Source organism: Gymnoscopelus braueri (genome assembly GCF_963280865.1).
Source record: "Gymnoscopelus braueri genome assembly, chromosome: 13".
NCBI classification, from domain to species: domain Eukaryota; kingdom Metazoa; phylum Chordata; class Actinopteri; order Myctophiformes; family Myctophidae; genus Gymnoscopelus; species Gymnoscopelus braueri.
This window is the reverse complement of record NC_137615.1, coordinates 41,561,120-41,633,208: the sequence shown is the minus strand read 5'-3', so window position 1 is coordinate 41,633,208 and position 72,089 is coordinate 41,561,120. Positions and strand designations below refer to the sequence as shown.

Sequence of the window (72,089 nt, the reverse complement as noted above, 5' to 3'; positions counted from 1 at the left end):
CCTCTGAAGAACTGGAACAGAATTAACATGATATTACACTTTAACATCTGCAGGGCTCTTTTTAAGAACACGACTAACAAAAATGTTATTTCTCAATCTACTCATTCTACTGTACACTCAGGAGAGCACCACCAGTTTCCACACCACCAAAGACACAGACTTCACCTTGATAGAACCCACCGGTGACCTGCGACCTGTCACACTGGACCACAACGACCACGGCCGCTGTGGGGGGAAACTTACCGAACCCTCTGAGGACTATCAAACAATGTTGCTGTCTGCCACCCTCTTCCAGCCTTCCTTCATTGGTGAGTTGTGTTTATATGTGTACCATGTGCAATTTCGAAATAGGTGATAACCTATTCCTTCCGCCATGGTTTCTTCTTTTTTTTCTTTTTTCTTTTTGTTAAACAATTTTGAATAAATGATTTCTTTACTCTTCCTAATTTTGCCTGCTATTCTGCATTGCTACAGTTTTCAAATGATGTAGTCTTTATTGCATAACCCCTTAAGCAAAAAGGTAATTGTTTTCATTGCCTTTCTTCCCAGTGTTCAACGTATTTTGCTCAGGAGATGACGGTTGGATAAAATATGGACCCTTGTTATGAGCATCCCAGACAGCACAAGTAAGTAGTTTTTTGTTTGACATTGATTTTTTTTGCTTCCCAGAACCGATGCTAATAGTAAGTTAATAATCGCTAACCGTTAACTCATTCCCTGCCTAAACAATGCTTGCAAATGTGCCCATGCTCTGGGCGGGTGTGTAAGCGAGCCTTCTAAACAAATTATTCATTGTAGCCGATAAATAGATCACATAGTTGTTCAGTATTGATTAATATTGCATATACAGCCTCTTTGTTTTCATGGTGTCCTTAGTAATACATTTACTCTGTGTGCTGCTGCAGCTTTGTTCTGCATATCAAATCATTGTGTTTTGTTGCTCAGTTTTGTTGCTGCTGTTTTAATGTGACTATAAAGACTACATTAGGTCATTCTGGTTGTAATTTACCCATTCCATTATGTCATTCTCACCTACGGCATTTAATTGAGGAAGAGACAATGCAACACAATATTCTGCACATAATGTCCCCTTAGGTAAGTGTTGCTCAGATTGGACATGTGATAAGGACTGCAACTACCGCTGCATGTGGGAAACAGTAGAGTCTTTCCAGAAGGAGGGGAAAGTGGTCCCAAAGTTCCACGGCACGGTATGTATGTAGTTCTCACTCATTCTGTGGTCATACAGGTCATACAGTAGTCTGCGAGTGTTTACACTAATACGAAGGTCCTTACACACGGGGAACCTGATGGATAAACAATCCGAAAATGTTTCGCATCAAACCATTATACTTATAGTTAATGCATCATTCATTCAGGTTGATGATTTTATTCGCAATGACAAATCAACTGTAAATTTGAAAAGCAATTATGTCACTTTATCAGTGTGTAATATTCACGTTCTTTGTGAATGTACTCAACACAAACACAACACAAAATATTTAGTCTTGGGTGAATCACTAATATATATATATGTATATAAATACATATGTATGTATGTATATAAATGACATAGTTCAACGTTGAAAATGGGTGGAATTCCCCTTTAACGTTGTCAATAATTAATTTAACATTCATACCAACAGTAGCTTTCATTTAAGTTGAACACCTGCTCTTCAATTGTGTGATCTAGCCATTTTTAAGTTTGATATAATTACGTCTTGTACTGTGGTTACTGCTTACGCCTCATTCATTTATGTCTAATAATGATATATTTCATGTTGTCCACAGTGGCCGTTGATACGTGTGTGGTGTCTTCAGCAGCCAGTAGCTGCCATGGCCTGTGTGTTCAATTCTTTGGTTTGCCTTTATGCGCTATGGATGTGCCACCGTCAAGTACAAATGCCCAGCCCTTTGAAGATTGCCGTGACAGTGCAGCAATGTGTGAGAAGGAAATTTGAAATTACTCAAAACATAGTGATATCGAAATGTTATTCCTAATCTGTACTTGGCACGTTTAATGAAAAAAGGCATTTAAACAGTCTGTGCTGCTCCAGTGCTGTCCTTCTCACCACTAATGCTTGTATGTTGTATAATGCATTTGACATCATTGTGTGATTATTTATGTTTGTGATTACCTAGGCGTGCCTTTTTGCCTGGTTGATGGCCTCTCTGTTTCATGCCATGGGGAACAACGTTACTGAGGTAAAATCCAAAACGCTGAGACACTGAACATCACTCTTCTGAGATGATGATGATGATGATGAAGAAGAAGCATTCATGTATTCATTACTGTCTTCTCTGCATGAAGAGTTTCTGTTGTAGCTTGCCAAACCATCTCGCAGGATATTAGAAAGCCTTTTTTGTTTGTTCGGTGAAGGGGATTAGCCAAATTGTAAATCTAATGCCATTACTCAATAGTATCTCAATAAGTTGCTGTACTGTACATTGTCCTTGAATTAAAAACAGCAGATTTTGACGAGATTATGTTCTTTTAACTCTCTCAGTGCCAGACCCCGAGTTATCCCGAGTTTTAGGGTTATACCCTCAGTGCCAGAACGAGAAATCCCGAGTTAATTTTTTTTTTTTTTTTTTTAATATGTTCAGAACCCAAGATATCATTATCTGAAGATTTGCAGCTCCATCCACTCTTTGTTTAACCTATAACTGAAAAAGGCTGTATCTCGCTTCCTAAGCACTTTTTTTTTACTTTGAAAAAAAAAGAGAAAAAAGTTGGCATGGTTCGCAATATTTTTTTTTTTTCATTGGCACTGAGAGAGTTAATGCTGATTTACCCGTATAACCAAGATACTTTAGGTCTTGATGTTTTGTATACCTTCTACAGTATGTGTTTCTCCCTTTTTTTTAGGCACTGGACTATTTCTCCGTAACAGCATTTCTCCTCTGCTCAGTATCCTTATGTGCTCAGAGGTGAGGTTCCTGTGTGTGCTGCGTGTCAGCGATATTTCCTGCGCTCCAAATATGAGCCAGACTGAGCCCTGACACATTCAGGGCGGAGCAACTCCTAAATTAGTGTCATGGTTAGATTGTTAAATCCCACCACAAACTTTAGTGTTTTGTAAACTCTGTTTTCTGTTCACTTTACCCCTCCTCTTTGCTAGAACGATGAACTTGCTGACTATAGTCTTGATGTTGCTATACATCGTCTTCGCCTGGATGTATGCTGCGTACCTCCTCGTCATGTTGATGAACTGGACCTATACCGGCCACAAAGTTTTCAACGGCATACTTGGTAAAGCCAATTTCGCATTTAAGGATTAGATAGATTTTAATTGTGACACTGTAAGGCTTTTTGAATTGTCATCAGATAGTGTGATGCCATCACTGTCAGTGACTTTGATTTTCCTTTCCATAAAACTATACTTGTTATATAGCAGCCTTAATAGCAGTAAATCGCTAATCAATCTGATGTGCTGACTTTGTAATTGCCTTTTACCTTAAACGTCCCTTTCCTTATCTTCGTTTTATTTAACTTGTTTCACCTCTATTTACTTCACTATGTTATTGTCGTTTTATTTAATTCCTGTCATCTCTCTGCCCTCCCCATTTCTCCCTCCCTTTTCCACTGCATTTTGCTTATTTACCTTCTAACTCTCATTTCACTCTCTCTGTCTCTCTCTTTGTCTCTCTCTCTCTCCAACACCTATTTTTCCTCATTCTCTGTGTGTGTCATACTGTATCTCCCCTCACCCTGTGCTCCTTTCCTCCCTCAGGTTTTGTTAACGTTTTGTGGTGGATCGTCTGGTGCTGGATGAGAGGTAGTTTGGCCAACGGATGGCCCAGACACATTATCCATTGTTTTTTTCAGATGTGGTTCCTGGCTTCCCTGTCTCTTTTCGAGTTACTTGACATGTCGTCATCCCACATCTGGTGGCTCGTTGATGGCCATACCTTCTGGCACGTTCTTATCTCTCCCTATCAGTACTGGTAAGACGCTGCTGTTTATGTCAAGAAATGCTGTTGAGAGCTTGGGACGCTTTGGAAAATCATACAGAGACAGCCCTAGAGCAGAGAGAGGAGACAGCAGAGATGCCCGTAGGACAGAGAGAGGAGAGACCAGTAGGGCAGAGAAAGAAAAGACTTGCTAGAGTTGCCAGGTGGATTCAAACTCATATCCTTGTGATTCGCAAGTCGTGGACCTGCTGTCTGAACCACCAGGTACCACTTGGTGACATTTTCTTTTGCATCATACTGCTGTGTTGTGTAAAATTGTTCTTGAGCAACAAACCCAATAATCTTGTTTCTTCTGAGTGAACCTGATCATCCTCTGAAGAACTGGAACAGAATTAACATGATATTACACTTTAACATCTGCAGGGCTCTTTTTAAGAACACGACTAACAAAAATGTTATTTCTCAATCTACTCATTCTACTGTACACTCAGGAGAGCACCACCAGTTTCCACACCACCAAAGACACAGACTTCACCTTGATAGAACCCACCGGTGACCTGCGACCTGTCACACTGGACCACAACGACCACGGCCGCTGTGGGGGGAAACTTACCGAACCCTCTGAGGACTATCAAACAATGTTGCTGTCTGCCACCCTCTTCCAGCCTTCCTTCATTGGTGAGTTGTGTTTATATGTGTACCATGTGCAATTTCGAAATAGGTGATAACCTATTCCTTCCGCCATGGTTTCTTCTTTTTTTTCTTTTTTCTTTTTGTTAAACAATTTTGAATAAATGATTTCTTTACTCTTCCTAATTTTGCCTGCTATTCTGCATTGCTACAGTTTTCAAATGATGTAGTCTTTATTGCATAACCCCTTAAGCAAAAAGGTAATTGTTTTCATTGCCTTTCTTCCCAGTGTTCAACGTATTTTGCTCAGGAGATGACGGTTGGATAAAATATGGACCCTTGTTATGAGCATCCCAGACAGCACAAGTAAGTAGTTTTTTGTTTGACATTGATTTTTTTTGCTTCCCAGAACCGATGCTAATAGTAAGTTAATAATCGCTAACCGTTAACTCATTCCCTGCCTAAACAATGCTTGCAAATGTGCCCATGCTCTGGGCGGGTGTGTAAGCGAGCCTTCTAAACAAATTATTCATTGTAGCCGATAAATAGATCACATAGTTGTTCAGTATTGATTAATATTGCATATACAGCCTCTTTGTTTTCATGGTGTCCTTAGTAATACATTTACTCTGTGTGCTGCTGCAGCTTTGTTCTGCATATCAAATCATTGTGTTTTGTTGCTCAGTTTTGTTGCTGCTGTTTTAATGTGACTATAAAGACTACATTAGGTCATTCTGGTTGTAATTTACCCATTCCATTATGTCATTCTCACCTACGGCATTTAATTGAGGAAGAGACAATGCAACACAATATTCTGCACATAATGTCCCCTTAGGTAAGTGTTGCTCAGATTGGACATGTGATAAGGACTGCAACTACCGCTGCATGTGGGAAACAGTAGAGTCTTTCCAGAAGGAGGGGAAAGTGGTCCCAAAGTTCCACGGCACGGTATGTATGTAGTTCTCACTCATTCTGTGGTCATACAGGTCATACAGTAGTCTGCGAGTGTTTACACTAATACGAAGGTCCTTACACACGGGGAACCTGATGGATAAACAATCCGAAAATGTTTCGCATCAAACCATTATACTTATAGTTAATGCATCATTCATTCAGGTTGATGATTTTATTCGCAATGACAAATCAACTGTAAATTTGAAAAGCAATTATGTCACTTTATCAGTGTGTAATATTCACGTTCTTTGTGAATGTACTCAACACAAACACAACACAAAATATTTAGTCTTGGGTGAATCACTAATATATATATATGTATATAAATACATATGTATGTATGTATATAAATGACATAGTTCAACGTTGAAAATGGGTGGAATTCCCCTTTAACGTTGTCAATAATTAATTTAACATTCATACCAACAGTAGCTTTCATTTAAGTTGAACACCTGCTCTTCAATTGTGTGATCTAGCCATTTTTAAGTTTGATATAATTACGTCTTGTACTGTGGTTACTGCTTACGCCTCATTCATTTATGTCTAATAATGATATATTTCATGTTGTCCACAGTGGCCGTTGATACGTGTGTGGTGTCTTCAGCAGCCAGTAGCTGCCATGGCCTGTGTGTTCAATTCTTTGGTTTGCCTTTATGCGCTATGGATGTGCCACCGTCAAGTACAAATGCCCAGCCCTTTGAAGATTGCCGTGACAGTGCAGCAATGTGTGAGAAGGAAATTTGAAATTACTCAAAACATAGTGATATCGAAATGTTATTCCTAATCTGTACTTGGCACGTTTAATGAAAAAAGGCATTTAAACAGTCTGTGCTGCTCCAGTGCTGTCCTTCTCACCACTAATGCTTGTATGTTGTATAATGCATTTGACATCATTGTGTGATTATTTATGTTTGTGATTACCTAGGCGTGCCTTTTTGCCTGGTTGATGGCCTCTCTGTTTCATGCCATGGGGAACAACGTTACTGAGGTAAAATCCAAAACGCTGAGACACTGAACATCACTCTTCTGAGATGATGATGATGATGATGAAGAAGAAGCATTCATGTATTCATTACTGTCTTCTCTGCATGAAGAGTTTCTGTTGTAGCTTGCCAAACCATCTCGCAGGATATTAGAAAGCCTTTTTTGTTTGTTCGGTGAAGGGGATTAGCCAAATTGTAAATCTAATGCCATTACTCAATAGTATCTCAATAAGTTGCTGTACTGTACATTGTCCTTGAATTAAAAACAGCAGATTTTGACGAGATTATGTTCTTTTAACTCTCTCAGTGCCAGACCCCGAGTTATCCCGAGTTTTAGGGTTATACCCTCAGTGCCAGAACGAGAAATCCCGAGTTAATTTTTTTTTTTTTTTTTTTAATATGTTCAGAACCCAAGATATCATTATCTGAAGATTTGCAGCTCCATCCACTCTTTGTTTAACCTATAACTGAAAAAGGCTGTATCTCGCTTCCTAAGCACTTTTTTTTTACTTTGAAAAAAAAAGAGAAAAAAGTTGGCATGGTTCGCAATATTTTTTTTTTTTCATTGGCACTGAGAGAGTTAATGCTGATTTACCCGTATAACCAAGATACTTTAGGTCTTGATGTTTTGTATACCTTCTACAGTATGTGTTTCTCCCTTTTTTTTAGGCACTGGACTATTTCTCCGTAACAGCATTTCTCCTCTGCTCAGTATCCTTATGTGCTCAGAGGTGAGGTTCCTGTGTGTGCTGCGTGTCAGCGATATTTCCTGCGCTCCAAATATGAGCCAGACTGAGCCCTGACACATTCAGGGCGGAGCAACTCCTAAATTAGTGTCATGGTTAGATTGTTAAATCCCACCACAAACTTTAGTGTTTTGTAAACTCTGTTTTCTGTTCACTTTACCCCTCCTCTTTGCTAGAACGATGAACTTGCTGACTATAGTCTTGATGTTGCTATACATCGTCTTCGCCTGGATGTATGCTGCGTACCTCCTCGTCATGTTGATGAACTGGACCTATACCGGCCACAAAGTTTTCAACGGCATACTTGGTAAAGCCAATTTCGCATTTAAGGATTAGATAGATTTTAATTGTGACACTGTAAGGCTTTTTGAATTGTCATCAGATAGTGTGATGCCATCACTGTCAGTGACTTTGATTTTCCTTTCCATAAAACTATACTTGTTATATAGCAGCCTTAATAGCAGTAAATCGCTAATCAATCTGATGTGCTGACTTTGTAATTGCCTTTTACCTTAAACGTCCCTTTCCTTATCTTCGTTTTATTTAACTTGTTTCACCTCTATTTACTTCACTATGTTGTTGTCGTTTTATTTAATTCCTGTCAACTCTCTGCCCTCCCCATTTCTCCCTCCCTTTTCCACTGCACTTTCCACTTACCTTCTAACTCTCATTTCACTCTCTCTGTCTCTCTCTTTGTCTCTCTCTCTCTCCAACACCTATTTTTCCTCATTCTCTGTGTGTGTCATACTGTATCTCCCCTCACCCTGTGCTCCTTTCCTCCCTCAGGTTTTGTTAACGTTTTGTGGTGGATCGTCTGGTGCTAGTTTGGCCAACGGATGGCCCAGACGCATTATCCATTGTTTTTTTCAGATGTGGTTCCTGGCTTCCCTGTCTCTTTTCGAGTTACTTGACATGTCGTCATCCCGCATCTGGTGGCTCGTTGATGGCCATACCTTCTGGCACGTTCTTATCTCTCCCTATCAGTACTGGCTCTACTGGTAAGATGCTGCTGTTTATGTCAAGAAATGCTGTTGAGAGATTGGGACGCTTTGGAAAATCATACAGAGACAGCCCTAGAGCAGAGAGAGGAGACAGCAGAGATGCCCGTAGGACAGAGAGAGGAGAGACCAGTAGGGCAGAGAAAGAAAAGACTTGCTAGAGTTGCCAGGTGGATTCAAACTCATATCCTTGTGATTCGCAAGGCGTGGACCTGCTGTCTGAACCACCAGGTACCACTTGGTGACATTTTCTTTTGCATCATACTGCTGTGTTGTGTAAAATTGTTCTTGAGCAACAAACCCAATAATCTTGTTTCTTCTGAGTGAACCTGATCATCCTCTGAAGAACTGGAACAGAATTAACATGATATTACACTTCTTTAACATCTGCAGGGCTCTTTTTAAGAACACGACTAACAAAAATGTTATTTTTCAATCTACTCATTCTACTGTACACTCAGGAGAGCACCACCAGTTTCCACACCACCAAAGACACAGACTTCACCTTGATAGAACCCACCGGTGACCTGCGACCTGTCACACTGGACCACAACGACCACGGCCGCTGTGGGGGGAAACTTACCGAACCCTCTGAGGACTATCAAACAATGTTGCTGTCTGCCACCCTCTTCCAGCCTTCCTTCATTGGTGAGTTGTGTTTATATGTGTACCATGTGCAATTTCGAAATAGGTGATAACCTATTCCTTCCGCCATGGTTTCTTCTTTTTTCTTTTTGTTAAACAATTTTGAATAAATGATTTCTTTACTCTTCCTAATTTTGCCTGCTATTCTGCATTGCTACAGTTTTCAAATGATGTAGTCTTTATTACATAACCCCTTAAGCAAAAAGGTAATTGTTTTCATTGCCTTTCTTCCCAGTGTTCAACGTATTTTGCTCAGGAGATGACGGTTGGATAAAATATGGACCCTTGTTATGAGCATCCCAGACAGCACAAGTAAGTACCGTAGTCTGTTCTCTTCCCCATTATATGTGAAAATAGTGCTTGTGTTCACTGCTAATCCTTCTGTGGTGTGTTTGATTTGATTCCAGGTGCAGCAAACGGGGAAAGGACTGACATGCATTTCAGGATGAGGGGTACCAAAGGAAGATGGAGAGCTGGTTCCTGACACCATGCAGCCAACAAGTCTACTTTTGAAAAGGCTGAGTGAAAGACTAGATTCCACTCTGGATTACACCTCAGCCAAGAGATGGCGAATCGGCTGCTGTTATGAACCAAATAACACATTTGAACAGGATCATTTCAGATCTTGGACTGAAAGCATCTTCCTTTTTTCTGTAATTTGAGATGTCTTATCTTTATATTGCATTACAGTAGGTAGATTTCTGTAAGATATGAAGTATCCCTTTCAACAAGTTCATACAGATTAAATACTTAATTGAGCACACAACATCCATGGTCTTCATTTGTCTTAATTTGTGAAGTATGCCACTCTGCTGCCAGTGGGGTTGCCCATATCTGTTTAATCTGATTTCAGATCAAAGCGGACTGCATCTCAATCCACACCCGTCCATCTTACAGTACATATGTCATGCGTCACACATGTTATAGATATGCGTTTCCTTGCCTGCAACCACTTTCCACCTGGCATCCCTATTTTGTCGCAGTGCGACCCACTGTGAGCATAGAGATCCACTATGTTCACTCTTTTGGAAATGGGGCTTAAGTGTTGGGCAGGAGTAGGACGGAGGCTCCCCCTGGTGGGTCTCATTGCCGCGAAATGAGCCAGACACATACAGCACCAGTGACAAGACACAGAATAAGGGATGTAATGAAATCAAGTCCTACCCACATACATAATATGCCAACACAATGAGGGAAAAAAACAATAAACGGCAATAGAAAACACATCCGTGTTTTCCAAAAGGATGGTAAGCGTCCTAATGTCAGCAACGATTCATCTTCAACTTCATCATCATAATATAAAATATATATATATTCTCCATATCTTTTATAGAGCAATAAAAGAGACTCACTGACAGCTTCATTCATTTTGTGACAGACATCCGTTACAAACTTGAAGCAGCATTTACGTCTGTCAGATGATGGAGTCTCCTCTGAAGTGAAGGTCTCTGCATATTCGGCCAGTGGCCCATCCTGGGCTTGAGGTGATGGAGGTGGAGTGATGATGATGTTTTCATCTCTTGTCCTCGTCTCCTCCAAGGTAGGGGGCGGTTGACCCTGTTGATGTTCGGTAGCCATTGAAATCCGAGATGATAGTTGTAATGACAAGCTCAGTTGTGATACACAACGTATTGAGCACCTTTCACCGAATGAATGAGAACCGTGTTATTCTTATATAAATAAAGGCAAGGTATCGTCAGCTATGATGTCATTACTGTGACATCAGGCATGGCCATATTTGGACATAATCCAGGCGCGCGCACACACACACACACACACACTATGGCAGAAAATGTAATGCGGCACAAACAGGGCCTATAAGTTGTGTCATCATGATCCAAGGAATCAAGGGAAAAGAGATGACGATTGTACGACCAACGGTTCAATAGTTTTAGGCCAAAACGTGAAGTGGGCTGTTAGCTCAACAATGAGGAGATTTGAACAATTTTGGATAAAGGTTCATCCTTGGCTTAGTGGGAATGTGCGTGGTAAGTTTCACAGCAATTGGGCGCATCATTCATGATGTGGGGCCACCCACATCTTAAAGGCCAGCCCCACAAGCTTTGGAAGCCAATCATAGCCAATTGGAATGAACTATAAGATATGTGACAGATACTGTACGTCTTGATCACATGACTACAGAGATCATTTATGTGAGGTTTGGACAACATCTGTAGTAGTAACAAAAAGAAAATCACAAAAATCTGTCTCATGGTGGCGCTATAACTAACCGATTTGAAAATAAATTAAGTGGAGATTCTTCCTTGGCCTACTGGGAGTGTGCATTTAAAGATTCTCGCGTCCTGTCAAGCGGTGCTTGTAGCATGTCGTGCAAAACAGGCCCCTCCAGCAAACTTTGAAAGCTAATCTTAGTAAATCGGATTAGAATCCGAAAACTCTGACAGATACATCTTGATCTCATGACCACAGAGATAATGTGTACCAATTTGGGTGTGTTTTGGACAAAATTGGAGGAGTACTAGCAAAAACTGTGTTTTGCCGTGGCTTATTTGGGGAGTTCCGTAATGATCCAAGTGGGAAGCTTCTAAGAAGCCAATCTTAGCCAATCAGGATGGAATATGAAAAATCGGACAGATCCGTCTTGATCACATGACTAGAGGTAATGTGTACCGTTTTGCGTGGTGTTTGGACAAAATCTGTAGGAGTAATGCAAAGAAATAGGTTTTGCAGAAATCGGCCTCCTGGTGGCGCTATAACAGGCCGATGTGAGAAATTTGGGGCAGAGGTTTTTACTTGGCCACATGCATGCACAGTTTCCAATCGGTTCAATGGTGCCGGAGATTAGCTGCTTACACACTGATACATGGATGGATTGGACAGGGGCGAAAACACAGTCTTGTCTTGGCCTCGCCTTCGGCGAAATACACTGCACTAGAATATACAAGAAACTATACCTTAGAGAAAAAGCTAAAAGGGCTTTCTAAGCCATCAAAAGGAAAATCAATCCCAAATTAAAATCTGGCTAAAGATATTAGACTCCGTTATAGAACCCATTTCCCGCTATATGGTTGTGAGGTTTGGGGTGCCCTTGCCAACATGGGACACCAAACTGAACTAAGACTCTTCAAATCCATTCTCCGCGCCTGGCTTCCAAGAGAAGCACCCAAAGTACACAAAATGTGGTGGAAACAGAGCTACACCTTCTAACCACCATTAATAAAAGCGGCTTTAATCGTCCGAGCTGCTCCAGTGTGTTCTCTTCTACACCTGCCAAAGACATCAGAGACACAAACTTGCAACAGATTACAAACACCCAAAGAGAGTTGTAAAACATGAAACTCCCACACTTGCTGGGAGAAACCATGTGCAAACACAGCAGCAAGATGCTGTGACAAGAGAAGGATATACAATGGAATAAAACTACCTTGAGGACTGCTAATCATTATGTTGTCCTGCACTATCTGCACCGAGTTGATCTCGGACATAGAATTGCCATACATTACATTACGCTTTTTGTATGCTATTTTAAATACTTTTGAAAAATTCCTATTTGTCCCAAAACATTGGATACCAAGTGATCCTGAAGAATTGCTGCTATTTGTTTCTAAAATCTTTACACCAAGCTACCCATGTCTAAATGTATATTTAACTATTTCTGACAGCAAATAAACATTAGTGGTCTGGTAACAGTTTCTTCCAAGTTGCAATGTGACATATAGCTCTGTTTCCATAATGCTGCAATACCTTCAATTGTATACATTTCTTAGTAGTTTTTTTTATTGTTTTTATTTATGTGTCTGACACTTGCTTTGGCAATGTAAACATGTTTTCTCATGCCAAAAAAAGCTCTTTTGATTTGACATTGTGTGAGATGGCTGACCAGCAGGAGGGTGTGGTGGTGATTTTGCCTACACAGTAAAAGTGTTTATTTAACTCTTAGACCCTTTGGGTGAGTTTTGAGATATTTTCAAATGAAAACTACAGATTTGGCTGTGTACTAGTAAAAACGTGTTTGTTGTGGGAGGAAAAGATTTTTTTAAATGTGATTGCCTTGTGGTTCGATAAGATATTGCATACAACACAGGCCTGGATCCAGTTCAGGATCCTTGCCATATGTTGACCCCCATCTTGCTACACTATTCTGTCTAGTAAGTGGTCTTACAGTCCTTTAAATATTTACCTTTACTTTAATACCTTAGTAGTGTGTATGGTGTGTATGATATACACATGTAGGGTTTTGCAAGTGGGCCCCCCAAAACTAGGCTAAACAATAAGATTTTTTAAAATAATATAAGGTTAATATAAAAAATATCAATAATGGGGGCGCCCGCTGGCCTACCGCTCCAGGCGCATACCACGTACGCTGGTAATCCAGCTTGACAGCATGTCGCGGGTACCTTTACTGTGTGACACCCCCCCATCTCTCTCCCCATTTCCTGTCCTGTCAAATAAAGGCATAAAAAGCCCAAAAAAATATTTAATCTCCGTCGCGTGGCTCGTGCCTCTATGTGCACAAAAGAACAGATCTATAAGCTAAGCTGATGACACGCCATGACGCAGTGCGTTGATAGCTTGTATGTCTGTTTTTTTGGTTAGGCGTCGCCACCACTAGGGGGGCCACAGAGATTCCTTGTCCCAGGGCCCAGAATTTGGTGCACTGCTACGCCACCCACCCATCGATCCATCCTACTAGTTAATATGGGATTTTAAACAGGGCCTCAAGGCACTGTGCATTGATTAACCATGGCAAATGACAGTAACAGGTTTCATGTAAATGTGTTGTCTCTCCCACATAATTTTTCGAAGAAACTGGTGAAGATACAGATACAGGAAGAGTTGGCACCTAAACATTAGTCACCTCAATGTTAAATTGTCTCTTTCATTCCAAAATGTAAAAAAACTAAAACACAAACAAAACAAAAACTAGAAAAGTATGCTCCCCTGAGCGCAGATCGCCACCAGGCCTGGTTGCCTATACCCAGGGCCTGCAAAATGTGGAGGTGGTCATAGCCAATTGAATCAATGGAATCTGCTAAATATGACTGATAGATATTGATCACATGACTCTAGAGATAATATGTACTGACTTGTGTGAGTTTTGGACAAGATTTGTTGGAGTAGTAGCAAAAAGTGTGTTTTTACGAAAACGCGATATGGCGGAAAATGTAGTCTGGCACAAATGGCCGGGGCCTATACTCGGGGCGAGGAAGGTTGTATAACCTGCTGCTGGGTGGTAATTAGTGGGGCTCCTTTCCGGAGGTTGATAGCGCAGTTGTATGGCCAGTGCGGCGGCATATGTTCCCCTAGCCATGGTTCACATGACGCTTGTATGACAGTCATGTTTCAGGGTTAATGTTCCCCGGGTCCTATGTTCCCCGCTTTCCTCGGGAGAGCGGGGAACATAGGACCTAACCTAAACCTAACCCTAACCTTAGTGGGGGAATATAGAACCCGGGGAACATATGACCCCAGCAGCGACAGTGTTTGCTGAACGCAGGGGCTGGGTCATGATAAACGGCAGGTGGGCTACTGATGACAGATCTGGTGGTAAGGGTTCTGGGGTGGAGCGAGGAACACACAGTGTGGAAAAAAGTGGAATGTAAACAGTTAGCATGACAGAAAGTAGGCTACTCCATGATGTCACCTTTCCAGTGGACCTGTCAATGTGCGGTTTGTGCAGCGTCCGTCAACCAAGGATGGCCAAGAACCAGGGGGGAGAGCCAGGACAGTCCATTAGGCTGATCTGATGGTAACCAGAGATACGCAGGTTGACCGGCGCAGTTCTATCATAGACCTTGGCGAGGAGTTGACCATTGAGGGTGTTGGCTTCCACAAGCGAGTCGAGTGCCACCGTGTCCATGCCCAGCTGGGTATTTACAAATGATAAATATTTAACTAATCTGAGTCACTGGATTCATGTGAAGATGGGGATGGGGAGGGGGAAGAAAATAATTCAGCTTCTCAACAAAAGACTCTATTATCTATTTACATTTTTATGGCACAAGAAGCTTTTCCACTAGACCAGTGATTCTCAACCTTTTAAATTTCAAGGACCCCCAGTTTGATATGCATTAGATCATAACGTTTTATCTCTGGGACCCCAATCTACTCTATACAATCTTTTTACAAGTCTTCATTTAACTCTGAGAGTGTACAAATGAACAAATTGGACCCGTAAGCCCATGTTATTGTATTGTTATTGTACACATTAATTGTGTTACTTCACAGTAAAATGCAGTGATATGCAATTCACATGCTGTGATAGTGAGTCTAGGCCTACTAGTAGTAGTAATAGTTGTTGTTGTTGTTTTTGTTTAATTTCTTTCTTTCTTTCTTTTTTTTTCTTTTTTTTTTACAGTGGTGGGATTAGGGATTTTACTAAGAGGTATGGTATTTGAAGAGGCCTGCTTTGGAACTTCAGCTAGAACATCTCATACTGTCACATCTTCACCAGCCAGTAGAGGGAGTCCTTTTCCATGGACCAGGTGACAGGTACTCCCACCATCAACTACAGTAGCATACAGTACATAAAATAGTAGTATTTGATGCATAGTCAATAATGTATTCTTATGCATCAGCCTGTTTGTTATACTTCATAAAAGGTAGGTTTATAGCTCTATATTCTACTACTACTCATTGCTGTACTGTGTTTGTTCAATAACAGGAGTCTCCCTGTCTCTCCGGCTCTTTACAGAAAATGCATTTTCAGGTCAGGATACCAATTTTATCCAATCAGTAGAGAGAATTTGGGTCATATCAAAGACTCAGCACTCAGCATCAAGTCCCTGCGACATACTAGCGTCATCATTTCCAGGGGGTGTACTTGTACATCAAGCTGCCTCACGCTACAGAAACAGGAGATAGGCTCCTGACCTATGGGCCTCATGGCTCGGCAAGCCTTACTTACTCAGTAGAGAGAACTCAGGATACAGATTAAAAAAGTGAAATAGGAAGTGATGGCACAAAGAAATGAGCCGACAAAATTGGAACAGTAACACTATACAGTTGAAGCTGATAAATGGGTACTCTCTCATGGACCTGCTGTCTGAACCACCAGGTACCACTTGGTGCCATTTTTTTTTGCATCATACTGCTGTGTTGTGTAAAATTGTTCTTGAGCAACAAACCCAATAATGTTGTTTCTTCTGAGTGAACTTGATCATCCTCTGAAGAACTGGAACAGAATTAACATGATATTACACTTCTTTAACATCTGCAGGGCTCTTTTTAAGAACACGACTAACAAAAATGTTATTTCTCAATCTACTCATTCTACTGTACACTCAGGAGAGCACCACCAGTTTCCACACCGCCAAAGACACAGACTGTCACACTGGACCACAACGACCACGGCCGCTGTGGGGGGAAACTTACCGAACCCTCTGAGGACTATCAAACGATGTTGCTGTCTGCCACCCTCTTCCAGCCTTCCTTCATTGGTGAGTTGTGTTTATATGTGTACAATGTGCAATTTCGAAATAGGTGATAACCTATTCCTTCCGCCATGGCTTCTTCTTTTTTTTCTTTTTTCTTTTTGTTAAACAATTTTGAATAAATGATTTCTTTACTCTTCCTAATTTTGCCTGCTATTCTGCATTGCTACAGTTTTCAAATGATGTAGTCTTTATTACATAACCCCTTAAGCAAAAAGGTAATTGTTTTCATTGCCTTTCTTCCCAGTGTTCAACATATTTTGCTCAGGAGATGGTTGGATAAAATATGGACCCTTGTTATGAGCATCCCAGACAGCACAAGTAAGTAGTCTGTTCTCTTCCCCATTATATGTGAAAATAGTGCTTGTGTTCACTGCTAATCCTTCTGTGGTGTGTTTGATTTGATTCCAGGTGCAGCAAACGGGGAAAGGACTGACATGCATTTCAGGATGAGGGGTACCAAAGGAAGATGGAGAGCTGGTTCCTGACACCATGCAGCCAACACGTCTACTGCAGCCTGATCTTTTGAAAAGGCTGAGTGAAAGACTAGATTCCATTCTGGATTACACCTCAGCCAAGAGATGGCGAATCGGCTGCTGTTATGAACCAAATAACACATTTGAACAGGATCATTTCAGATCTTGGACTGAAAGCATCTTCCTTTTTTTTTGTTTGACATTGAATTTTTTTGCTTCCCAGAACCGATGCTAATAGTAAGTTAATAATCGCTAACCGTTAACTCATTCCCTGCCTAAACAATGCTTGCAAATGTGCCCATGCTCTGGGCGGGTGTGTAAGCGAGCCTTCTAAACAAATTATTCATTGTAGCCGATAAATAGATCACATAGTTGTTCAGTATTGATTAATATTGCATATACAGCCTCTTTGTTTTCATGGTGTCCACTGCCCTGGGTTCTCAAACTGTCGGGACAACCACCCACGCAAAAAATACAAAAGTGATGTGATGTAACTGTTTTTATTTGTAACATATGCTGAAATTGACTGTGCATGTACATTTGCTGACTGTCTCCTTTACTCACCAACTCACCAGCCATGAAGTGTGTGGCATTGAGTCTGTCCAATCACATTTATCTGAAAATAATTCATGTCTAACTCTGCTACTGTACATTTAACCTTACAATGGCCTTGATTTTAATATAAATACTTAATTGAGCACACAATATCCAATGATCTGAGTCAGCTGTAAAGTAATTTGACTGTAATTTGAGATGTTTTATCTTTATATTGCATTACAGTAGGTAGATTTCTGTAAGATATGAAGTATCCCTTTCAACAAGTTCATACAGATTTCATTTTTATACTTTATTCTTAAAATAGGTTCCATGCAGCTCACAGCTTAAAGCTATTTCTCTTCTCACCCTGGTGAATATCTTAACACACAGTTAGCAACATGGTATAAAAACATAGTATATTATACACTGGAAGATACCCTGACCAGGTGAAGTCAATGACCAGGCTAGGGCGGTATCAAGGTATTAAAGTGGTATTTAGAAAGCCTGAAGGTATGATTGTTAATACAATATTTCCACATAACTATCTTGAGATGTCCAACTACCAGAGCAGTTTATTAGCTACATGATTTAATCTACCACCACCATCTCTGTTGAGATCACTGATGTGTCTGTATCCACCATCACAACAAGTGTTATCAAGTCCTCCACTCAGGCCCGGATTGGACGGTCTGGCACTTCTGGCAGATGCCAGAAGGGCCGGGCAGTCTGGGGCCGCGGCCAACCCTAAAACCGAAATAAAGTCACCAAAAACCCAAAAGAAACTAACATAATCCGTCAATTAACCGCAATTATTCGGCGCCCGCGCGCGAATGGGCCGGTGAAGATCACAAATGCCAGGGCCAATTTTCTGTGCCAGTCCGTGCCTGCCTCCACTCCAGCAAGGTATCCTGAGCCTATGGAAGAAGGACACTTTTTCCTATCTATTCATTATTCTATGGGCCATAAGTATTTAAAAAAGGGATAGTGTACGCACATCCATGTTCCCAGGAGTTGGTCCTGGCCAACAGTCCTGTTCTTATCTACCAGATATCTTGACACCAGAATATTAGTTGAAGTCAGGGGGGAGATGCCACAAAACTTCACTGAATACATGCTGAGGTGGTGTACCCTCAGCTGCCAGGTAAAAGAGATGCAACTTTCAGCAGCTCATGGAAATCCATGTGAATGCAAACTAACCGACTATCCCAATACTAACCCTGATGCTGGGGCTACACCAGATGCATCAATGTGTGTGTATATGCATCGATATTGTATATTTTTTAGTTGTTTGATCAATGTTCATGTGTGTATGAATGGGGGGAAAAAACTGAACTTTCTTATTGACCAAGACCCTGGGAAAGCTAATTCTACAAATACATATTCCAACATATACTCACTCCATCACTCATTGGGTGTCATTTGTCTATATGAACACAAATACAAAAGATTCCATAACACTTTGCCAAAAACATCTAGGCATTAGTTAATTGCATAGTTTCTTATATTAGCAAAAATAGTTGAACCAGTTATAATCTGTCAAGCATGTTTTCTATACATTTCTATTTCGATTAATCTGGACTTTCACTAATGATCCGGGAGCAGTATGGGTTAGCACCCCAGCCTATGTCTTCCGTGACAAAGATGCCCAACAAGTCCACAGTGAGGCCTTTAAGGAGGGCCATTCAAGCAAGCCGCAAGTGGAGCCTGCAGTACCATCGCGGCCAAAGAAACCATCACGCCAGAATGAAATGTTTGGAACGGGGGAGTCTGGTGCAACAATCAGGTCATGGACCTGGTGAGACGAAGGAGGAGCCTAAGCCACAGCATAACACTGTGGCTTCACATTAGTCACTTGGCCCTGTTTACTTAAGTTTGGAATCCTTGACCTTTAAATTAGTTTTAAGCAGTGTTTCCTTTTCAAATTAAACTGTATACGTGCAAATAAATAAAATGAACCGTGCCAACTTGTGGCTTCATTTATTGCGTCTCAATACTTTAACCTCTTTACTTGTTGAGCACAACATTTAAAACAATACTTTCAGGCGGTCTGCCAAGTTTTCCTTCTCCCACCCTGATATATCCTATGTGGAATTCTTTTTTGAATATGACCTTTTTCCTCTTTGCATCCTCACCTCCTACCAGCCTCTTTTCCTCCTTGAACCTTTGCCATTGTAGGCTGCCTTTAGGCACTTTCTCTACCTGCTGCCTTCTTGTGGTTCTTAACAGCAGCAGGTTTCTTAACATGAGGGTGAAGGCTAGATTTAGTTGTCCTCCCAACCTGAACTTCAACAAATTGATTCCGCTTCTTTGTTTTAGCTTTAGGCTTGACGTCTTTACGACGCTTTACACTGTTGATTTCTCTGAATGCTTCACTCTGCTCCCTTTCTCTGCTCAACACTTGTGGCTTCACCTTTAAGTGTAAGACCTTTAATTTGTTGAGCATGGCACCTTAGACTTGCAAGGGCAGCTCTTTCCCAACCAGAGAACCTTTTTAGGTCTAGTAATGTCCCTTCTTCCTTTGCATTGTACACCTGGGCCATTTCTTCTTTTGCCTCTGTGTTGTACACCTTGGCCTTGTGAAGTTCTAGATCATTATCAGTGACCTCTTCCACTTTAACTTCTCCTATGGGTAGCTGCTCTCCTTTCCATGAAAGGTCTGGGCCAGTCAAATTTGAAGCTTTGAGCACATCTGCCGTTAAGCATTTCAAAGCATGATCTGCAGGATTATTTTCAGATTGTATGAAGTGACATTGCTTTTGATCTGTAAGAGACTTTTGGAGTCTGTCTGGACTGTTGGAGGCTTGCAGAGAAACAGTAGCAGTTGGATTTAAAACAGAGCTGACCTCTGGTCGAATTAGTTTCTCTGATCTTTGAATTTGAACCTTTACATTATACACAACCTGTCTTGTCACTAGTATGGATTTGTCCAATTTGTGACACATGTCAGGATCTGGACCATCAATTCTCCTGTAGGCATCATTAACACTGTTCAGTACAGCTACCTTCTGTTCTATTGAAATAATGTGTCCTTGTAGGATGTCAATAGAAGTAGCCTGGTTCCAGACCATAGACCCCGCCCACTCTGAGACTGAAGCTCCACACAGCTTCAGTCTGATAATCAGGCTACAATAGAAGCCTTTTTTTTTGCTTCCCAGAACCGATGCTAATAGTAAGTTAATAATCGCTAACCGTTAACTCATTCCCTGCCTAAACAATGCTTGCAAATGTGCCCATGCTCTGGGCGGGTGTGTAAGCGAGCCTTCTAAACAAATTATTCATTGTAGCCGATAAATAGATCACATAGTTGTTCAGTATTGATTAATATTGCATATACAGCCTCTTTGTTTTCATGGTGTCCACTGCCCTGGGTTCTCAAACTGTCGGGACAACCACCCACGCAAAAAATACAAAAGTGATGTGATGTAACTGTTTTTATTTGTAACATATGCTGAAATTGACTGTGCATGTACATTTGCTGACTGTCTCCTTTACTCACCAACTCACCAGCCATGAAGTGTGTGGCATTGAGTCTGTCCAATCACATTTATCTGAAAATAATTCATGTCTAACTCTGCTACTGTACATTTAACCTTACAATGGCCTTGATTTTAATATAAATACTTAATTGAGCACACAATATCCAATGATCTGAGTCAGCTGTAAAGTAATTTGACTGTAATTTGAGATGTTTTATCTTTATATTGCATTACAGTAGGTAGATTTCTGTAAGATATGAAGTATCCCTTTCAACAAGTTCATACAGATTTCATTTTTATACTTTATTCTTAAAATAGGTTCCATGCAGCTCACAGCTTAAAGCTATTTCTCTTCTCACCCTGGTGAATATCTTAACACACAGTTAGCAACATGGTATAAAAACATAGTATATTATACACTGGAAGATACCCTGACCAGGTGAAGTCAATGACCAGGCTAGGGCGGTATCAAGGTATTAAAGTGGTATTTAGAAAGCCTGAAGGTATGATTGTTAATACAATATTTCCACATAACTATCTTGAGATGTCCAACTACCAGAGCAGTTTATTAGCTACATGATTTAATCTACCACCACCATCTCTGTTGAGATCACTGATGTGTCTGTATCCACCATCACAACAAGTGTTATCAAGTCCTCCACTCAGGCCCGGATTGGACGGTCTGGCACTTCTGGCAGATGCCAGAAGGGCCGGGCAGTCTGGGGCCGCGGCCAACCCTAAAACCGAAATAAAGTCACCAAAAACCCAAAAGAAACTAACATAATCCGTCAATTAACCGCAATTATTCGGCGCCCGCGCGCGAATGGGCCGGTGAAGATCACAAATGCCAGGGCCAATTTTCTGTGCCAGTCCGTGCCTGCCTCCACTCCAGCAAGGTATCCTGAGCCTATGGAAGAAGGACACTTTTTCCTATCTATTCATTATTCTATGGGCCATAAGTATTTAAAAAAGGGATAGTGTACGCACATCCATGTTCCCAGGAGTTGGTCCTGGCCAACAGTCCTGTTCTTATCTACCAGATATCTTGACACCAGAATATTAGTTGAAGTCAGGGGGGAGATGCCACAAAACTTCACTGAATACATGCTGAGGTGGTGTACCCTCAGCTGCCAGGTAAAAGAGATGCAACTTTCAGCAGCTCATGGAAATCCATGTGAATGCAAACTAACCGACTATCCCAATACTAACCCTGATGCTGGGGCTACACCAGATGCATCAATGTGTGTGTATATGCATCGATATTGTATATTTTTTAGTTGTTTGATCAATGTTCATGTGTGTATGAATGGGGGGAAAAAACTGAATTTTCTTATTGACCAAGACCCTGGGAAAGCTAATTCTACAAATACATATTCCAACATATACTCACTCCATCACTCATTGGGTGTCATTTGTCTATATGAACACAAATACAAAAGATTCCATAACACTTTGCCAAAAACATCTAGGCATTAGTTAATTGCATAGTTTCTTATATTAGCAAAAATAGTTGAACCAGTTATAATCTGTCAAGCATGTTTTCTATACATTTCTATTTCGATTAATCTGGACTTTCACTAATGATCCGGGAGCAGTATGGGTTAGCACCCCAGCCTATGTCTTCCGTGACAAAGATGCCCAACAAGTCCACAGTGAGGCCTTTAAGGAGGGCCATTCAAGCAAGCCGCAAGTGGAGCCTGCAGTACCATCGCGGCCAAAGAAACCATCACACCAGAATGAAATGTTTGGAACGGGGGAGTCTGGTGCAACAATCAGGTCATGGACCTGGTGAGACGAAGGAGGAGCCTAAGCCACAGCATAACACTGTGGCTTCACATTAGTCACTTGGCCCTGTTTACTTAAGTTTGGAATCCTTGACCTTTAAATTAGTTTTAAGCAGTGTTTCCTTTTCAAATTAAACTGTATACGTGCAAATAAATAAAATGAACCGTGCCAACTTGTGGCTTCATTTATTGCGTCTCAATACTTTAACCTCTTTACTTGTTGAGCACAACATTTAAAACAATACTTTCAGGCGGTCTGCCAAGTTTTCCTTCTCCCACCCTGATATATCCTATGTGGAATTCTTTTTTGAATATGACCTTTTTCCTCTTTGCATCCTCACCTCCTACCAGCCTCTTTTCCTCCTTGAACCTTTGCCATTGTAGGCTGCCTTTAGGCACTTTCTCTACCTGCTGCCTTCTTGTGGTTCTTAACAGCAGCAGGTTTCTTAACATGAGGGTGAAGGCTAGATTTAGTTACATGTCCTCCCAACCTGAACTTCAACAAATTGATTCCGCTTCTTTGTTTTAGCTTTAGGCTTGACGTCTTTACGACGCTTTACACTGTTGATTTCTCTGAATGCTTCACTCTGCTCCCTTTCTCTGCTCAACACTTGTGGCTTCACCTTTAAGTGTAAGACCTTTAATTTGTTGAGCATGGCACCTTAGACTTGCAAGGGCAGCTCTTTCCCAACCAGAGAACCTTTTTAGGTCTAGTAATGTCCCTTCTTCCTTTGCATTGTACACCTGGGCCATTTCTTCTTTTGCCTCTGTGTTGTACACCTTGGCCTTGTGAAGTTCTAGATCATTATCAGTGACCTCTTCCACTTTAACTTCTCCTATGGGTAGCTGCTCTCCTTTCCATGAAAGGTCTGGGCCAGTCAAATTTGAAGCTTTGAGCACATCTGCCGTTAAGCATTTCAAAGCATGATCTGCAGGATTATTTTCAGATTGTATGAAGTGACATTGCTTTTGATCTGTAAGAGACTTTTGGAGTCTGTCTGGACTGTTGGAGGCTTGCAGAGAAACAGTAGCAGTTGGATTTAAAACAGAGCTGACCTCTGGTCGAATTAGTTTCTCTGATCTTTGAATTTGAACCTTTACATTATACACAACCTGTCTTGTCACTAGTATGGATTTGTCCAATTTGTGACACATGTCAGGATCTGGACCATCAATTCTCCTGTAGGCATCATTAACACTGTTCAGTACAGCTACCTTCTGTTCTATTGAAATAATGTGTCCTTGTAGGATGTCAATAGAAGTAGCCTGGTTCCAGACCATAGACCCCGCCCACTCTGAGACTGAAGCTCCACACAGCTTCAGTCTGATAATCAGGCTACAATAGAAGCCTTTTTTTTTGCTTCCCAGAACCGATGCTAATAGTAAGTTAATAATCGCTAACCGTTAACTCATTCCCTGCCTAAACAATGCTTGCAAATGTGCCCATGCTCTGGGCGGGTGTGTAAGCGAGCCTTCTAAACAAATTATTCATTGTAGCCGATAAATAGATCACATAGTTGTTCAGTATTGATTAATATTGCATATACAGCCTCTTTGTTTTCATGGTGTCCACTGCCCTGGGTTCTCAAACTGTCGGGACAACCACCCACGCAAAAAATACAAAAGTGATGTGATGTAACTGTTTTTATTTGTAACATATGCTGAAATTGACTGTGCATGTACATTTGCTGACTGTCTCCTTTACTCACCAACTCACCAGCCATGAAGTGTGTGGCATTGAGTCTGTCCAATCACATTTATCTGAAAATAATTCATGTCTAACTCTGCTACTGTACATTTAACCTTACAATGGCCTTGATTTTAATATAAATACTTAATTGAGCACACAATATCCAATGATCTGAGTCAGCTGTAAAGTAATTTGACTGTAATTTGAGATGTTTTATCTTTATATTGCATTACAGTAGGTAGATTTCTGTAAGATATGAAGTATCCCTTTCAACAAGTTCATACAGATTTCATTTTTATACTTTATTCTTAAAATAGGTTCCATGCAGCTCACAGCTTAAAGCTATTTCTCTTCTCACCCTGGTGAATATCTTAACACACAGTTAGCAACATGGTATAAAAACATAGTATATTATACACTGGAAGATACCCTGACCAGGTGAAGTCAATGACCAGGCTAGGGCGGTATCAAGGTATTAAAGTGGTATTTAGAAAGCCTGAAGGTATGATTGTTAATACAATATTTCCACATAACTATCTTGAGATGTCCAACTACCAGAGCAGTTTATTAGCTACATGATTTAATCTACCACCACCATCTCTGTTGAGATCACTGATGTGTCTGTATCCACCATCACAACAAGTGTTATCAAGTCCTCCACTCAGGCCCGGATTGGACGGTCTGGCACTTCTGGCAGATGCCAGAAGGGCCGGGCAGTCTGGGGCCGCGGCCAACCCTAAAACCGAAATAAAGTCACCAAAAACCCAAAAGAAACTAACATAATCCGTCAATTAACCGCAATTATTCGGCGCCCGCGCGCGAATGGGCCGGTGAAGATCACAAATGCCAGGGCCAATTTTCTGTGCCAGTCCGTGCCTGCCTCCACTCCAGCAAGGTATCCTGAGCCTATGGAAGAAGGACACTTTTTCCTATCTATTCATTATTCTATGGGCCATAAGTATTTAAAAAAGGGATAGTGTACGCACATCCATGTTCCCAGGAGTTGGTCCTGGCCAACAGTCCTGTTCTTATCTACCAGATATCTTGACACCAGAATATTAGTTGAAGTCAGGGGGGAGATGCCACAAAACTTCACTGAATACATGCTGAGGTGGTGTACCCTCAGCTGCCAGGTAAAAGAGATGCAACTTTCAGCAGCTCATGGAAATCCATGTGAATGCAAACTAACCGACTATCCCAATACTAACCCTGATGCTGGGGCTACACCAGATGCATCAATGTGTGTGTATATGCATCGATATTGTATATTTTTTAGTTGTTTGATCAATGTTCATGTGTGTATGAATGGGGGGAAAAAACTGAATTTTCTTATTGACCAAGACCCTGGGAAAGCTAATTCTACAAATACATATTCCAACATATACTCACTCCATCACTCATTGGGTGTCATTTGTCTATATGAACACAAATACAAAAGATTCCATAACACTTTGCCAAAAACATCTAGGCATTAGTTAATTGCATAGTTTCTTATATTAGCAAAAATAGTTGAACCAGTTATAATCTGTCAAGCATGTTTTCTATACATTTCTATTTCGATTAATCTGGACTTTCACTAATGATCCGGGAGCAGTATGGGTTAGCACCCCAGCCTATGTCTTCCGTGACAAAGATGCCCAACAAGTCCACAGTGAGGCCTTTAAGGAGGGCCATTCAAGCAAGCCGCAAGTGGAGCCTGCAGTACCATCGCGGCCAAAGAAACCATCACACCAGAATGAAATGTTTGGAACGGGGGAGTCTGGTGCAACAATCAGGTCATGGACCTGGTGAGACGAAGGAGGAGCCTAAGCCACAGCATAACACTGTGGCTTCACATTAGTCACTTGGCCCTGTTTACTTAAGTTTGGAATCCTTGACCTTTAAATTAGTTTTAAGCAGTGTTTCCTTTTCAAATTAAACTGTATACGTGCAAATAAATAAAATGAACCGTGCCAACTTGTGGCTTCATTTATTGCGTCTCAATACTTTAACCTCTTTACTTGTTGAGCACAACATTTAAAACAATACTTTCAGGCGGTCTGCCAAGTTTTCCTTCTCCCACCCTGATATATCCTATGTGGAATTCTTTTTTGAATATGACCTTTTTCCTCTTTGCATCCTCACCTCCTACCAGCCTCTTTTCCTCCTTGAACCTTTGCCATTGTAGGCTGCCTTTAGGCACTTTCTCTACCTGCTGCCTTCTTGTGGTTCTTAACAGCAGCAGGTTTCTTAACATGAGGGTGAAGGCTAGATTTAGTTACATGTCCTCCCAACCTGAACTTCAACAAATTGATTCCGCTTCTTTGTTTTAGCTTTAGGCTTGACGTCTTTACGACGCTTTACACTGTTGATTTCTCTGAATGCTTCACTCTGCTCCCTTTCTCTGCTCAACACTTGTGGCTTCACCTTTAAGTGTAAGACCTTTAATTTGTTGAGCATGGCACCTTAGACTTGCAAGGGCAGCTCTTTCCCAACCAGAGAACCTTTTTAGGTCTAGTAATGTCCCTTCTTCCTTTGCATTGTACACCTGGGCCATTTCTTCTTTTGCCTCTGTGTTGTACACCTTGGCCTTGTGAAGTTCTAGATCATTATCAGTGACCTCTTCCACTTTAACTTCTCCTATGGGTAGCTGCTCTCCTTTCCATGAAAGGTCTGGGCCAGTCAAATTTGAAGCTTTGAGCACATCTGCCGTTAAGCATTTCAAAGCATGATCTGCAGGATTATTTTCAGATTGTATGAAGTGACATTGCTTTTGATCTGTAAGAGACTTTTGGAGTCTGTCTGGACTGTTGGAGGCTTGCAGAGAAACAGTAGCAGTTGGATTTAAAACAGAGCTGACCTCTGGTCGAATTAGTTTCTCTGATCTTTGAATTTGAACCTTTACATTATACACAACCTGTCTTGTCACTAGTATGGATTTGTCCAATTTGTGACACATGTCAGGATCTGGACCATCAATTCTCCTGTAGGCATCATTAACACTGTTCAGTACAGCTACCTTCTGTTCTATTGAAATAATGTGTCCTTGTAGGATGTCAATAGAAGTAGCCTGGTTCCAGACCATAGACCCCGCCCACTCTGAGACTGAAGCTCCACACAGCTTCAGTCTGATAATCAGGCTACAATAGAAGCCTTGTTTATGAGAGCCCTTTTAGTGCTTGCGCCTTCCACTGTTCATTAACACAATAATAGTTAGCCAACAATTCAAAGCTGCAAGATTCTAATAATTCTGTAGCAGTTCCATTTGCACATTAGGCTCAGTTATTTGCGACATTTTATTTAACAACTTTCACTTGTGCACAACAAAATTGAACCAGTAAGTAAGCTACAATTAAAACACATAATTTCTGATTTAAGCCACTGTAGTTCAATCAAACCCTTTTAAAGATTTGCAAACATTGTCCATACAAATTGGGCAGCACTTCAAGTGGTCAAAAACTTTGAACCGTGCATAACAAATTTCCTTAGATCAATGACCATTTGCACAACAAAAAGCGTTTACCTAAAATGAATAGGCTAAATGAAAGCAGTCACTTCATCTTCTTCAAATGAAAGCAGTCTCTTTGCCAGTTCATTGTTTTTATTCTTCAAAGTTCTTTTTTTTCTCCTTCTTCTTTTCTCCTACACAGTTCCTTAATAGTTCAGTCTTTGTGTGTCACCTTTCAGAACACTCTTCTTGTGTAGTGTACATACCTGTCGTTCCCTATTTAGGACTGACCGTGGGTAGCTACCTGGGACGTAAGTCGGGGCTTGATCAACCCTGGCTGGGTCACCTGGGCGAGGGTGTATGTTGCGAGACCCGAAACATCCTATGACCCCAGGCTACAACACTGATGATACGTCCCAGGTGCATCCATGTGATGTTTTTTCGTTATGTTTTGAACAAACGAATGAACTGCGGGGTCTTTAAACGTGGCGGGTTGGCTGAGTGTTTGTTGGGCAGGCCAAAAGATGTCCATCGGACCACCGTGCAGCTCCGAGTTGAGCTGCGAGTGCGTGTCGAAACTCTTGTGTTCGGCACAGCTCCTCGCGGCTCCGAAGTGGCTGCAGGGCAGGCTGTAGACTCCACGCAGGCTGGCTGTGTCTCGCTTGACTGCCTTGTTGCAGCAAGTTTGACTGCCGTGGATTTCCAGGTGCCGAGGTTGACTGCCGTGGATTCTTTGCAGTCCGGTCGAACTGCGTGGATCGATCTTGCACTCGAGTTGTACTTCTTGCGACAAGTTTTACTATCACTGCCTTTGGTCCCATAAACGACTCAGGTTGTTCTTCATACTGGTAGATGTATTGCACTCTTACTGGCAAACAATCCTACAACGTAAAACTGTACAAAACAAAGCATAGACAATACACGCACATAAATAATGGAACATTAAAGTATAAACAACATGAATGTAATGAAAACATGACTCAAACACACCTCGCTGACTGCACATAAACCAAAGGAAATGAGTGGGAATCCATGGTCGACAACAGCAACGTACAACTGGAACAAAATACATCAAATCAACATAAAGAAAATGATAGGAACGTAAATGTACACATTTATAAAGCAAAGACAAGTACCTCATTCCGTCCCGCGGAAGTGCATCAGTGTAACACGCTTGTGAATCTGCATGAAACCACACCTTATAAAGCGTTCTGGCTTGATCAAGACAATTAGACCTTCCGGTGCAACAAATACATGGTAAACCCAAGTTCATTCTGGGCGCGTTCGAAAATTACGCACCGGAGCACACTCGCCTATTAGTTTGTATTGGCCAGTGCGCTCAGTGCTGTATTTTCGAACGCACCCTATATATTAAAGGTAGGGTAAGTGATATTTTTGGGTTAAAACTAAAAGTATTTTGTTAAAAGGTTAAAGCACTATATTCTGATAGTAATCATTGCTATAGAGTGTTTTTTCAGTAACAGGAGTCTCCCCGTCTCTCCAGCTCTTTAATAAACAGAAAATACATTTTCTGGTAGGTGTCAAAATCTCAGCCAATCAGGAGAAAGTGCCCATTTTTAAGCTTCATTTTTATAGTGTTCCAGTTCCAATTTTTCCTGCTCATTCCTTAGTGTCATCACTTCCAATTTCACTTGTTTAATCTATATCCTGATTGAGTTCTCTATCCTGATTGGATAAAATTGGAAATGAAACTGAAACTGAAACGAAAATGCATTTTCTGTTTTATAAAGAGCTGGAGAGACATGGAGACTCCTTATATGGACAGGACACTCTATAGTAACGAGCACTATCAGAACATAGACCCATTTCGCAATTATTTGAATAATTGCAAATCACTTACCCTACCTTTAAATTATATTACAATAGATAAATGAAAAATATAACTAATTACAACCCATTATGGCAGTTACATTGACTACAGAGTGGAGTTTTTCTACATAGAATGATTATGTATATAACCGCATTCTTTCACATGGTTAAAATGTTAATGCATAGGCCTGCATATAATTATTATGCAGTGCTTTCATTCAATGCAAATATAATCCTAATGATATGGCTCTGGTCACCAGTTTCCTAAAATCACCTGTTAATGATCACATTATTATAATATGGATGGTAAGATACCATTTTACTCCTCTTTGAGCTTGATGAGGTTCCTTTTTTATGTACATTGTAACCTGTAAATGTAGTTTGTTTTCAAATAAAAGACACCTTCATGTGACGTTGACTTACAGTGGTAGATTTCTATTATTATTACAAAACATACAGTAAGCACTTCAGCCCTATGTATTTCGGCCATTTGAAAATAGCAGATCTACAAGCATCGTGAGCTTGTAGATCTGCTATTTTCAAAGGATTTTTATACATTTGAAAAGTTTGTTTTGCAGTTGGCTTTTAACATTGTTGATGTAATGCTTTGGATGTATCACTGTGTTTACTAGCTATATAGTGTACCCCCCGCCATGTTGGATGGGTACTAGTGACTATAGGGTTAAAAAGGTAAAGACCCAGACAACATGGCGGATAAGCCCCCCCCCCCCCCCCATAAGTTTTCAAGCCATATTCCGGACTTTCACTTGAAACACAGTATTTCCGTTCACGTTGGACGCTCTCTGTCTCTACGCACTTACGCAGTTCATTAGTTTATCAACGCACTTGACTGACTATTAGGTACGTTTTGTTGATGCTTTTTGGTGACAATATTAGCTTTTTTTAGGGCTTGTATCCGTAGACCTGTCCGCTGGATTCTATCACAAAATCTGGCAACGCGTCGCACGATCGGCACTAAGACCACGAAAGCAGGACGTGTCCTCTCTCTGTCACTTCCTCCTTTGCGCAGCAAAGACATCGTGGTGAGTGACTTGTGAGAATAAACTATACCTGTTTAATTTGAGATGTTTTAGCGTCGAGCAGGGCCGTGTTAACGACACAGTGGGCCCTCGCATGACTAAAAATACTTAGTTACTTTGGTAAAGTAACTAGTACATGGTGTAAAGTAAGTAACTAGTACATGGTGTAAAGTAAGTAACTAGTACATTACACCATTGTTTGAATGGGCTGTGGCCGCTGTAGGCTCTACCATGCTGCAAAGCTTAGCTAACCTGACTCTTAGTGTCCACCTCTTCACCTTATCAAAACAGAACAGCTATCAACGTTAGCTTGTAGAACAGAGGGTTTGTGCGTCAACGGCCGTGTCAGTGGTGTAAATGTAAGTACATTTACTCAACTACTGTACTGTCTTAAGTACAATTTTGAGGTACTTACTTTACTGGTCTGGAGTATGTCCAATTTTCAATACTTTTACTTCTACTCCACTACATCTCAGAGGCAAATATTGGACTTTTACTCCACTATTATTTGAAAAGTTTAGTTACTTTTATATAGATTTTGATTATTACTAGCCATGGTTCACATGTTTCAGGGCTAGATTATTACAAATACCCAGAATTCAGCCATTTGAAAATGGCCGATTTTGGCATAAAAATATACTTAAAGTACCAAAAGTAAAAATACTCATTAAGTAGAAAAGTACAATCTTTTGAAAATAGTAGATCTGCAGCAACTTGTGAGCTAGATTGTCTATTTTCAAATTTTAATAGGGCTGAAGTGGTTAATGTATGTTTTGTTTATAATAATTAAAATAATAAATGTAGCAAACAAAAAAGGGATATTTACTCGAGACCCATAACAATGCGGGTTTGTGACCCACAAATCCATCCATTTGTAACTCTGAGAGTGTACAACTTTGTACTCTCAGAGTTAACTGAAAGCATATTTTGTTTTACAGTATATGTGTGTATTTGTTCATTGTGTGACATGCTCTATTCAGCCTTCACCCAGGCCGGCTTGACACCACAGGTCACGCTGCTCATCATGCTAGTCGTCCCTGTTGCCATGGTGATGAGGTAAGACTGAAGTAGCACCCATAGAAACACTCAATAAACACTTCTTGTTGCATTTGTGTGTTATTAGTAAATGATGGAATCCATAACCTTGCTGGATGAACAATATCCAGCAACGGAAGTGGATGTTCATTCACACTTTGGTCTCCTTAAAGGAGCACTTCACCTATTTTCAACCTTATCTTCATTTAATTGGTCCCCACTAATGCTCATTATACTGTACGATGGCACTATTTCTGTCTATTCAGTCTGTGTCTTAGAGGAGGGCTGTGTACAGTTGAGAATTCTGCCTGCAGGTTTCTCAACTAACATTGTTCTTGTGAAGTAGAGCAAAGGAGGTCATACTGTAGCTTATGACCCAGTTTTGAACCCATGGTTTCATGATTAGGTCTGGATGCATGTGACGTGAACACTACCTGGCTGAGCCACGGGTCTGCTCTCTGTCTATCTTTTCTTTGCACCTTTGCACTGCCTGAATTATATTTTGTTGCGCTCGGGTGTCGTGCAAGAAAAATAGCCGCTATTTTTAGTGAGCAACAATAGCATACAAATGAGTATAAATCAGGCTTTACTGTTGCATTTAATGCTGGTAATTGAGTCAAAGGACGATTATTCTGTTGTTAGATGAGAGAGTTCGCAAAATACCTGAAATGTGAGTAGTAAATACCTTTTTATTTTTCCATATTCCTGTTTCCAGCTACTTTTTCCTGTTGGTCTTTCCGCCGTCATTTCCTCAGTGGCATAATGGAGGGGCGAGGCTGCCAGTGACGGGTGGAGTCTCAGAGGAGAGACAGCGGCTAATGGAAGATTCTGATGAAAATGAGCCACAGCAAGTGAAAGGTACAGTCAACGGTCAAGCCTAATTCATACTTCATCGTACGACGGTGTCACTCACCAAAAATAGCAGATCTACAATTTCAATCTTTTTGACAAGCGACACCGCCGTACGACGAAGTATAAATGAGCATCACTGTGGCCTAGCCTGAAACATGAGAGGAAATCTGTAGGTAAAAATAATATTCAACAGATCCTGTGAAACTGAATTTTGTCACAGCATCAACAAGGCAGCTGAGTTTCATCCATGTCTGACCGGTCAAGGGAGACAGTGTTCAAGTGCTTCATAACAACCAGATAAAAGACAAGGAGATGATTGAAATAATTGGAGTCACAGCATCATCTAGTACAAAACAAGTTGACAGTCAAAACAAAAATAGCAGAATTACAGATAAAAGCTGCTTAAATTATATGATTGCCTTTTGATAAAAAGAGATATCAAAAGTGAAAGCTATCAAAAGTGATTAAATAGAATGTAATTCTGGATTCACTTCTTCTGACTTGATCAACATACAATTCGAGTTTCACTGCCCTTTTATAACTTTTGCATTACATTCAGATAATTGAGACTCCTTCATTTGGGCTTTTTTTTATGACAATTTTATTAGATCTATGATGTGAAACTTTAGTAGCTTTTATTTAGTATTCATTAGTTTTATTATTGAATAACCCTCACAGGTTTTGTTCTCTTCCCCTCACAGGTTTTGTTCTCTTCCTCATGATGAATGTAACAGAGGACAGACCTACTGGGCCGCTCACCTTAAGAGAGAAACTACATGTCACCAGAGTGAGTTTACACCTGACACACATCACAATGTCATGTCCAAAACGACATTTTCAAGAAATGGAAAAAGAATAATCTGTGTTCCAATGGATCCAATGTAGTTATTATTTATACTTTTCATTTGTTAAATGTTTATAAAACCCACAGACAGACTTAACCACTTTCAAGCTGGCGTCTCTATTTTGTGCATGTCATGTTAGGAATCAGGAACTTGGGTTTGGGTTTACAGTATTATACATAGATGTTCAAATAACAGTAGACAATGCCAAGAATATTAATGCCATGGAGCTCTGTGAATACTCAGTAAGAAAAGGGTCAGGTGACAAATGTCTGACATTTGTCACCTGACACATGTATGTCTCTACTTCCTCTTAACTTTGCCAGGGTTTGCTGAAGTTCGTGCTTCCCCTGGGGTTGGTTTATTTCGCTGAGTATTTCATCAACCAGGGCCTGGTGAGTATTTTCTCTGCTGCCCCCTTGTGACACTTACAATTAATTCACTCTGTTTCTGATCTGTATGAAATTTGAATTATACTTTTAAATCTTATATATTTGACAAACTTCCCGACTCCACGGCTGGTCAACCCTCCCTCCGGAAATCTCATTTCCATTTGAAATCAAATGGAAATGAGATTTCCGGAGGGAGGGTTCACTGATCTACTGTACAAATGGAGCTTGTGATTGATGATCAAACAAAGATTGTGTGTTGGCATTATTCCAACGCGGGCTGAATGTCACCGGCAGTGCATCGAACAGGCTACTGCTATTAGTCGTTATTTACATCTTTGAAAATGCATTTAATAAATGATATTATTTCTGTTGGGTTTCATGTGCTTTTCATTTTCCTACCATAAACAAATGTGCCGTCATCTTTGTTCTGAATCTGTCGTCCGCCAGGTGATAAAGAACGAGCGTCCGGATGGCGTGCTACTGACGTTCGGTGGCCAAACAGCCCTGAACTGCGGTGTGGAGCTCACCAAGCTGGGCGTCCTGGAGAAGTACAATGTGCGGGTCCTGGGCACGCCTGTGGCCTCCATCGAGATGACAGAGGACAGGAAGGTCTTTGCGGAAAAAATGGAAGAGATCAATGAGCACGTGGCTCCCAGCGAGGCAGCACTGTCCGTGGAACAGGTGAGGTTGACACACACACACACATTACAGTCAGTCATTTAGCAGACGCTTTTATCCAAAGCGACTTACAATAAGTGTATTCAACATAGGTAGGGAACGAAAACTACTAATCACCAGAAGTCTTTAGTGCATTTTCTGCAAAAACAAGCAACCAAGAGTATACCTAGCGCTAAGGTAAAAGTGCAATATATCAGCTACCTATTTCCTTAAACAGATGAGACAAAATAGCTAAATCAAATGAGCATGAGCTAAAACAAATAAGTGTATCGACTAAACAAGATCCAATAGACAATCCAATAATCCAATAAATAATACAGCAGTAGAAAACAAGCGTTCGTACAACTAGTTAACAAGTAGGTCAGGCAGAGAGGAAGGGTAGTGTTTCCTGAAGAGGTGGGTTTTCAGCCTGTGGCGAAATATGGGCAGTGACTCTGCTGTCCTAACATCAGTGGGAAGTTCATTCCACCACTGTGGGGCCACACACACACACACAATTGTGTTAATGTACTGATGAGGGACGATAAATTGAGGACCTTCTGCTCACTACATATCATCCCCAAACCTGAACTTTAGGCATTGGCGGCAGCAGAGCGTATTGGCTACCCCGTCCTGGTGCGCGCTGCGTTCGCCCTGGGTGGACTAGGGTCTGGTTTCGCCTACACACGCGAGGAGCTGACCCCCCTCGTGACTTCGGCCTTCGCCCACACCTCCCAGGTCCTGGTAGACAAATCCCTCAAGGGCTGGAAGGAGATCGAGTACGAGGTGGTCCGAGACGCCTACGACAACTGTGTGACTGTGAGTGGAGCAGAGAGCAGCCGCCCAAAACATTTGAACTTTTGTTCCTTCTAGGGCTGGACAATTACCGGAAAATATATCGAAACCGATATTTAGAATCAGTAACCAACTTAATCTTGCTCATGTAGGTTAGTGAATAATCGAGATGCAGTTTCTTATTTTTATTTCCTTGAATCGACACAACAAAATTCGTATAGATTTTTTTATAATCAACCTGGATCATACTTTGTTGTACAAAATATTGAAAATGGGAAATCTACAAGCTCACACGTTGTGAGCGCGTAGATCGACTATTTTCACTGTATATATTTTTTAATTGTTAATGAATCTTAATCAAGGCAAAAGTTGATTGATTTGAATTCATATTCATTTTCATATCAGGATAAAAACTCATATCGCCCAGTGATCCTTCTCTCACTGGTGGAATGTTATGCTAACACAGAGAAGAGCTTTAATGGTATCAATATTTCAGTAAATGCTAGTTAATAAAAAGTACCAATAACTGAATTATTTTGATATGACTGTATACTGGACAGAGGAGGTCTGCATGAGTTTGCAAAGAGGTGGTTATGGAACTGTTTATTACAGTAGCAACAAAATTGAGGCAGTTTGCTCTAGAAAAGTTGTTGTAGCTAGCCCCCTCCTTAAATTAAACTTCGAGCTAATTTTATAGTCAACAAGAATGGATTTTATTTGGGCTGTGCAGAAATAATGGATGTTTGCGATTTTGTGAATAGAGGAAATCTTACCTCAGACAGTATAATAACGGGTGAAGGTAATTTAATTCTGCTCAGCAAGTTATTTGTTATTGTCCTGAAAGTTATTTGTTATTGTCCTGCACAGGTGTGTAACATGGAGAATATTGACCCCCTGGGAATCCATACTGGGGAGTCCATTGTGGTGGCGCCTAGTCAGACCCTCAACGACTACGAGTACAACATGCTGAGGGACACTGCTATTAAAGTCATCAGACACCTGGGCATCGTGGGGGAATGTAACATCCAATATGCCCTGAACCCCGAGTCTGAACAGGTACGGACCAGAGACGCACAGCTAGCACTGAATTTCTAACCTGTGTTATTATGAACTTGAACTTTTGTTCACAGCTGTTTTGTATGTATATCATTTGAGTTAGAATTTTGAGATCATATATTGTATAATTAAAATGACATGCCGTAAATTGGGACGCCAAGTTGAAATAATCTCGACACGTAATTACCGATGGCATCAAGAAAGTCAAATAATGGCTTATTGATTGGCTAAACCAATGTATCAGTGTAGCTCTAAATTTGAGATGTAGTGGGTTTGTTATACACAAAATAACACATCCACTGACAGTTGTAATATGTCAATGTCTCTGATTGTCTCGTTACTCAGTATTACATCATTGAAGTGAACGCACGTCTGTCTCGGAGCTCTGCCCTGGCCAGTAAAGCCACTGGCTACCCACTGGCCTACGTAGCGGCTAAACTGGGCCTGGGGATCCCTCTGCCCTTACTGAAGTAAGTAAGACATGTTGAGATGTCACTAGAGCGGTAAGATGCGAAAATATGATATTTTTGGATGTTTTTTCTGTATTATTTTTATTCTAGAATGACATAACCACTTAAAACCTTATACTTATACCAGAATCCCCCAGGGGTGTATACTAAGCCCTACTGTTTTCCCTCGACACCAAATCTCTTCTGTGAAAATAGCCGATCTACGTCGGACTGCGGCGTATATAAACACACACTATACAGTAAATCATTATCTCTGTTCGATTAAATGAAGATGTAATCGAATAATTGCTAAGAAATAATCAATAGTTGTAGCCACATATTCCATCATTAAAGTGTGTTGTTTCATGTAGGAACTCTGTGACCAACTCAACCACAGCTAACTTTGAGCCCAGTCTGGATTACTGCGTGGTGAAGGTGCCTCGCTGGGACCTCAGCAAGTTCCTCCGAGTGTCCACCAAGATAGGCAGCTCCATGAAGAGCGTGGGTAAGAATTGGGCACAGCTAGAAGCTGACTTTTTTTAAATAGCCTTTATTTCCACAGCAACTTCATTATATAGCATGCAGTGGTTTAAGACAGAAATGGGAGTGAGTGGATAACGTCCAACAAAAGTCAAATGCCAAATTTTGAAATTCCATCTCCATTTAAGGTCTTTGTATACAGTATATTAAGTTTGTAATCAGTATTTATTTTTTCACCTTTTGACTTAATTGGTTTTATTCAATTTGTTGTAAAGTGCCGGTTGTCGTGGAATTCTGGATCAATCAGTGAATTGATGAGGCAATAGGAGTCGAGACAATATTCTAGGTGGTGATGGTTATGCTTTAATGTAGATGATATCATGGGGAGAAGTACAATAGCACTCAGGTCTGTTATATATATTTTTAGACCAGGGAACTTTAAATCATTTTATACCAGGCGATGTGCACAGCCAAACTATATGCTATACTTTCCAATAGGGTCTGGCTGCAGAATGAGCACGTCTGCTGGAAACCTTGTCCGTGGGAACACTGCTGCAGCCAGACGCTTATCAGACTTTTGGGTTATGCGCTCAGTATACAGTACATTGTTTAAGTTTTGGACTGATTTCATCCTGTTGGCGTGTGGTGTGTGACAACCCGGTTATTTATGACCTGACGTGGAATCGTTGCCACCCACCACCATGAGAAGTTGGTGGTGGGTGGTTTGGCACAGTTGAATAATGTTATTTGTTGATTGCTGTGGTCTTACCATTTATCCCATCCAGGTGAGGTGATGGCTATTGGACGGAGCTTTGAGGAAGCTTTTCAGAAAGCTCTAAGGATGGTGGATGAGAACTGCGTGGGCTTCGACCACACCATCAAACCTGTCTCCGACGAGGTGAGATGGGCAATGCTCTCTGAGATTGTGTCTCTGCTGTTGGATCGCAATTCTCACCGATATTCTATTGATATTGTGACATGATAAGACTAGATATCATCTGAGATTTTGGACGAACAAAGGAAGATATTTTTTTAAATAAAAATGTCAACTTTCTGTTGATTTTACTATTTGAAGATCCGGATCCGCGGATCCAGTCCGGGTTTTCTTAATAAAAATAGCTGAATCAACAGGAAGTTAATATTTTTATTAAAACCGTACTGGGTTTGGGGATGTTCTAGATTGTCTGAATCAACTTTGTTTATGTTCGCTTATGTGTGAAAAAATAGTGACTTTGAGAGCTGTTTCACCGTACAATGTAAGAATACCAATTTCTAATCGACGGAGCAATTATTTTTGTGTCCACCTTTGGAATACTTTCACAAATGGTGAACTAGCTAAAATAGCCAATCTACACGCTCACAACCGGTTGCGTTGTGACGCATTGCGGAGAGTTGTGAACTTGTAGCTCCAATTGTTTTGTCATTCATTCCCCAGGAGCTGCAGACACCTACAGACAAGCGTATCTTCGTCCTGGCGGCGGCCCTCAGAGCAGGCTACCCTGTGGACCATCTGTACGAGCTCACCAAGATCGACCGCTGGTTCCTCCACAAGATGAAGAACATCGCTGACCATGAGCGCTTGCTGGAGACCTACAAGCAGGTGAGGATGGCAAATACAACAACAGCTAAAAGAAAAAAAAGAAAACTACTCTTTGCTACTACAGCAAACATGGTGTGTCTGTCTCTTCTTAGAATAGGGAAAATTAGGACGTCACGCCAGAGTGGTTAATTTCAATTGATGGTCACTTATGTCTTGTTTACCATATCCCTCCATTCAGGATGAGAGTGCCATGCCTCCAGATGTGATGAGGAAGGCCAAGCAGTTGGGCTTCTCGGACAAACAGATAGCAATGGCTGTGCAGAGGTGTGTGTGTGTGTGTGTGTGTGTGTGTGTTTGGATGGACCCATTTTGTTCAATTTGACACTACTCAGTAGCAGGGGTGGAGTCTCCACCACTTCTTGTTATCCACACAATGAAGGAGTGCTGCTGTAGATGGTGAAAAGCTAGAGCTGCGATAGAGCTGAAGTAGTTTAGGAATTAAACTGGATATTACCCTTTCCATATTGAAAAAAAAATATCCATCAAATTGAGGTTCACGATATATTGCCCAACACTAATATGAGGTTTTATTTGATTGCTAAAGCACTTTCTAAACATTTCTGTTCTAAACAAATAGTTGTTATTTGGGTATTACTTACTCACAATTAATTCTTTCTGAACAACTGATCTTTTATCATCTATAATTCACCTCCCACAGTACGGAGCTGGCAGTGAGGAAGCTGCGTCGTGATTGGTCCATCCTGCCGGCGGTGAAGCAGATTGACACGGTGGCAGCCGAGTGGCCTTGCTTCACCAACTACCTGTATCTGACCTATCACGGCACAGAACACGACGTGGCCTTTGAGGAGCAGCATGTCATGGTGATTGGCTCGGGTGTCTATCGAATCGGCAGCAGTGTGGAGTTTGATTGGTGCGCCGTCGGCTGCATCATGGAACTTAGGAAGGTGAAGATAATTATTTTAAAGCATCCTTATTAAAAAACTAAAAACAAAGCTTTTAATTTTACGATGTCCAGGACAGGTTCTTGTTATTGGTTTTCTGGCCTTAACCAAAGTCAGTACTTTTAATACATTTAAAACATTTTAATAACAGCTTTTCCATGTAGTTAAGATATTTCTGGTGATAAAAATAATGTTCTAAACATGATGTAGGCACATTTAATCATATTTGAACATGAATTTAACAGGCTGCTGTTAGTCCTATAGTTCTTCACAGTCTTCTTATTCATATTGGGATTCTCCTTTTTAGATGGGCTACAAGACGATCATGGTGAACTACAACCCAGAAACGGTCAGCACAGACTATGACATGTGTGACCGGCTCTACTTTGATGAGATCTCATTTGAGGTAAGTTACCGACTGACAATGTTCTCACAAAACACAGCCTTGCACTGTAGCATATTATAGTAATAGCAATAGCTGAAGCAGTTGTTCAGAACCATTATGACCCATATATATATATCACCTGTTTCTGGTGCATCATTTAGAAATATTTTGCCCTTCTTCCAGGTGGTGATGGACATTTATGAGATGGAGAACCCAGAGGGAGTGATTCTGTCCATGGGAGGCCAGCTGCCCAACAACATCGCCATGGCCCTTCATCGGCAGCAGTGCCGCATCCTGGGCACCTCACCTGAGTTCATAGACAATGCCGAGAACAGGTTCAAGTTCTCACGCATGCTGGACACCATCGGCATCAGCCAACCACGCTGGAAGGAGCTGTCTGACACCGAGGTAAGTTTAAGATCTCCCTTACTTTGGTGAAGCAGTTATGATGAATAGTATGTACGGTATACAGTATGTATGTAATGTACTCCATGTCCCCACAAAAGTAGACCATTCGCATCACGGCTCCCGCCGCTGCATGTATGATGTCACAAAATAGCAGCGCAACAACATCCAGGAAATGCCCGAATTGTTCTTCAGTGAATTGCCAACATCGTTTTTGTGCATCAGCTCTGTACTTATAGGTGATCACTTGTTCCTTTTAGCTGAAGGAGACAGACCGTCACCACACTAGTCAACTTGCGCATACAACATAATTAAAGAATCCCAGATGTGTGAATTAATCGTGGGGTTCATATGGTGATAACTCAGCCACTTATAACTCAATGATCTGATGGTCAAAAGTAAATAGACAATTTTTCTAACAATGCTGCATTGGTCTTAAATACATGAAATCACATAAATCAACAATCAACAACTTTTCTGATTTGTTAGAGGCACATGTTTTTCTTATGCTCCTGCTGTTCTACATTTCTCGCCCTCTGCCTCCCTCCCCAGTCTGCCATGAAGTTCTGTGAGACGGTGGGTTACCCGTGTCTGGTGCGTCCATCCTACGTACTGAGTGGAGCGGCCATGAACGTAGCTTACACCGACAGCGACCTGGAGAAATACCTCAGCAGTGCCGTGGCTGTGTCCAAAGAACACCCGGTGGTCATATCCAAGTTCATACAGGAAGCTAAGGTTAGAGAAACGACACACACTCACATGGAGAGACACAAACTTACATTGAAGATTCAAGGTGATCAGAATCATTTTGATGGCCATGACTGATTCGCTCCGTTCAGCAGCCTATTTTTTTGTTGCACTCTGTCTGGTAAGCTCCCTACTGTATGTGCAAGGGGCACTGATTGGTCTGTGGGCGGCGCGGGACCAGAGCCTTCCAATGTAAAATTCAAGCCACTTCTTACTGTGTTTCGTTGAGCACTATCCGCAATGACGTGCCTACTTAACAGGTGACATAAGGAAACAGAGAGTTGTTCTGGAGACTGCCAGACTGAGAAGCGAAGTGGGGGGGAAAGAAAGTCTGATAAACGGAGGGAATCAGTCTGGATTCCAGGCTAGACTCTTGTGACACTGGTGCGGACATGCAAGTTTATGACCAATTCAAATAGATCATTCCAGGAAGCCGTGTAATAAAGCATTTCATTGTCTATATCAGTATTCTGCTGTTATGTGTATTATAACATGGTTATGTTTGTTTGCCCATATTTACCATTTGCCAGGAGATAGACGTGGACGCGGTGGCATCCGATGGAGTGGTGATGGCCATCGCAGTGTCTGAGCATGTGGAGAACGCTGGCGTTCACTCTGGGGATGCCACCCTGGTCACACCGCCCCAGGACCTGAACCAGAAGACAATGGAGCGGATCAAGTTGATCGTCCATGCCATTGGTCAGGAACTGCAAGTCACCGGTCCTTTCAACCTGCAGCTCATCGCCAAAGTATGAAAGCGACGGGAATGGGGAGCGATGCGGAAAAAAGTTGCCTATTTCAATTTGTAATGTTAGATTTTTTGGGCAATTCAGCTAATGGTGTTTCTTAGTCTGCACTTGTCCCTATAGTTAAGAGTTTTTTGTTTTTTTTTCCTCCTCAGGACGACCAGCTGAAGGTGATTGAGTGTAACTTGCGTGTCTCGCGCTCCTTCCCATTCATCTCCAAGACGCTGGGTGTGGATATGGTTGCCCTGGCTACGCAGGTCATCATGGGGGAGGAGGTGGAGCCTATAGGCTTCATGAGAGGAAAGGGCATCGTTGGCGTCAAGGTAAGCAGACTTGAGTTCATCGTCTGTCTTTTCATCCGTTTATGGCTGTCTAATACAGTGGTTCTTAACCTTTTTCATTTCGAAGACCAGTCTGATAGACCCCCATTTGATGCCCTTTTTTAAAAAATCTCTGGGACCCCAATCTACACTGTAAAATCCTCCAGTGTTAATTTAACTCTGAGAGTGTACAAATGGAGCCAAATGGACCCGTGAGGGTCTATACGGATAACTATACGGATACAAATAGCCCTGATAAATTGGGTATCCCTTACCCTTCTAACAACTCCCAGACTTCTTATGGCATTTTACAATCTACAGTACAATTCGAGACAGTGACCCACATTGCACTGCTTTGCAAGATCTGCAGACGGACCTGAACACATCTTGTTTACTTAACAGGTCCTGTTCTATCTTAACGCATAATTGTAATCACATACAAAAACCCTGTATATTAAGCATTTCTCCTTCTCCACCAGGTGCCCCAGTTCTCCTTCTCTCGGCTGGCGGGGGCTGACGTGGTGCTGGGGGTGGAGATGACCAGCACGGGAGAGGTGGCCTGCTTCGGGGAGAACCGCTATGAGGCCTATCTCAAAGCCATGCTCTCTACAGGCTTCAAGATCCCAAAGAAGAATATCCTGCTTAGCATCGGCAGCTACAAGGTACCAGGACACGAATAACCATGGTGACAGAGAGGGGACTGCTAAGCACACAAGAAATTGTTAACATTGTACTTGAACCAGTTGAGAACTGCTGGTTTAGCTCTTAAATATTCTGGAACGTTTGAGAGACATACAGGGCCCGATTAGCTAAGCTGTTTACGCCCATATTTTGAACGTTAAGGAATTTACGCAACTTCCCACGTCCGATTCATTCATCTTTTTCTGTCTGTGACTTTTACGGGAGGTCCGCTCTTTCTCAAGTCTGCTCGGAGGCTGACTTACATGGGATCAAATAAAATATTTATGTGCCCAACATTTGTCAACACATAAAAAAGAAAAAATATGTCAACGATCTATTGCTTGGATGCATATAGACATTATGCAAATTCAACCGGCGTGTTTGTCGTTTTAGCAATTGGGCTTTCATGCCAACTACAATATCGCGCTATTCATTTATAATATTGATTTGACCTCGTCACATGAAGCATTCTTACCTTGATGGGGATACATTATGGATGAAAGCTGTGTCCATTTCTCCATTTCCGATGTAGTGGATGGTTTGTCCATCGCCTCAGTAATCAATAAAGCTCCAGATATTCCAGTATCATCCTTTTACCTTGGCTAAGGTGACTGAGCAGCGAGCGATTGTTCAGTAGAAAGGGCTTATATAATGTCCATTCCAAGTTTTATTAGCCTTTGGTCGTGAAGTTAAACTTTGTTAACAAACTTCTTATTCTCGTCACACGTGAGAGACGGCCATTTACTTTATAAACGTTTAATCGCGTGAGGGACTTGCTTGCACTGATTTACAAGATTTACGTTGTAAGCTTGTAGATCTGTCCATTTTGCAGCGTGATGACGTTTTTCATCTGACGTTAGATATTCGCGGCTCTGACTGTCAGACAGAAATTTAGAAAATACACCCTTTAGTCACTTTATTTACACGTTATTTACGACCAGCTTAGTGAATCGGGCCTATAGTATAGTACAGCATATTCTCGTGCAATCAATCAGCATTGTTCAAATGTACTTCCTGTGTGTGTTTTGTAGAATAAAAGTGAGCTGCTGCCTACAGTACAGGCTCTGGAAAGCCTGGGCTATGACCTGTATGCCAGCCTGGGTACGGCTGACTTCTACACTGAACATGGAGTCAAGGTATGGCTGCTCTAATGTATGGCTGTTCTAATGCATGTCTAAGCTAAGTGACGTTTGACCTTTTCCAACTTATTTCACCATTTCCACACAAAGGTGTAAAAATATATTGCCTATTATGAACATTATTTCTGCTAGCACTTTAAGACGCCAAACGGTGCAGCTAGTTGGAAGCTAATCGGCTACAGCAAACATGGAGTCAAAGCAACAAAATATATGGGAAAAATCAGCTTGGCACCACAACTTGACATACCGTAATTTTCGCACTATAAGCCGCACCTGACTATAAGCCGCAGCAGCTAAATTGAATGTTTGGAACATATATAAGCCGCACTGGACTATAAGCCGCGGGTGTAAAATCCATAGATTTAGGAGGTCCCCTAGTGGCCGTTAGCTGTAAAAATCCATAGATAAGCCGCACCGTTGTATAAGCCGCAGGGTCGAAAAATGGGGGAAAAAAGTCGCGGCTTATAGTCCGAAATTTACGGTAATTGTCTTTTTTTTCTTGCGTATTTTTTTTTAAATTAACAACCCGAACCCTACAGGGTCCCCACGGTCATGAAATTCCTGGAAATATTTTGAAATAAAAATTTTAAAAATCCAGCACTGGAAAAGGTTTGGAATTGATCAAAGGTCCTGGAATTTATCAAGGGTCCTGGAAAAATATTTGGCTATGCATTGTTTTTGGCTATTTTTTTTTTTAATACAAAACATTTTCATAAACATGTATAACATTACACAAAATATGTAACATAAGTAGTTTTTCGCCGAACGGGCTGTGTAACACCCCATCCGCACTGCCAGCGATACGACGTGACGCGAAGCGAGCGGGCGATTAAATCACATTAAAATACATGTTTTTGAATGAGACCGTCCTGACCTACCGCGAGCGACAACGAACCGTGCAACGACGTCGTCCACCCCTCCTATTTTCGCTCGCAGGGTCACTATGCCCTAATTTTGCACGAAATGTTGAATGAAATTGTACTATTTTATATTCTATGCTTTATTTTTGCTACACTGCCTATCTTTGGGCATTGTACATAGGAGTAAGAGACACATTATTGCGCTGAATGATTGTTTTATAGGCCTGGAAATTGGGCTAAATATTCTGGAAAAGTTTTGGAAATTCATTGCTAAAAATGTGTGGGGACCCTGGGTTTACCAGGCTAGGCTGGTCATGGGTTGTGGGGGAAATTTGAATTAAAATATGAATAAGTATGCTTATTGTATCCATGCATGACCTTTGTGTAAAATCAAAAGCTGAAAGGAAGTGCAAAGAAGTTAAACATGTATTTTGGCAACTCACTTTTCTGTGTAGATTGGTGTAGATCAGGAATATGGATGAATAATATACCTTTCCTTTCTCAGCTGGAGCTCCTGTATTTCCCAAAGTTCCCCCTGACCCATGCCGAGCAGTACCGCTGGTCAGTATATGATGTTCAGTGGAATGGGTATTTTATGGTTATTCAATAACAAGCCTGATTTATACCTTGTCGTGCGACATCATTGTATGACGGAGTATCAATTAGGCTTAAGTTGTGTGTGTGTGTGTGTGTGTGTGTGTGTGTGTGTGTGTGTGTGTGTGTGTGTGTGTGTGTGTGTGTGTGTGTGTGTGTGTGTGTGTGTGTGTGTGTGTGTGTGTGTGTGTGTGTGTGTGTTAGGTACCAGACTTTGTACCAGGTGGGTGTGTTGGTTTCCCGCTCCTCTCTGTGCTGTGTGAAGATAAGGAAGCTGTGGGCTCTCTCTCTGTTACAGGTGAGAGGACCTTTACATATTAGTCATATTCTACCCCATAAAATGTTTATGTAACTCTGAATGCGTAAAAAAAATATCGATCTTGGTATTTAATTTCAATTTGTCAAGTTTTGTCAAGACACACTATACATATAAAGCAGAGACCCAGCATTCTTCCCCTGGAGTATTAACTGTGTCTAATTTCAGTGGAACAGAACAGGTACTTGTGTGGGCTCTGTCTGGAGGCCGAGGTCTCTAGCATTCATCTTTTGATAGTTGGGTATCATTTTTTGCAAATAATATTTGAAAAAAATGATACCCAACTAGGAAGCTTCTTTCCAAATGAGACATATTATGTCTGCTTAGGACCGTCTCATTACAGTAGGTTCCTTGATTTAGTGAGGAAACATCAATGGCATCGTAGGACATCCCATAAGACTCCGTGGCCCGCAACCATGAAATGATTTATTTCATATATATAATTGTGTATTGTGTATAATATATTCTTATATATCTGTCACTTCATCTGTTCAGCTGGTACACAGGATCGATTTCCATGGAAACATTAGTCACATGACACTACCTTTCTAGGTTGCCTCAATTCAATGTAAACTTTTGGACTGCACAGGGTACCTAATATTAAGGAAGGTTCCTAACTACACAGCAGGTGATGAGCGTCCTTGCCTCTGTGTTTTCCAGTGTGTGAATGCAGTGTTGCTGTCCCTGGCTGTGTACTACCAGTTCCTGCCCAGTGCCTGGCTGGTGTTTGTCATAGTGCTCTATGAAGGCCTGCTGGGAGGAGCCGCTTATGTCAACACCTTCTACTACATCAGCAAGGAGGTCAGCTCATCTGCTGCGGTGGTTCTCAAACCTTTTTATGCCAAAGATCCACATCTGAAAAGATTTTGTGCCAGGGACCCCCGTACAAGATTTGTGTTGTTAAAAAAAAATCAACATTTGTGAAAATAGCTGATGTATAGGTTTAAAGTCGTTAAACTGATTTTGATGCTATATTAACACATTTTCCTGGGGAAAACAAGTCACACAAAAGTAGTGAAAATAACCGATCTACAAGCTCATCGCAGTGTGGCACGTTGTGAGCTATTTTTACTCTTCTTTAAAATATCTTGAAAAATGTTGAACATTTTTGCCGATGTCATGTTGAAAGTGGTTAAGGCTGACTGTGGGTTTTATTTTAACCCATACAAATATTAACAAGATCTTGTGATTAAATAATGACTGTCTACATTGGAAAACCGGTCATTGTTTCCATTTCGTGAAAAGTAACAGCCTTGGCCATAGTTTACAACGTTTCTGCCCAACAGTGTCAATACGAAATCTGGTGCAATTAGTCATGAACTTGGGGTGCATACAACAGTAAGGGTGCATAAGAGAATGTAGGAACATGACATTCCTGACTTCTCCTCTCTCATCCTTTCCCCATCTCCAGACTGAAGACAGACACAGGGAGTTTGCCATGGCGACCGCCAGTGTGGGAGACAGCCTGGGGATCGCTCTGTCCGGCCTCACCGCGTTCCCCGTCCACAGGTACTTCTGTTCCCTATGATGCAGCCACCGCAGAGACACCACATGGGGACATATCCATTTGGAGCACACCATTCCAAAATGACATGTCAACTGTTTGTAAAACATGTGATCATCTCTTATGGCATAGAACTGACAAAACAAAATGAGAAAAAGACATAGGTACTGGTACTTTGTAAAGAATAGGTGGCTTAATTTGACACAATGTTAAACTTTTTATCAGCACAGAGGCTCTATGTTTTACTTTTTTTTTTTTTTTTTTTTTATATATGGATATAACGTTACATTGTCTTGAGGATGAACTCCTTATACGGTACTTGGCTGTTCGCCTGTGTCGTGCACCAAAAATAGACATTTTACAAGCTCACAGCTCGTCACAGCGCAACTCGTTTTGACCTTGTAAATTGCCTATTTTCAGTGCATGACACAACATACAACCAAGTATAAATCAGGCTTTACCTATTGTCTTCCTAATTTTCTCCTTTCCTTTGTGTTGTGGAAAGGTGGCTCAGTGGTTAACACTGTTGCCTCACAGAAAAAAGATCCTGGGTTCAAATCCCACTGGGGCTTTTCTGTGTGGTTTGGACATGTTCTTACCATGTCCATGTCTGTTTGCTCCCACACTAAAACATGTGCATGTTAGGAACCAACTCCTCCCTGTGCCCTTGAGCAAAGGCAGTGGGAGGAGTTGGAGGTTAGACTCCAACTCCTGGAGTGAAAAACATGTTTTGACATGTTTTTCACTATAACTCAAAAACTGTTGAAGACAGAATTGTTCAACAAATAGAAATACAAACTGTACAGTTGAGAAATACCTAGTGAAATCCTCAATGTTAATGTATCCATTTGTAACTCTGAGAGTGTACAACTTTGTACTCTCAGAGTTAACTGAACGCATATTTAGTTTTACAGTATATGTGTGTATTTGTTCATTGTGTGACTACAGTATGTGTCTCTGTGTGTCAGGGATGTGTTGGGGGGATGGGGTTCAGGCACTGGAGGGGCTGGTGAGGCCGGGGCATTGCTCTATTCAGCCTTCACCCAGGCCGGCTTGTCACCACAGGTCACGCTGCTCATCATGCTAGTCGTCCCTGTTGCCATGGTGATGAGGTAAGACTGAAGTAGCAGCCATAGAAACACTCAATAAACTCACCTCTTGTTGCATTTGTGTGTTATTAGTAAATGATGGAATCCATAACCTTGCTGGATGAACAATATCCAGCAACGGAAGTGGATGTTCATTCACACTTTGGCCTCCTTAAAGGAGCACTTCACCTATTTTCAACCTTAACTTCATTTAATTGGTCCTCACTAATGCTCATTATACGATGGCACCATTTCTGTCTATTCAGTCTGTGTCTCAAGAGGAGGGCTGTGTACAGTTGAGAATCCTGCCTGCAGGTTTCTCTGCAGTTGCATCTGCAACCACTTGCATCAGAATCCCCAAACTGCACTGACCTGCAAAAGGTCAATTCAAAGTGCTGCAACTGGTTGCGTTGTGAGGTGTGGACTGGGCTTTAAACACACAAGAAGGGGCGTTTAAGGGTGATACAATATGTATTTAGGACAAGAAGGGGCGTTTAAGGGTGATACAATATGTATTTAGGACAAACAGAAATCCTCCGCTGCAAGCAAGTCGGAACGAGGAAGATTCATTTGAATTTCTTTCATTTGGAAAGTGTCTGACATTTGTGCATACCACTGTTACCTGCAAATGCTGTGTCTTTTGAGTACTCGCTGCATTGCTATCTTGTCTGTCTAAAACCAGGAAATGCCAACTCGACACCAACATTGTTCTTGTGAAGTAGAGCAAAGGACCTATTGTATCACCGTATTGACCGGACCGCGGGACACCTGCGGACCCTGGGAAAATTATTTAGAAAGAAAGAAAAAAAATATTTCTAGGCTATTAATCTGCGAGTTACCGCGATCGCGAGTCACAATTGACCCTAAAACCGAAATAAAGAGGCGCGCGGGAGGGGGGGCACGCTGCGCGCGCTTGCATGTGCGGACCCTAGCCTTATTCAAAAACGTATTTGTGGACCTTCAAGATTTGTTGTTGAGTACCCCTGCCGTAGCTTATGACCCAGTTTTGAACCCATGGTTTCATGATTAGGTCTGGATGCATGTGATGTGAGCACTATCTGGCTGAGCCACGGGTTTCTGCTCTGTCTATCTTTTCTTTGCACCATTGCACTGCCTGAATTATATTTTGTTTCGCTCTGGTGTGGTGCAAGGAAAATAGACGCTATTTTTAGTGCGCAACAATAGCGTACAGATAAGTATAAATAAGGCTTTACTGTTTCATGTAATGCTGGTAATTGAGTGAAAGGACGATTATTCTTCTGTTAGATGAGTTAGTTCGCAAAATACCTGAAATGTAAATAGTAATTACCTTTATTTTCATCCATATTCCTGTTTCCAGCTACTTTTTCCTGTTGGTCTTTCCGCCGTCATTTCCTCAGTGGCATAATGGAGGGGCGAGGCTGCCAGTGACGGGTGGAGTCTCAGAGGAGAGACAGCGGCTAATGAAAGATTCTGATGAAAATGAGCCACAGCAAGAGAAAGGTACAGCCAACGGAGCGGTCAAGCCTAATTCATACTTCATCGTACGACGGTGTCACTCGCCAAAAATAGCAGATCTACAATTTTGATATTTTTGGCAAGCGACACCGCCATATGACGAAGTATGAATAAGCATCAATGTGGCCTAGCCTGAAACATGAGAGGAAATCTGTAGGTAAAAATAATATTCAACAGAGATCCTCAGATCCTGTGAAACAGAATTTGATCACAACATCTGCAACAACCATGTTTGGCAAGTTCACAGTAAAATCAAAAATAGCAAAATTACAGATTAAAAAGAATTATATAAATGCCTTTTGTTAAAAGAATATATCAAAAGTGATTAAATAGAGTGTAATTCTGGATTCACTTCTTATGACTTGATAAACATACAATTCAAGTATCACCGTGGCGCAACGTTCCGAACTTAGGTCTTAGGTCTTCATCAGGCAAAGTAAGTTTTGGGAGCTTTAAGCCAGTGTGTGGATGTTTTAACTTCTCCTTAATTCTTGCCTTGATGTCCAGCACCTGGCCTAAATATAGGTAAAAGATCTGAACACAATCTCCTCTGTGAACAGTGTAATAAATAATGAAGCCTTGTGTCAAATAGATAACAGTAATGCATTATACAGTACATTGCAAGCGTGTGTCATCTAGTCACAGGTCAGATCTTCTTCAGGCTAATTCCCAGCATCAGGCTCGCCACAGTGAATCTGTTTCTATATATTTGTTTTCTGCATCCTCCTCAGTGACTCCAACCACCTAGCAACCATCTCACAGGTTTTCCACCACTGAATTCTTAGAGACAGAGAAACTTGCTTCAATTCAGTCAATCCAGACCTAAGTGTGATATATACTGTAGAGCTTAGTAGAGATATAGAGTCTGCGCTGCCAGACTGCTAAAATAGCAGGATTTTTTTCTTCTTCTTTTTTTCAGTAAACTTATAGTTTTTTCCCCATATTATGTTATTCACTTATTTTTAAAGGATCCATTTAGAAGATGACTACTAAATCATTAAAGCACCGGTGTCCTTATTTTGGGCATAATTATTGGTGAAAATCTTTTGGGGTCCTGTCTTAATTTTTCATAAGACGGTAGTTGTTGTTGCAGTTCCCTGCACTACAGGGCAACATTTTGTTCAATGTTGATAACTGTTGTTTGACCCGGCGAAGTAATGGTGGATTTGGCCATGCCCTGAAATACAGTGCCATTGCTGTATCCAACTTTTGCTTCGTGGTCATTATTGCGCATTTGCAACTCAGCAGATTGTAAGGGGAAGAAAGATGGCTCATTTCTCCTTAGCTTAGCTACCATTGGCGCCTATGTTTTATGTGGAAAAACACCCATGATTCCTTGCCAAAAACACCCGGGATTCTTTGCCAATTATAAGTTGGCAACAAATTTAGTAATCAATTTTAAATGTATTTGTTGTTGCAGGCCTGAGTCTGACAGCCACCCAGGCAGTCACCATGGCCTCAACGCTGCAACGACGCTGGGCTGTCAGCAGCGCCTTGCTGCTCCTGTTGGCGGCAACTACCGTGGGAGCCCAGGAAGGCTCTAAGGATCGTGGCTACATCAATTGCGTGGAGGACTGCAAATCCCTTTACTGCTACAACAACAACCCTAGGGATCTGTTCATGTCTAAGAAGGAGTGGTACATGAAGTATACATGTGACCGTGAGTTGATTTTCCATGTTGCTTGATATTTAGTAGACAGGTGTGCTCAGCTCAGCTGTAGCAGCACTACACTGTACAATTCCTAGTCGTGTGCATTTAAAACGGCAATCCTTAGTTTTCATGTCCTACCTGGGATTTGAAGTTGAGGATTTGACTCACGCGTGGGAGAACTTATACAGCTCTTCCAAAAAGAGCGTGGGGGCCACTCAAGTCTGTAATGATGCAAGTCGGGAATGCACACCCCACCCGTTTTGCAATACCCGTTGTTGTCAGAGATGTGGGATCCCTGATGTAATCAGATACTGCTGATGCCGTGTTGATGGTGTTCATGGGCATATGCGAATGGAGTTAAATCTTAAACTAATCTATGAAGCCAATCAGGGAAGCCGATGCCAGCACTCCCCCCACACAGAGATTTGCACGTTTGACGCACAAATAATTAATGTCTTATTCATGGAAATACAACCAAGATTGCAGCTTTTTTTTAATTATTATTATTTTTATCCCACGGTTTTGTACTCTTTTTCACCCGGTGCCAATTATTTAAGTGATACTGGGCGCTACACTCCCCCCGCCAGCCTAGGGAGCCCAGAGCCTAGCTCATACCTCCTTCAATGCATGAGAGCCAACGGACCTTCTTATCATCTGCCAGGAGGGAGTTTCCCCGGTAGGACGTAGCGCGTGGAAGGAACACGTTATTCCAACCAGTTCCTTTCCCCTCCATCAGGGGCCCCGGCTGTCAGGATTACTACATGTTTTTGTGACGGTATTAGCTACCCTAGGAGACACGGGGAGAACATCCACACAGAATAGGCCCTTTCACCAACTAGGCGCTAGGCTATGGGCGCTGATGACGCGGAGGAGAACACGTGTGTCTTCTCCTCCGTGTGGGCGTCCACAGCGTCCCTGGCGGGAATTGAACCCAGGACCTTCTAGCTGTGAGGCGACAGTGCTACCGACTGCGCCACCGTGCCCCTAAGATTGCAGCTTTAACTCTGATGTTACAATTGTACTTACACTCTTGAAGTTACAAATGGATGATTTTACTGTATAGATGCTTAGTAATACATTTACTCTGTGTGCTGCTGCAGCTTTGTTCTGCATATCAAATAATTGTGTTTTGTTGCTCAGTTTTGTTGCTGCTGTTTTAATGTGACTATAAAGACTACATTAGGTCATTCTGGTTGTAATTTACCCATTCCATTATGTCATTCTCACCTATGGCATTTAATTGAGGAAGAGTCAATGCAACACAATATTCTGCACATAATGTCCCCTTAGATAAGTGTTGCTCAGATTGGACATGTGATAAGGACTGCAACTACCGCTGCATGTGGGAAACAGTAGAGTCTTTCCAGAAGGAGGGGAAAGTGGTCCCAAAGTTCCACGGCGCGGTATGTATGTAGTTCTCACTCATTCTGTGGTCATACAGGTCATACAGTAGTCTGCGAGTGTTTACACTAATACGAAGGTCCTTACACATGGGGAACCTGATGGATAAACAATCCGAAAATGTTTCGCATCAAACCATTATACTTATAGTTAATGCATCATTCATTCAGGTTGATGATTTTATTCGCAATGACAAATCAACCGTAATTTTGAAAAGCAATTATGTCACTTTATCAGTGTGTAATATTCACGTTCTTTGTGAATGTACTCTAAACAACACAACACAAACACAACACAAAATATTTAGTCTTGGGTGAATCACTAATATATATATATGTATATAAATACATATGTATGTATGTATATAAATGACATAGTTCAACGTTGAAAATGGGTGGAATTCCCCTTTAACGTTGTCAATAATTAATTTAACATTCATACCAACAGTAGCTTTCATTTAAGTTGAACACCTGCTCTTCAATTGTGTGATCTAGCCATTTTTAAGTTTGATATAATTACGTCTTGTACTGTGGTTACTGCTTACGCCTCATTCATTTATGTCTAATAATGATATATTTCATGTTGTCCACAGTGGCCGTTGATACGTGTGTGGTGTCTTCAGCAGCCAGTAGCTGCCATGGCCTGTGTGTTCAATTCTTTGGTTTGCCTTTATGCGCTATGGATGTGCCACCGTCAAGTACAAATGCCCAGCCCTTTGAAGATTGCCGTGACAGTGCAGCAATGTGTGAGAAGGAAATTTGAAATTACTCAAAACATAGTGATATCGAAATGTTATTCCTAATCTGTACTTGGCACCTTTAATGAAAAAGGCATTTAAACAGTCTGTGCTGATCCAGTGCTGTCCTTCTCACCACTAATGCTTGTATGTTGTATAATGCATTTGACATCATTGTGTGATTATTTATGTTTGTGATTACCTAGGCGTGCCTTTTTGCCTGGTTGATGGCCTCTCTGTTTCATGCCATGGGGAACAACGTTACTGAGGTAAAATCCAAAACGCTGAGACACTGAACATCACTCTTCTGAGATGATGATGATGATGAAGAAGCATTCATGTATGTATTACTGTCTTCTCTGCATGAAGAGTTTCTGTTGTAGCTTGTCAAACCATCTCGCAGGATATTAGAAAGCCTTTTTTGTTTGTTCGGTGAAGGGGATTAGCCAAATTGTAAATCTAATGCCATTACTCAATAGTATCTCAATAAGTTGCTCTACTGTACTGTACATTGTCCGTGAATTAAAAACAGCAGATTTTGACGAGATTATGTTCTTTTAATGCTGATTCACCCGTATAACCAAGGTACTTTAGGTCTTGATGTTTTGTATACCTTCTACAGTATGTGTTTCTCCCTTTTTTTTTAGGCACTGGACTATTTCTCCGTAACAGCATTTCTCCTCTGCTCAGTATCCTTATGTGCTCAGAGGTGAGGTTCCTGTGTGTGCTGCGTGTCAGCGATATTTCCTGCGCTCCAAATATGAGCCAGACTGAGCCCCGACACATTCAGGGCGGAGCAACTCCTAAATTAGTGTCATGGTTAGATTGTTAAATCCCACCACAAACTTTAGTGTTTTGTAAACTCTGTTTTCTGTTCACTTTACCCCTCCTCTTTGCTAGAACGATGAACTTGCTGACTATAGTCTTGATGTTGCTATACATCGTCTTCGCCTGGATGTATGCTGCGTACCTCCTCGTCATGTTGATGAACTGGACCTATACCGGCCACAAAGTTTTCAACAGCATACTTGGTAAAGCCAAAACTCGCATTTAAGGATTAGATAGATTTTAATTGTGACACTGTAAGGCTTTTTGAATAGTTATGGTCTGGACAATTGTCATCAGATAGTGTGATGCCATCACTGTCAGTGACTTTGATTTTCCTTTCCATAAAACTATACTTGTTATATAGCAGCCTTAATAGCAGTAAATCGCTAATCAATCTGATGTGCTGACTTTGTAATTGCCTTTTACCTTAAACGTCCCTTTCCTTATCTTCGTTTTATTTAACTTGTTTCACCTCTATTTACTTCACTATGTTATTGTCGTTTTATTTAATTCCTGTCATCTCTCTGCCCTCCCCATTTCTCCCTCCCTTTTCCACTGCATTTTGCTTATTTACCTTCTAACTCTCATTTCACTCTCTCTGTCTCTCTCTTTGTCTCTCTCTCTCTCCAACACCTATTTTTCCTCATTCTCTGTGTGTGTCATACTGTATCTCCCCTCACCCTGTGCTCCTTTCCTCCCTCAGGTTTTGTTAACGTTTTGTGGTGGATCGTCTGGTGCTGGATGAGAGGTAGTTTGGCCAACGGATGGCCCAGACACATTATCCATTGTTTTTTTCAGATGTGGTTCCTGGCTTCCCTGTCTCTTTTCGAGTTACTTGACATGTCGTCATCCCACATCTGGTGGCTCGTTGATGGCCATACCTTCTGGCACGTTCTTATCTCTCCCTATCAGTACTGGTAAGACGCTGCTGTTTATGTCAAGAAATGCTGTTGAGAGCTTGGGACGCTTTGGAAAATCATACAGAGACAGCCCTAGAGCAGAGAGAGGAGACAGCAGAGATGCCCGTAGGACAGAGAGAGGAGAGACCAGTAGGGCAGAGAAAGAAAAGACTTGCTAGAGTTGCCAGGTGGATTCAAACTCATATCCTTGTGATTCGCAAGTCGTGGACCTGCTGTCTGAACCACCAGGTACCACTTGGTGACATTTTCTTTTGCATCATACTGCTGTGTTGTGTAAAATTGTTCTTGAGCAACAAACCCAATAATCTTGTTTCTTCTGAGTGAACCTGATCATCCTCTGAAGAACTGGAACAGAATTAACATGATATTACACTTTAACATCTGCAGGGCTCTTTTTAAGAACACGACTAACAAAAATGTTATTTCTCAATCTACTCATTCTACTGTACACTCAGGAGAGCACCACCAGTTTCCACACCACCAAAGACACAGACTTCACCTTGATAGAACCCACCGGTGACCTGCGACCTGTCACACTGGACCACAACGACCACGGCCGCTGTGGGGGGAAACTTACCGAACCCTCTGAGGACTATCAAACAATGTTGCTGTCTGCCACCCTCTTCCAGCCTTCCTTCATTGGTGAGTTGTGTTTATATGTGTACCATGTGCAATTTCGAAATAGGTGATAACCTATTCCTTCCGCCATGGTTTCTTCTTTTTTTTCTTTTTTCTTTTTGTTAAACAATTTTGAATAAATGATTTCTTTACTCTTCCTAATTTTGCCTGCTATTCTGCATTGCTACAGTTTTCAAATGATGTAGTCTTTATTGCATAACCCCTTAAGCAAAAAGGTAATTGTTTTCATTGCCTTTCTTCCCAGTGTTCAACGTATTTTGCTCAGGAGATGACGGTTGGATAAAATATGGACCCTTGTTATGAGCATCCCAGACAGCACAAGTAAGTAGTTTTTTGTTTGACATTGATTTTTTTTGCTTCCCAGAACCGATGCTAATAGTAAGTTAATAATCGCTAACCGTTAACTCATTCCCTGCCTAAACAATGCTTGCAAATGTGCCCATGCTCTGGGCGGGTGTGTAAGCGAGCCTTCTAAACAAATTATTCATTGTAGCCGATAAATAGATCACATAGTTGTTCAGTATTGATTAATATTGCATATACAGCCTCTTTGTTTTCATGGTGTCCTTAGTAATACATTTACTCTGTGTGCTGCTGCAGCTTTGTTCTGCATATCAAATCATTGTGTTTTGTTGCTCAGTTTTGTTGCTGCTGTTTTAATGTGACTATAAAGACTACATTAGGTCATTCTGGTTGTAATTTACCCATTCCATTATGTCATTCTCACCTACGGCATTTAATTGAGGAAGAGACAATGCAACACAATATTCTGCACATAATGTCCCCTTAGGTAAGTGTTGCTCAGATTGGACATGTGATAAGGACTGCAACTACCGCTGCATGTGGGAAACAGTAGAGTCTTTCCAGAAGGAGGGGAAAGTGGTCCCAAAGTTCCACGGCACGGTATGTATGTAGTTCTCACTCATTCTGTGGTCATACAGGTCATACAGTAGTCTGCGAGTGTTTACACTAATACGAAGGTCCTTACACACGGGGAACCTGATGGATAAACAATCCGAAAATGTTTCGCATCAAACCATTATACTTATAGTTAATGCATCATTCATTCAGGTTGATGATTTTATTCGCAATGACAAATCAACTGTAAATTTGAAAAGCAATTATGTCACTTTATCAGTGTGTAATATTCACGTTCTTTGTGAATGTACTCAACACAAACACAACACAAAATATTTAGTCTTGGGTGAATCACTAATATATATATATGTATATAAATACATATGTATGTATGTATATAAATGACATAGTTCAACGTTGAAAATGGGTGGAATTCCCCTTTAACGTTGTCAATAATTAATTTAACATTCATACCAACAGTAGCTTTCATTTAAGTTGAACACCTGCTCTTCAATTGTGTGATCTAGCCATTTTTAAGTTTGATATAATTACGTCTTGTACTGTGGTTACTGCTTACGCCTCATTCATTTATGTCTAATAATGATATATTTCATGTTGTCCACAGTGGCCGTTGATACGTGTGTGGTGTCTTCAGCAGCCAGTAGCTGCCATGGCCTGTGTGTTCAATTCTTTGGTTTGCCTTTATGCGCTATGGATGTGCCACCGTCAAGTACAAATGCCCAGCCCTTTGAAGATTGCCGTGACAGTGCAGCAATGTGTGAGAAGGAAATTTGAAATTACTCAAAACATAGTGATATCGAAATGTTATTCCTAATCTGTACTTGGCACGTTTAATGAAAAAAGGCATTTAAACAGTCTGTGCTGCTCCAGTGCTGTCCTTCTCACCACTAATGCTTGTATGTTGTATAATGCATTTGACATCATTGTGTGATTATTTATGTTTGTGATTACCTAGGCGTGCCTTTTTGCCTGGTTGATGGCCTCTCTGTTTCATGCCATGGGGAACAACGTTACTGAGGTAAAATCCAAAACGCTGAGACACTGAACATCACTCTTCTGAGATGATGATGATGATGATGAAGAAGAAGCATTCATGTATTCATTACTGTCTTCTCTGCATGAAGAGTTTCTGTTGTAGCTTGCCAAACCATCTCGCAGGATATTAGAAAGCCTTTTTTGTTTGTTCGGTGAAGGGGATTAGCCAAATTGTAAATCTAATGCCATTACTCAATAGTATCTCAATAAGTTGCTGTACTGTACATTGTCCTTGAATTAAAAACAGCAGATTTTGACGAGATTATGTTCTTTTAACTCTCTCAGTGCCAGACCCCGAGTTATCCCGAGTTTTAGGGTTATACCCTCAGTGCCAGAACGAGAAATCCCGAGTTAATTTTTTTTTTTTTTTTTTTAATATGTTCAGAACCCAAGATATCATTATCTGAAGATTTGCAGCTCCATCCACTCTTTGTTTAACCTATAACTGAAAAAGGCTGTATCTCGCTTCCTAAGCACTTTTTTTTTACTTTGAAAAAAAAAGAGAAAAAAGTTGGCATGGTTCGCAATATTTTTTTTTTTTCATTGGCACTGAGAGAGTTAATGCTGATTTACCCGTATAACCAAGATACTTTAGGTCTTGATGTTTTGTATACCTTCTACAGTATGTGTTTCTCCCTTTTTTTTAGGCACTGGACTATTTCTCCGTAACAGCATTTCTCCTCTGCTCAGTATCCTTATGTGCTCAGAGGTGAGGTTCCTGTGTGTGCTGCGTGTCAGCGATATTTCCTGCGCTCCAAATATGAGCCAGACTGAGCCCTGACACATTCAGGGCGGAGCAACTCCTAAATTAGTGTCATGGTTAGATTGTTAAATCCCACCACAAACTTTAGTGTTTTGTAAACTCTGTTTTCTGTTCACTTTACCCCTCCTCTTTGCTAGAACGATGAACTTGCTGACTATAGTCTTGATGTTGCTATACATCGTCTTCGCCTGGATGTATGCTGCGTACCTCCTCGTCATGTTGATGAACTGGACCTATACCGGCCACAAAGTTTTCAACGGCATACTTGGTAAAGCCAATTTCGCATTTAAGGATTAGATAGATTTTAATTGTGACACTGTAAGGCTTTTTGAATTGTCATCAGATAGTGTGATGCCATCACTGTCAGTGACTTTGATTTTCCTTTCCATAAAACTATACTTGTTATATAGCAGCCTTAATAGCAGTAAATCGCTAATCAATCTGATGTGCTGACTTTGTAATTGCCTTTTACCTTAAACGTCCCTTTCCTTATCTTCGTTTTATTTAACTTGTTTCACCTCTATTTACTTCACTATGTTGTTGTCGTTTTATTTAATTCCTGTCAACTCTCTGCCCTCCCCATTTCTCCCTCCCTTTTCCACTGCACTTTCCACTTACCTTCTAACTCTCATTTCACTCTCTCTGTCTCTCTCTTTGTCTCTCTCTCTCTCCAACACCTATTTTTCCTCATTCTCTGTGTGTGTCATACTGTATCTCCCCTCACCCTGTGCTCCTTTCCTCCCTCAGGTTTTGTTAACGTTTTGTGGTGGATCGTCTGGTGCTAGTTTGGCCAACGGATGGCCCAGACGCATTATCCATTGTTTTTTTCAGATGTGGTTCCTGGCTTCCCTGTCTCTTTTCGAGTTACTTGACATGTCGTCATCCCGCATCTGGTGGCTCGTTGATGGCCATACCTTCTGGCACGTTCTTATCTCTCCCTATCAGTACTGGCTCTACTGGTAAGATGCTGCTGTTTATGTCAAGAAATGCTGTTGAGAGATTGGGACGCTTTGGAAAATCATACAGAGACAGCCCTAGAGCAGAGAGAGGAGACAGCAGAGATGCCCGTAGGACAGAGAGAGGAGAGACCAGTAGGGCAGAGAAAGAAAAGACTTGCTAGAGTTGCCAGGTGGATTCAAACTCATATCCTTGTGATTCGCAAGGCGTGGACCTGCTGTCTGAACCACCAGGTACCACTTGGTGACATTTTCTTTTGCATCATACTGCTGTGTTGTGTAAAATTGTTCTTGAGCAACAAACCCAATAATCTTGTTTCTTCTGAGTGAACCTGATCATCCTCTGAAGAACTGGAACAGAATTAACATGATATTACACTTCTTTAACATCTGCAGGGCTCTTTTTAAGAACACGACTAACAAAAATGTTATTTTTCAATCTACTCATTCTACTGTACACTCAGGAGAGCACCACCAGTTTCCACACCACCAAAGACACAGACTTCACCTTGATAGAACCCACCGGTGACCTGCGACCTGTCACACTGGACCACAACGACCACGGCCGCTGTGGGGGGAAACTTACCGAACCCTCTGAGGACTATCAAACAATGTTGCTGTCTGCCACCCTCTTCCAGCCTTCCTTCATTGGTGAGTTGTGTTTATATGTGTACCATGTGCAATTTCGAAATAGGTGATAACCTATTCCTTCCGCCATGGTTTCTTCTTTTTTCTTTTTGTTAAACAATTTTGAATAAATGATTTCTTTACTCTTCCTAATTTTGCCTGCTATTCTGCATTGCTACAGTTTTCAAATGATGTAGTCTTTATTACATAACCCCTTAAGCAAAAAGGTAATTGTTTTCATTGCCTTTCTTCCCAGTGTTCAACGTATTTTGCTCAGGAGATGACGGTTGGATAAAATATGGACCCTTGTTATGAGCATCCCAGACAGCACAAGTAAGTACCGTAGTCTGTTCTCTTCCCCATTATATGTGAAAATAGTGCTTGTGTTCACTGCTAATCCTTCTGTGGTGTGTTTGATTTGATTCCAGGTGCAGCAAACGGGGAAAGGACTGACATGCATTTCAGGATGAGGGGTACCAAAGGAAGATGGAGAGCTGGTTCCTGACACCATGCAGCCAACAAGTCTACTTTTGAAAAGGCTGAGTGAAAGACTAGATTCCACTCTGGATTACACCTCAGCCAAGAGATGGCGAATCGGCTGCTGTTATGAACCAAATAACACATTTGAACAGGATCATTTCAGATCTTGGACTGAAAGCATCTTCCTTTTTTCTGTAATTTGAGATGTCTTATCTTTATATTGCATTACAGTAGGTAGATTTCTGTAAGATATGAAGTATCCCTTTCAACAAGTTCATACAGATTAAATACTTAATTGAGCACACAACATCCATGGTCTTCATTTGTCTTAATTTGTGAAGTATGCCACTCTGCTGCCAGTGGGGTTGCCCATATCTGTTTAATCTGATTTCAGATCAAAGCGGACTGCATCTCAATCCACACCCGTCCATCTTACAGTACATATGTCATGCGTCACACATGTTATAGATATGCGTTTCCTTGCCTGCAACCACTTTCCACCTGGCATCCCTATTTTGTCGCAGTGCGACCCACTGTGAGCATAGAGATCCACTATGTTCACTCTTTTGGAAATGGGGCTTAAGTGTTGGGCAGGAGTAGGACGGAGGCTCCCCCTGGTGGGTCTCATTGCCGCGAAATGAGCCAGACACATACAGCACCAGTGACAAGACACAGAATAAGGGATGTAATGAAATCAAGTCCTACCCACATACATAATATGCCAACACAATGAGGGAAAAAAACAATAAACGGCAATAGAAAACACATCCGTGTTTTCCAAAAGGATGGTAAGCGTCCTAATGTCAGCAACGATTCATCTTCAACTTCATCATCATAATATAAAATATATATATATTCTCCATATCTTTTATAGAGCAATAAAAGAGACTCACTGACAGCTTCATTCATTTTGTGACAGACATCCGTTACAAACTTGAAGCAGCATTTACGTCTGTCAGATGATGGAGTCTCCTCTGAAGTGAAGGTCTCTGCATATTCGGCCAGTGGCCCATCCTGGGCTTGAGGTGATGGAGGTGGAGTGATGATGATGTTTTCATCTCTTGTCCTCGTCTCCTCCAAGGTAGGGGGCGGTTGACCCTGTTGATGTTCGGTAGCCATTGAAATCCGAGATGATAGTTGTAATGACAAGCTCAGTTGTGATACACAACGTATTGAGCACCTTTCACCGAATGAATGAGAACCGTGTTATTCTTATATAAATAAAGGCAAGGTATCGTCAGCTATGATGTCATTACTGTGACATCAGGCATGGCCATATTTGGACATAATCCAGGCGCGCGCACACACACACACACACACACTATGGCAGAAAATGTAATGCGGCACAAACAGGGCCTATAAGTTGTGTCATCATGATCCAAGGAATCAAGGGAAAAGAGATGACGATTGTACGACCAACGGTTCAATAGTTTTAGGCCAAAACGTGAAGTGGGCTGTTAGCTCAACAATGAGGAGATTTGAACAATTTTGGATAAAGGTTCATCCTTGGCTTAGTGGGAATGTGCGTGGTAAGTTTCACAGCAATTGGGCGCATCATTCATGATGTGGGGCCACCCACATCTTAAAGGCCAGCCCCACAAGCTTTGGAAGCCAATCATAGCCAATTGGAATGAACTATAAGATATGTGACAGATACTGTACGTCTTGATCACATGACTACAGAGATCATTTATGTGAGGTTTGGACAACATCTGTAGTAGTAACAAAAAGAAAATCACAAAAATCTGTCTCATGGTGGCGCTATAACTAACCGATTTGAAAATAAATTAAGTGGAGATTCTTCCTTGGCCTACTGGGAGTGTGCATTTAAAGATTCTCGCGTCCTGTCAAGCGGTGCTTGTAGCATGTCGTGCAAAACAGGCCCCTCCAGCAAACTTTGAAAGCTAATCTTAGTAAATCGGATTAGAATCCGAAAACTCTGACAGATACATCTTGATCTCATGACCACAGAGATAATGTGTACCAATTTGGGTGTGTTTTGGACAAAATTGGAGGAGTACTAGCAAAAACTGTGTTTTGCCGTGGCTTATTTGGGGAGTTCCGTAATGATCCAAGTGGGAAGCTTCTAAGAAGCCAATCTTAGCCAATCAGGATGGAATATGAAAAATCGGACAGATCCGTCTTGATCACATGACTAGAGGTAATGTGTACCGTTTTGCGTGGTGTTTGGACAAAATCTGTAGGAGTAATGCAAAGAAATAGGTTTTGCAGAAATCGGCCTCCTGGTGGCGCTATAACAGGCCGATGTGAGAAATTTGGGGCAGAGGTTTTTACTTGGCCACATGCATGCACAGTTTCCAATCGGTTCAATGGTGCCGGAGATTAGCTGCTTACACACTGATACATGGATGGATTGGACAGGGGCGAAAACACAGTCTTGTCTTGGCCTCGCCTTCGGCGAAATACACTGCACTAGAATATACAAGAAACTATACCTTAGAGAAAAAGCTAAAAGGGCTTTCTAAGCCATCAAAAGGAAAATCAATCCCAAATTAAAATCTGGCTAAAGATATTAGACTCCGTTATAGAACCCATTTCCCGCTATATGGTTGTGAGGTTTGGGGTGCCCTTGCCAACATGGGACACCAAACTGAACTAAGACTCTTCAAATCCATTCTCCGCGCCTGGCTTCCAAGAGAAGCACCCAAAGTACACAAAATGTGGTGGAAACAGAGCTACACCTTCTAACCACCATTAATAAAAGCGGCTTTAATCGTCCGAGCTGCTCCAGTGTGTTCTCTTCTACACCTGCCAAAGACATCAGAGACACAAACTTGCAACAGATTACAAACACCCAAAGAGAGTTGTAAAACATGAAACTCCCACACTTGCTGGGAGAAACCATGTGCAAACACAGCAGCAAGATGCTGTGACAAGAGAAGGATATACAATGGAATAAAACTACCTTGAGGACTGCTAATCATTATGTTGTCCTGCACTATCTGCACCGAGTTGATCTCGGACATAGAATTGCCATACATTACATTACGCTTTTTGTATGCTATTTTAAATACTTTTGAAAAATTCCTATTTGTCCCAAAACATTGGATACCAAGTGATCCTGAAGAATTGCTGCTATTTGTTTCTAAAATCTTTACACCAAGCTACCCATGTCTAAATGTATATTTAACTATTTCTGACAGCAAATAAACATTAGTGGTCTGGTAACAGTTTCTTCCAAGTTGCAATGTGACATATAGCTCTGTTTCCATAATGCTGCAATACCTTCAATTGTATACATTTCTTAGTAGTTTTTTTTATTGTTTTTATTTATGTGTCTGACACTTGCTTTGGCAATGTAAACATGTTTTCTCATGCCAAAAAAAGCTCTTTTGATTTGACATTGTGTGAGATGGCTGACCAGCAGGAGGGTGTGGTGGTGATTTTGCCTACACAGTAAAAGTGTTTATTTAACTCTTAGACCCTTTGGGTGAGTTTTGAGATATTTTCAAATGAAAACTACAGATTTGGCTGTGTACTAGTAAAAACGTGTTTGTTGTGGGAGGAAAAGATTTTTTTAAATGTGATTGCCTTGTGGTTCGATAAGATATTGCATACAACACAGGCCTGGATCCAGTTCAGGATCCTTGCCATATGTTGACCCCCATCTTGCTACACTATTCTGTCTAGTAAGTGGTCTTACAGTCCTTTAAATATTTACCTTTACTTTAATACCTTAGTAGTGTGTATGGTGTGTATGATATACACATGTAGGGTTTTGCAAGTGGGCCCCCCAAAACTAGGCTAAACAATAAGATTTTTTAAAATAATATAAGGTTAATATAAAAAATATCAATAATGGGGGCGCCCGCTGGCCTACCGCTCCAGGCGCATACCACGTACGCTGGTAATCCAGCTTGACAGCATGTCGCGGGTACCTTTACTGTGTGACACCCCCCCATCTCTCTCCCCATTTCCTGTCCTGTCAAATAAAGGCATAAAAAGCCCAAAAAAATATTTAATCTCCGTCGCGTGGCTCGTGCCTCTATGTGCACAAAAGAACAGATCTATAAGCTAAGCTGATGACACGCCATGACGCAGTGCGTTGATAGCTTGTATGTCTGTTTTTTTGGTTAGGCGTCGCCACCACTAGGGGGGCCACAGAGATTCCTTGTCCCAGGGCCCAGAATTTGGTGCACTGCTACGCCACCCACCCATCGATCCATCCTACTAGTTAATATGGGATTTTAAACAGGGCCTCAAGGCACTGTGCATTGATTAACCATGGCAAATGACAGTAACAGGTTTCATGTAAATGTGTTGTCTCTCCCACATAATTTTTCGAAGAAACTGGTGAAGATACAGATACAGGAAGAGTTGGCACCTAAACATTAGTCACCTCAATGTTAAATTGTCTCTTTCATTCCAAAATGTAAAAAAACTAAAACACAAACAAAACAAAAACTAGAAAAGTATGCTCCCCTGAGCGCAGATCGCCACCAGGCCTGGTTGCCTATACCCAGGGCCTGCAAAATGTGGAGGTGGTCATAGCCAATTGAATCAATGGAATCTGCTAAATATGACTGATAGATATTGATCACATGACTCTAGAGATAATATGTACTGACTTGTGTGAGTTTTGGACAAGATTTGTTGGAGTAGTAGCAAAAAGTGTGTTTTTACGAAAACGCGATATGGCGGAAAATGTAGTCTGGCACAAATGGCCGGGGCCTATACTCGGGGCGAGGAAGGTTGTATAACCTGCTGCTGGGTGGTAATTAGTGGGGCTCCTTTCCGGAGGTTGATAGCGCAGTTGTATGGCCAGTGCGGCGGCATATGTTCCCCTAGCCATGGTTCACATGACGCTTGTATGACAGTCATGTTTCAGGGTTAATGTTCCCCGGGTCCTATGTTCCCCGCTTTCCTCGGGAGAGCGGGGAACATAGGACCTAACCTAAACCTAACCCTAACCTTAGTGGGGGAATATAGAACCCGGGGAACATATGACCCCAGCAGCGACAGTGTTTGCTGAACGCAGGGGCTGGGTCATGATAAACGGCAGGTGGGCTACTGATGACAGATCTGGTGGTAAGGGTTCTGGGGTGGAGCGAGGAACACACAGTGTGGAAAAAAGTGGAATGTAAACAGTTAGCATGACAGAAAGTAGGCTACTCCATGATGTCACCTTTCCAGTGGACCTGTCAATGTGCGGTTTGTGCAGCGTCCGTCAACCAAGGATGGCCAAGAACCAGGGGGGAGAGCCAGGACAGTCCATTAGGCTGATCTGATGGTAACCAGAGATACGCAGGTTGACCGGCGCAGTTCTATCATAGACCTTGGCGAGGAGTTGACCATTGAGGGTGTTGGCTTCCACAAGCGAGTCGAGTGCCACCGTGTCCATGCCCAGCTGGGTATTTACAAATGATAAATATTTAACTAATCTGAGTCACTGGATTCATGTGAAGATGGGGATGGGGAGGGGGAAGAAAATAATTCAGCTTCTCAACAAAAGACTCTATTATCTATTTACATTTTTATGGCACAAGAAGCTTTTCCACTAGACCAGTGATTCTCAACCTTTTAAATTTCAAGGACCCCCAGTTTGATATGCATTAGATCATAACGTTTTATCTCTGGGACCCCAATCTACTCTATACAATCTTTTTACAAGTCTTCATTTAACTCTGAGAGTGTACAAATGAACAAATTGGACCCGTAAGCCCATGTTATTGTATTGTTATTGTACACATTAATTGTGTTACTTCACAGTAAAATGCAGTGATATGCAATTCACATGCTGTGATAGTGAGTCTAGGCCTACTAGTAGTAGTAATAGTTGTTGTTGTTGTTTTTGTTTAATTTCTTTCTTTCTTTCTTTTTTTTTCTTTTTTTTTTACAGTGGTGGGATTAGGGATTTTACTAAGAGGTATGGTATTTGAAGAGGCCTGCTTTGGAACTTCAGCTAGAACATCTCATACTGTCACATCTTCACCAGCCAGTAGAGGGAGTCCTTTTCCATGGACCAGGTGACAGGTACTCCCACCATCAACTACAGTAGCATACAGTACATAAAATAGTAGTATTTGATGCATAGTCAATAATGTATTCTTATGCATCAGCCTGTTTGTTATACTTCATAAAAGGTAGGTTTATAGCTCTATATTCTACTACTACTCATTGCTGTACTGTGTTTGTTCAATAACAGGAGTCTCCCTGTCTCTCCGGCTCTTTACAGAAAATGCATTTTCAGGTCAGGATACCAATTTTATCCAATCAGTAGAGAGAATTTGGGTCATATCAAAGACTCAGCACTCAGCATCAAGTCCCTGCGACATACTAGCGTCATCATTTCCAGGGGGTGTACTTGTACATCAAGCTGCCTCACGCTACAGAAACAGGAGATAGGCTCCTGACCTATGGGCCTCATGGCTCGGCAAGCCTTACTTACTTACTCAGTAGAGAGAACTCAGGATACAGATTAAAAAAGTGAAATAGGAAGTGATGGCACAAAGAAATGAGCCGACAAAATTGGAACAGTAACACTATACAGTTGAAGCTGATAAATGGGTACTCTCTCATGGACCTGCTGTCTGAACCACCAGGTACCACTTGGTGCCATTTTTTTTTGCATCATACTGCTGTGTTGTGTAAAATTGTTCTTGAGCAACAAACCCAATAATCTTGTTTCTTCTGAGTGAACTTGATCATCCGCTGAAGAACTGGAACAGAATTAACATGATATTACACTTCTTTAACATCTGCAGGGCTCTTTTTAAGAACACGACTAACAAAAATGTTATTTCTCAATCTACTCATTCTACTGTACACTCAGGAGAGCACCACCAGTTTCCACACCGCCAAAGACACAGACTGTCACACTGGACCACAACGACCACGGCCGCTGTGGGGGGAAACTTACCGAACCCTCTGAGGACTATCAAACGATGTTGCTGTCTGCCACCCTCTTCCAGCCTTCCTTCATTGGTGAGTTGTGTTTATATGTGTACAATGTGCAATTTCGAAATAGGTGATAACCTATTCCTTCCGCCATGGCTTCTTCTTTTTTTTCTTTTTTCTTTTTGTTAAACAATTTTGAATAAATGATTTCTTTACTCTTCCTAATTTTGCCTGCTATTCTGCATTGCTACAGTTTTCAAATGATGTAGTCTTTATTACATAACCCCTTAAGCAAAAAGGTAATTGTTTTCATTGCCTTTCTTCCCAGTGTTCAACATATTTTGCTCAGGAGATGGTTGGATAAAATATGGACCCTTGTTATGAGCATCCCAGACAGCACAAGTAAGTAGTCTGTTCTCTTCCCCATTATATGTGAAAATAGTGCTTGTGTTCACTGCTAATCCTTCTGTGGTGTGTTTGATTTGATTCCAGGTGCAGCAAACGGGGAAAGGACTGACATGCATTTCAGGATGAGGGGTACCAAAGGAAGATGGAGAGCTGGTTCCTGACACCATGCAGCCAACACGTCTACTGCAGCCTGATCTTTTGAAAAGGCTGAGTGAAAGACTAGATTCCATTCTGGATTACACCTCAGCCAAGAGATGGCGAATCGGCTGCTGTTATGAACCAAATAACACATTTGAACAGGATCATTTCAGATCTTGGACTGAAAGCATCTTCCTTTTTTTTTGTTTGACATTGAATTTTTTTGCTTCCCAGAACCGATGCTAATAGTAAGTTAATAATCGCTAACCGTTAACTCATTCCCTGCCTAAACAATGCTTGCAAATGTGCCCATGCTCTGGGCGGGTGTGTAAGCGAGCCTTCTAAACAAATTATTCATTGTAGCCGATAAATAGATCACATAGTTGTTCAGTATTGATTAATATTGCATATACAGCCTCTTTGTTTTCATGGTGTCCACTGCCCTGGGTTCTCAAACTGTCGGGACAACCACCCACGCAAAAAATACAAAAGTGATGTGATGTAACTGTTTTTATTTGTAACATATGCTGAAATTGACTGTGCATGTACATTTGCTGACTGTCTCCTTTACTCACCAACTCACCAGCCATGAAGTGTGTGGCATTGAGTCTGTCCAATCACATTTATCTGAAAATAATTCATGTCTAACTCTGCTACTGTACATTTAACCTTACAATGGCCTTGATTTTAATATAAATACTTAATTGAGCACACAATATCCAATGATCTGAGTCAGCTGTAAAGTAATTTGACTGTAATTTGAGATGTTTTATCTTTATATTGCATTACAGTAGGTAGATTTCTGTAAGATATGAAGTATCCCTTTCAACAAGTTCATACAGATTTCATTTTTATACTTTATTCTTAAAATAGGTTCCATGCAGCTCACAGCTTAAAGCTATTTCTCTTCTCACCCTGGTGAATATCTTAACACACAGTTAGCAACATGGTATAAAAACATAGTATATTATACACTGGAAGATACCCTGACCAGGTGAAGTCAATGACCAGGCTAGGGCGGTATCAAGGTATTAAAGTGGTATTTAGAAAGCCTGAAGGTATGATTGTTAATACAATATTTCCACATAACTATCTTGAGATGTCCAACTACCAGAGCAGTTTATTAGCTACATGATTTAATCTACCACCACCATCTCTGTTGAGATCACTGATGTGTCTGTATCCACCATCACAACAAGTGTTATCAAGTCCTCCACTCAGGCCCGGATTGGACGGTCTGGCACTTCTGGCAGATGCCAGAAGGGCCGGGCAGTCTGGGGCCGCGGCCAACCCTAAAACCGAAATAAAGTCACCAAAAACCCAAAAGAAACTAACATAATCCGTCAATTAACCGCAATTATTCGGCGCCCGCGCGCGAATGGGCCGGTGAAGATCACAAATGCCAGGGCCAATTTTCTGTGCCAGTCCGTGCCTGCCTCCACTCCAGCAAGGTATCCTGAGCCTATGGAAGAAGGACACTTTTTCCTATCTATTCATTATTCTATGGGCCATAAGTATTTAAAAAAGGGATAGTGTACGCACATCCATGTTCCCAGGAGTTGGTCCTGGCCAACAGTCCTGTTCTTATCTACCAGATATCTTGACACCAGAATATTAGTTGAAGTCAGGGGGGAGATGCCACAAAACTTCACTGAATACATGCTGAGGTGGTGTACCCTCAGCTGCCAGGTAAAAGAGATGCAACTTTCAGCAGCTCATGGAAATCCATGTGAATGCAAACTAACCGACTATCCCAATACTAACCCTGATGCTGGGGCTACACCAGATGCATCAATGTGTGTGTATATGCATCGATATTGTATATTTTTTAGTTGTTTGATCAATGTTCATGTGTGTATGAATGGGGGGAAAAAACTGAATTTTCTTATTGACCAAGACCCTGGGAAAGCTAATTCTACAAATACATATTCCAACATATACTCACTCCATCACTCATTGGGTGTCATTTGTCTATATGAACACAAATACAAAAGATTCCATAACACTTTGCCAAAAACATCTAGGCATTAGTTAATTGCATAGTTTCTTATATTAGCAAAAATAGTTGAACCAGTTATAATCTGTCAAGCATGTTTTCTATACATTTCTATTTCGATTAATCTGGACTTTCACTAATGATCCGGGAGCAGTATGGGTTAGCACCCCAGCCTATGTCTTCCGTGACAAAGATGCCCAACAAGTCCACAGTGAGGCCTTTAAGGAGGGCCATTCAAGCAAGCCGCAAGTGGAGCCTGCAGTACCATCGCGGCCAAAGAAACCATCACACCAGAATGAAATGTTTGGAACGGGGGAGTCTGGTGCAACAATCAGGTCATGGACCTGGTGAGACGAAGGAGGAGCCTAAGCCACAGCATAACACTGTGGCTTCACATTAGTCACTTGGCCCTGTTTACTTAAGTTTGGAATCCTTGACCTTTAAATTAGTTTTAAGCAGTGTTTCCTTTTCAAATTAAACTGTATACGTGCAAATAAATAAAATGAACCGTGCCAACTTGTGGCTTCATTTATTGCGTCTCAATACTTTAACCTCTTTACTTGTTGAGCACAACATTTAAAACAATACTTTCAGGCGGTCTGCCAAGTTTTCCTTCTCCCACCCTGATATATCCTATGTGGAATTCTTTTTTGAATATGACCTTTTTCCTCTTTGCATCCTCACCTCCTACCAGCCTCTTTTCCTCCTTGAACCTTTGCCATTGTAGGCTGCCTTTAGGCACTTTCTCTACCTGCTGCCTTCTTGTGGTTCTTAACAGCAGCAGGTTTCTTAACATGAGGGTGAAGGCTAGATTTAGTTACATGTCCTCCCAACCTGAACTTCAACAAATTGATTCCGCTTCTTTGTTTTAGCTTTAGGCTTGACGTCTTTACGACGCTTTACACTGTTGATTTCTCTGAATGCTTCACTCTGCTCCCTTTCTCTGCTCAACACTTGTGGCTTCACCTTTAAGTGTAAGACCTTTAATTTGTTGAGCATGGCACCTTAGACTTGCAAGGGCAGCTCTTTCCCAACCAGAGAACCTTTTTAGGTCTAGTAATGTCCCTTCTTCCTTTGCATTGTACACCTGGGCCATTTCTTCTTTTGCCTCTGTGTTGTACACCTTGGCCTTGTGAAGTTCTAGATCATTATCAGTGACCTCTTCCACTTTAACTTCTCCTATGGGTAGCTGCTCTCCTTTCCATGAAAGGTCTGGGCCAGTCAAATTTGAAGCTTTGAGCACATCTGCCGTTAAGCATTTCAAAGCATGATCTGCAGGATTATTTTCAGATTGTATGAAGTGACATTGCTTTTGATCTGTAAGAGACTTTTGGAGTCTGTCTGGACTGTTGGAGGCTTGCAGAGAAACAGTAGCAGTTGGATTTAAAACAGAGCTGACCTCTGGTCGAATTAGTTTCTCTGATCTTTGAATTTGAACCTTTACATTATACACAACCTGTCTTGTCACTAGTATGGATTTGTCCAATTTGTGACACATGTCAGGATCTGGACCATCAATTCTCCTGTAGGCATCATTAACACTGTTCAGTACAGCTACCTTCTGTTCTATTGAAATAATGTGTCCTTGTAGGATGTCAATAGAAGTAGCCTGGTTCCAGACCATAGACCCCGCCCACTCTGAGACTGAAGCTCCACACAGCTTCAGTCTGATAATCAGGCTACAATAGAAGCCTTGTTTATGAGAGCCCTTTTAGTGCTTGCGCCTTCCACTGTTCATTAACACAATAATAGTTAGCCAACAATTCAAAGCTGCAAGATTCTAATAATTCTGTAGCAGTTCCATTTGCACATTAGGCTCAGTTATTTGCGACATTTTATTTAACAACTTTCACTTGTGCACAACAAAATTGAACCAGTAAGTAAGCTACAATTAAAACACATAATTTCTG

At 41.3% G+C, this 72,089-nt stretch overlaps 2 protein-coding genes across 2 annotated transcripts; both read left to right on the top strand.

The window, feature by feature from the left end:
• Window positions 1–31,489: 31,489 nt before the first annotated feature.
• Window positions 31,490–47,388, top strand: LOC308099594 (battenin-like; the record flags this gene model as incomplete). The annotated part of the gene is made up of 8 exons (XM_080448331.1): window positions 31,490–31,578; window positions 32,273–32,415; window positions 33,111–33,196; window positions 33,578–33,646; window positions 45,371–45,426; window positions 45,664–45,757; window positions 46,436–46,576; window positions 47,187–47,388. The coding sequence occupies 8 exons, from the start codon at window positions 31,490–31,492 to the stop codon at window positions 47,301–47,303; spliced, it is 795 nt and encodes a 264-aa protein (XP_080304457.1). The 3' UTR covers window positions 47,304–47,388.
• LOC308098621 (multifunctional protein CAD-like) lies at window positions 34,052–44,017 on the top strand (the record flags this gene model as incomplete). The annotated part of the gene is made up of 16 exons (XM_080447030.1): window positions 34,052–34,324; window positions 34,898–35,119; window positions 35,963–36,151; window positions 36,497–36,621; window positions 36,972–37,105; window positions 37,866–37,978; window positions 38,516–38,680; window positions 38,859–38,944; window positions 39,339–39,585; window positions 39,890–39,988; window positions 40,151–40,375; window positions 40,925–41,107; window positions 41,650–41,868; window positions 42,021–42,188; window positions 42,665–42,847; window positions 43,898–44,017. 16 exons carry the CDS (start codon window positions 34,052–34,054, stop codon window positions 44,015–44,017), a joined length of 2,751 nt encoding a protein of 916 aa, XP_080303156.1.
• Window positions 47,389–72,089: the final 24,701 nt, after the last annotated feature.